At 36.6% G+C, this 72,089-nt stretch overlaps 1 protein-coding gene, 1 long non-coding RNA gene and 1 pseudogene across 2 annotated transcripts; 1 reads left to right on the top strand and 2 right to left on the bottom strand.

Annotated features, from left to right (window-relative positions):
* Positions 1 to 8,519: 8,519 nt before the first annotated feature.
* Positions 8,520 to 13,998, top strand: LOC149253953 (heat shock 70 kDa protein, mitochondrial-like; annotated as a pseudogene).
* Positions 13,999 to 19,616: 5,618 nt separating this feature from the next.
* Positions 19,617 to 21,041, bottom strand: LOC149253954 (benzyl alcohol O-benzoyltransferase-like). The gene is made up of 2 exons (XM_089454640.1): positions 20,610 to 21,041; positions 19,617 to 20,531 (listed from the first exon to the last, which is right to left on the bottom strand). The coding sequence occupies exons 1-2, from the start codon at positions 21,039 to 21,041 to the stop codon at positions 19,617 to 19,619; spliced, it is 1,347 nt and encodes a 448-aa protein (XP_089310766.1).
* Positions 21,042 to 22,456: 1,415 nt separating this feature from the next.
* Positions 22,457 to 23,856, bottom strand: LOC149253955 (uncharacterized). The gene is made up of 3 exons (XR_016266247.1): positions 23,552 to 23,856; positions 23,432 to 23,465; positions 22,457 to 23,341 (listed from the first exon to the last, which is right to left on the bottom strand). It is a non-coding gene; the product is annotated as an uncharacterized LOC149253955 (long non-coding RNA).
* Positions 23,857 to 72,089: the final 48,233 nt, after the last annotated feature.

A 72,089-nucleotide genomic window follows, 5' to 3' on the forward strand; every position in this document is an offset into this window, starting at 1 on the left:
CTAGACTGAAATTGTACTTACCTCTTTGGTCTTCTAGAGGGTTCTCAACCTTCTTCTTGATTCGTGAGGTGATGATGGGAAAGCTCCCTTGTATTTTGTAATAGTTCTTATGCTACCTGCCCACAACCTCGTATATCTGTTGAATTTTTTTCAAAAAGAAAAAACAGTACCATCACTATTCCTTTAGGAAATAAAATGGTACATATAGGAAAACAAGACAGAAATTGCTTTAAAAAAACTTCACAAAGAAACATTAATGGAAACTGCCAAGACCATATGGAACCAACAGTAGTATTTCATTCGTAATTCAGGATTACTTCAGCACTGTTCATCTTCAGTGCCCAAACAGTGAGGATGAATGTGTTTCAATTGGCACAAGTCTCTCCAATAGAGAGTAGGGTAATTTTTTATGAATCGGAGAAAAATTTGAACGAATAACTTATTCTGGAGTAAAAATGGCTTGAAGCTTACAAGAACATAGTAGATCCTATTTGGAAGGGCTCAAGCACCTGTCCTTTATTCAAAAATTTTGTAGTTAGTATAGCATTAGTCCCCAGCTGGGTGTTTTGTACATTTCATTTGGAAAAACGTGCAGTGACTATAGGATTTCTGTATTTATTAAATTCTCAGCCTATCTGATGTTTTCTCTAAGTTGGTGACGGTCATTAATTTCTTTTTGAAGTTGAATCTCAGTTATCGTATTTTAGGTTTTCGGTGTTCAATTACATCGGCTGTAATATACACTATATTATTTATGAACAGTGGATGAAAGATGGCCAAGTGGTTGACAGAAAACCATGCCTCTTCTAATCAAGAAATTAAGAGACAAATTATAGAAGCTCTCAATTTAGTGTCTACTCATTCATGGAAGCTCTCAATTTAGTGTCTACTCATTCATGGCTATATCATCAATACCTGGTATGCATGGAGGTCTTTAGTCAGTTTTTCAGTTCTTCTCATGGAAAATTTTAAGAACCCCCCCTAAATTTATAAATATAATAAATGGGCGAATCTCCATGGTATATAGGAAAAATGGAAGGTGATTTTATCAATAATATAATATGTATATATAATTTTTTGGCGAATCTCTCACCAGGCATGGCGAATATTTTACTCAATTATAAAATATTGTATGATATTGGCGAGTCTTTCACTAAATAATAAAACTTTGTAAATTCCTAGTGAATCTTAGCATAGGCTACATGCTGGTTTAATTCCCCCATTTAAATAGGCTACATTCCAGGTGAATACCATGGGTCAATACCATGTGCCATTTTGGTGAATACCATGGGTCAATACCATGTGCCATTTTTGTTTTTATTAATTCTAATATTAGGGTTAATAATGGTTTTTTGCATGGTATTAATAACAATCTAGTCCATGGTATTTGTCCCATAGTATTTTGGCCATAGGTTTCACCTAAATATAACCCATTTTTTGAGTGTTCGTAAATATAAGGTGACTTATGAAGTAAATATAAAAAAATGTTTTATTTGTTTACCATACCTCTCGTTTATTTATATTTTTATTAATTTACCATACCTTTTTTACAAATATGGTATTTGGCCCATAGGATTCACTTAAATAAAACCTCTTTCTTGAGCCTTCATAAATAGAACGAGGGTTATGAACTAAATATAAAAAGAGGTTTTATTTATTTACGATACGTCTAGTTTATTTATATTTTTTTTATTTACCATACCTTTTGAGTAAGTATAAAAGACGTTTTATTTATTTACCATACCTCCACTTTACTTATATTTTTATTTGTTTACACCCTTACATGTATATAATGTGACTAAATGGAGTAAATATAAAAAAACGTTTTATTTATTTACCATACATCCACTTTACTTATATTTTTATTTGTTTACACCCTTACATGTATATAAGGTGACTTATGGAGTAAATGTAAAAAATGTTTTATTTATTTATCATACCTCTCATTTATTTATATTTTTATTAATTTACCATACCTCTTTTATAAATATGGTATTTGGCCCATAGGATTCACTTAAATAAAACCTATTCTTGAAAATGGGCAAATGGATTCACTTAAACAAAACCTATTCTTGAAAATGGGCGAATGGAAGGTTGTAAGTCCTAATTTCAAGGGCTAAATTTACCTTTTTTACCCTCTCCCTTAAAATAAGGTGGGCTATTTGAGGTGATTTGTAAAATTGTACTATGATACAAAATATTCGCCCACTAAAAATTTAAAACCCCTTAATTTGGCCAAAGGGCGGACATTCGCCCCTAAAATTATCCTTGGTTCTTCTGTCGCTTGGAGGTCTTGAGCTTTTCCAGAAATCCACCAGCTTTATTGGTTGTTCTTATTCTCATAACAATTGGTATATGGCCGGAAGATTTTTTCACTATATTCTTTGCATCATAGACGAGCTGTATTCAAGATATTATAGGGTTGTATTACTCAATGATTATCAATGGCATACCTTAGTGTTAGTACTATGATGGGAATTATCACCTTCTGTGATCCAGAAAACAGGTATGCTTATATAATTACTACTATTTCAGCTAGTGTTTTGGATTTCAGCTCCATTGATATTCTCCTAACACACCTTGAAAGGAGCCATTTGTGGTTATGGATAGCTGATAACTCCCCACCTGCTATTAGTTGGCTTTTAGGAGGTGGTTTGAATACAATCAACTGGGAAGGTGTTAAAGATGAGGTTCTTTCCTCTCATTGATGGCACGCAAAAAATTCCTCGAATGCCCTTTTCTAATCTCTTCATATTGTAGACATAAAGTGGAATCAAAAGCACATGATCCATGCCAGGCACTACACTTGGTCCAACAAGTAAAACAAAGTTAAATTTCTCAAATGAATGAAATTAAAATTCTACAAGGGTTTCTGAGACAGTCCAACAAGTAAATCAAAATGGCCTTTTGACAGGAGATAACACTATCTGAAAAGCACAAACAGATTACGATTCAGCCATCAGTGAAGGTTTGCCTCCAGCTTTCCTCAGTCAAATTTTGAAAACAAATTTTTACACTTGTTCTTTCTCTCCAGTGTAGCAGCAAAAGAGTGATGAAAATTGGCCTTTGCAGGGTGATGACTGAGCTAATTCCGGTGAAGTGTTAGCTGTTGGTTTCTTCAATTTAAATTTTAGTTGGTCTTGTGCATTGATATTTGCTTCCACTTGGTATTAGGTTTGTTTATCTCCTTATTTTTCCTAAAAGTTGTAATAAGATGCAGTGTTTTGATGGAGTAGTGCATATAACAGAGCATGTGGGAAGAGAAGTTAAAAATTATTGGCATACTGTACATCTATACTATGAAAGTATTAAGTAATATTACAATATTCATAAGGACTATTAAAAGGACCACTTAATATAATTGTTTTTTTGCAAGAAATGCTAAGGTAACAGAGGCTAAGGAATATAAAAAATACCATTTAAAGGTATTTTTTTTTTGCAAGATATGCTAGTGTGATAGAGGACAATCAGTTGAGAGACGGAAGAGATGTTGTAACCTGGATTGGTTCCATTCTGAATTCTTTCCAAGAGTTATGGGTTCTTCTGCTAGACTGAAATTGTACTTACCTCTTTGGTCTTCTAGAGGGTTCTCAAACTTCTTCTTGATTCGTGAGGTGATGATGGGAAAGCTCCCTTGTATTTTGTAATAGTTCTTATGCTACCTGCCCACAAACTCGTATATCTGTTGTTTTTTTTTTCAAAAAGAAAAAACAGTACCATCACTATTCCTTTAGGAAATAAAATGGTGCATATAGGAAAACAAGACAGAAATTGCTTTAAAAAAACTTCACAAAGAAATCTTAATGGAAACTGCCAAGACCATATGGAACCAACAGTAGTATTTCATTCGTAATTCAGGATTACTTCAGCACTGTTCATCTTCAGTGCCCAAACAGTGAGGATGAATGTGTTTCAATTGGCACAAGTCTCTCCAATAGAGAGTAGGGTAATTTTTTATGAATCGGAGCAAAAATGGAACGAATAACTTACTCTGGAGTCAAAATGGCTTGAAGCTTACAAGAACATAGTAGATCCTATTTGGAAGGGCTCAAGCACCTGTCCTTTATTCAAAAATTTTGTAGTTAGTATAGCATTAGTCCCCAGCTGGGTGTTTTGTACATTTCATTTGGAAAAACGTGCAGTGACTATAGGATTTCTGTATTTATTAAATTCTCTGCCTATCTGATGTTTTCTCTAAGTTGGTGACGGTCATTAATTTCTTTTTGAAGTTGAATCTCAGTTATCGTATTTTAGGTTTTCGATATTCAATTACATCGGTTGTAATATACATTATATTATTTATGAACAGTGGATGAAAGATGGCCAAGTGGTTGACAGAAAACCATGCCTCTTCTAATCAAGAAATTAAGAGACAAATTATAGAAGCTCTCAATTTAGTGTCTACTCATTCATGGAAGCTCTCAATTTAGTGTCTACTCATTCATGGCTATATCATCAATACCTGGTATGCATGGAGGTCTTTAGTCAGTTTTTCAGTTCTTCTGTCGCAGTCAATATTTTTGTAAGGTTGAGAGTTGTAGCCACAAGCCATTGGAGTGCAGGAAAAATTACTTAGAAAATGTGTAACTTACTTCCCTGTTCTATTGGCTGTGTTGAGTGGATTTTGTGTTGGGAATGTGCACATCATCCAAGGAATGATGGTCTCCCTGTAAAATTCTATAAGGCTTTCTGAGACACCATTGGGAAACCTTTTAAATGTGTGCTTGGAAGCTCTTCATCTAGAACCACTTGCAGAACAAACTAATGCAGGCATCATCAATATAAACCACAACTCGGCCAACAGGAACTCAATTAATGATCCCAGGCTAATCATTCTACTTTACGTGGCTTACAAGACTCTTGCAGAAGCATTAACCACAAAAAAATTAAGCTTGAAAACTATCTAGTGGGCTGGAGAAATTCATCAAGAAGATCTACTCCTCAAGATTGATTTTGATAAAGTCATACACAGATTAAAATGGTATATTACTTCAGATATGATGACATGGATTGGTATCCTAAGGTCAAAAACGCAATGAGGTACAACGTTGAGAAGCTAACCAATCAAGTTATTCTGCAATGGTTCATCAGAAAGGGTTTTCTTTGTCCAATAAAACATTTCATCGCAGCTAATGCTCTAGGTTAGCTAGAGTCAAGTGCAAATCGAAGGAATTATCATTATCAGGTGCCTACAAGATGTTTTAAAATCCACTTTGTAGATGACTCTGTGCTCTCTCTAGAATTAGCCCAATCTTTGAATATGATGATGTGTTGGATTTCGCCCAAGTTCAAGAAAGCAGTGAGAATTATGTTCACCAAAGCATCTGTTAAGTTTCAAGCTGGGCATCTAGTATTAAGAAACAAGTTACAACTAAATCATAATTAACAATTACATCTGAATCAGGTGATTTTTTATTCAAACATGGATGGCATAACAATGTTGACAATGTGAACATGGAAGAACTTCTACAAGCTGGTGTTGAGACAACGGCCAGTCAGCCCAATGGAAAACTGATTAGGTTCTGATGGATGTGCAACAATCACAAGCGGATAGACATTGCCATTGCACATATAAATCAACACAAATCCATGGTATACTTTGCTTATGTATATTAGAGTTTTTCACAACTTCCATTCAGCAAGATTGGGCTACCAACATCCTAGGCATTTAACACACATTGCATCTATTTAGTATTTACATTGAGAAAAACAAAGGCTTTTCATGAAAGGACAAAAACGTGAAACCAAAATATTAAACAAAAGGGATGGGATGGAAAAGGCACTAGAAACTAACAACCTCATAATGCAAAACTAGGAGATATAAGTAAAACTAAAAGCCAAGTTGCATAGCACCATCTAAGCAATACAACAAACAACCGTGACCGCATTGCAAGATGATCCTTGGCCAAGTTTGATTGATAAAACAGATTCCCCCCCGCCTCTGTGAGCTGCTAACTTCCTTAGTTGATTGATATAATACCTTAATATGGTTGCTCCCAGATCAAACTTACATTTGTATAGAAGCATTTGGAGGAATACAAATTGCAACTACTGACAAAAAGTTATGCCCTATCAAGTTGCAAAAAATTGATTATTAAATTTCAAGATGCTCTTGAAAGATGGACAGCAGAGTGGAGGAGGTTCCATCCTCTTTCTTTCTGATGCTCACGATTTTCAAGTTAAAATGGGCTTTGGCCAAGGGACCAACAATCAGGAAGAGCTTTTGTCCTGTAAAAACTTGATGCTTTTCACTCTTGAAAAGGGATGCACTCAGATTCATGTTTTCGGGGACTCTATGTTCACAATCAATTGTCTCAACAAAACACAAGTATGCAGGAACATATTATTCATGCCTATTCTAGAGGAAACCATGCGTCTCATTGACTCTTTTATTTCTTTTACATGTTGTCGTATTTACAGGGAAAGGAACAGGGCAGCGGATCGCCTCCCAAAAGAGGGCCTTGATATGGACCAAGGACTGTGGGTATAATGGAGCAAAATAATGGACAGGCCTATGAATTCTTTCACAGGCCTTACAGGGACATTCCTTTTGGGGTAGCAAGAGCATAAATTCCCACAATTTTCATATCATTGTTCTCTTTCTGTTTTTTTTCTCTTATCAGCCATACAGAAAGTAATTTTCTTGCTGGGTGAAGCAGCTTACTCACCTCACCTCGTATGTAATTAACAGTACTTATGTTTTTTGTTTTCAAGTTTCTTGTAAATGGTTGGATACTCCAATCAAAAGAGATCCTTTTATGAACTCAAACAACAGTCTTTTTTTACTCAAATGAATACACACAGGGTTTGTATATGCAGAATGTAATTTTGAATCATTTCTCAAATGAATGAAATTAAAATTCTACAAGGGTTTCTGAGACAGTCCAACAAGTAAAACAAAATGGCCTTTTGACAGAAGAGAGAACACTATCTGAAAAGCACAAACAGATTACGATTCAGCCATCAGTGAAGGTTTTCCTCCAGGTGTCCTCAGCCAAATTTTGAAAACAAATATTTACACTTGTTCTTTCTCTCCAGTGTAGCAGCAAAAGAGTGATGAAAATTGGCCTTTGCAGGTTGATGACTGAGCTAATTCCGGTGAAGTGTTAGATGTTGGTTTCTTCAATTTAAATTGTATTTGGGCATGTGCATTGAGATATGCTTCCACTTGGTATTAGGTTTGTTTATCTCCTTATTTTTCCTAAAAGTTGTAATAAGATGCAGTGTTTTGATGGGGTAGTGCATATAGCATGCATGCAAATCTATATTTTTAAATCCCTAATTCTCATCATTTGCAAATTGTTCGTCTGCATCTATGCCAGAAGACAACTTAGCTTCAGAACGTTCGTAAGACAGAAAATGCAAATTTTAGCAAATATGGAGCTAATAATAAACGCCTTGTGGTGTCAGAACGTTGCTTTCTTGGTTTCCTTTGAGCAATATCATTAGAGAGCCATATATTCTTCAAATTGGTGAGGGACCTTCAGCCCAACGCATCAGTGGCTTCATGGGATTAAATGTTCCTCTTCCAATGGTGGCAGATTTATTCAACATATTTGATCATTGAAATTTAACAGATTTGCCTTGCCACCACATTCATCTCCTCCAAATTCAACTGAATTTCTTAATGCTGTCTCATTTTCTTCTTGTAATCCTTCGGGAAAGCTTCCTATTTCCACCACAATCTAAGTGAAGATGGAATGGTAGCATTAAGAATTTCTGAAGTCAGTTTGCCCTTGTTTTCTTATTGCTTTGGGAAATAAATTGGGGTTTATTAACATATCCCTAATTATTCACTGCATATCTTTGTACACAAAGCAAGTTCGTTTGGAGGGGCATCAGTCTGAATATAAAGAGTAGTTTGCCCGTATTTATTAACTGTTCGGTTAGGTTGGATAAAGAACCATCTCGAAGATGGAAGCAGAATATTAAAGAAACCAGTTTTGTTTGTAGATTTTGGGAAATCCTCTAAAGACCCAGGATTCGGCATCGACTAGAGAGACAATTTATTTGATATGGTTTATAAACAAAAAGGAATGAGCTCATATAGAGATATAGCAATTGCTTTTTAATTGAGTCACTCAAATTCATGTTTCTTTAGGTTGAAGGTAAAGCCACTAAAGTGGAAAAAATTGTGATGCCAATAATTAGAGGGATTGTGATAAGAAATTTAATATTCCAAGAAGAGGAGGTAGTAGTAGATTCTAAATAAATTAGCAATGCAACAACATAAATGTTTGCAACAAATTTAGAGAGATCCACCTTGTTGAATAATGCATACACTAAATGGATAATGGATTTGCACACTTTATGCCTTACAACGTTTCCTTTGCAACATCTGGTGCAAATGCTAGTAGCTAATCACTTTATATTTACAAATAAGATTATGGAGTGAGACAAACATTGTATGCTTTTATAGATATATAGATTAAAGCTGTGTAGGATTGATAAAAAAAAAAATATTTTTATTTTATTTTTTCATGAAATAAAAAAATATTTTTATTTTATTTTTTCATGAAATGAAGAGACAAGCGACTCGATCTCCTTCGGCCTCATCTCCTTCACGTTTGCCATCTGCCCGTCTTTGTATTCGATTTGATCATGTATTCGATTTGATCATATTCGTAGTGGGGGAATTTAACTGTGGGATTCGTCCGGGGTCAGAGGATTTCTCTTTCCCAGACTGGATGAACCGAAGGCCTCGCAGCTTCCCTCGCCATTTCGCCGAGAGCTTTCAAGAACTAAAAGAGGCCAAGCGCGTGGCTCATGGTGTGATTCAAACGAAGGGCGAAAATAAATTACATAATTTCAACCGCGTTACATAATTTCGATTGGAATATGAATTGAGTTCATCAAAGCATGAGTGAATTAACCTGAATGAGGAGGGGAGAATTGGTAATAGTTTTTGAGCCCGGCACATCATGCAGCAGATCAGCCAAGTAGGGGAGGGCGGGTGCAGGTCTCTGAATTCCTCCATGGAAACATCGGCATCAGCTTCTACAAACAACACGCCTTCGCTGGTGCAGTTCACTGGGAGCTTATCGAAGGGCGCTTCTCTCAATCTTCCGGCAAAAGGATAGTAAAATACCAAAACCTTCACCAGCGCTTCTCTGATAACTTTGGCGGTATCCTCACTTTTTTTCGACGGATTGAAGCGATAGCACCCCTTGAACGACGGGAATATGAAATCTGAAAGACAGTTCATCATCTAGATTGGAAAGGTATAGCAACCCTTTCGGAGTGACCTTCATATTCAGAGCAGCCAGAGGACAGCTGGCTTTCTGGTGACCTTCATATTCAGAGCAGCCATGAAAACAAAGGTATCGAGAATCAATGAAAAGCTATGACGCAAGCACGCAATCGAAGATCAGCAGAGCAGGATGTAGTGCGTTGCAGACTTGTTTCGAGATGGGGAAGACGACGAAGCGAGCGTTTGGTGAGATATATATAAATTGAAGCCTTTTGTCAGGTGATGTGACCAGTACAACGTGGTTTCATATGTTTATTATTTTGAAACAGGGTTTTTAAAAGTGTAATTTAATTATTAATAATTTTATTGATACGATTGTTTTTAATTTTATAATAGAGTTTTTAAAATTTCAATTTAAATATTAATATTTATTAAATAGGGATTTAATTTTTATTAAAGGTTTTAGAATATTTGTAATAATATAGGGTGGATTAGACAATATCTTGGTATCGGATTTAAAAGCAAATTTCAGAAAAAGAAGTTGGTATGGTGTAATGTACAAATATATCAAGAATGGATCATTTTAAGCCAATAAGGGTACTAGTCTAAAGGTGCATTGAAGGTCTCACGATTGTATCTTTGTTCAAGATGGATTGTCAGAGACTGCATTCATATAAAACTCTACTAGTTGTTGCTTATATTTCGATTCTTTTGATTTCAACAAGTAATAAATCGATCTAAGAACTTCATTATCCATTAAATATATATACAGACTCTGTGTTTTGAAGCATTAGTGGATACATGTTGTGTTAATGTGGGTTTTTGAAATTTGAAGGGTTCCTCCATCCATTAAGGCCAAAAATTGGGTTATTGTGGGTTATGGTTGTATGTTTTTTGGTATTTCACATTGCAGGGGAAAATGAGTCGAAGGAATCATCACAACCAAACACTGGAATTGGTGTAAACTATGGAACAAAAAGGAATAAATTTCCATCACCGAAGCAGGTAGCCAAGATGCTTGGAAACATCATTGTCAATAGAGTGAAGATCTACAACTCATATTCCTCTATACTGTAAGCATTTTCCAACACAGGCATTGCAGTTGTTGTGGGTCTTGAGAATGAGAATGTCCATAGGATAAGTGAAAGTCCAACTGCAAGCTAAGCTTGGGTGGCTTAGAGGATTTCTCCTTATTACCCTTCAACCTTAATATTTATGATAACCGTAGGGAATGAGGTCCTTACAAATAGTTATGGGTCATTAGACTCTGAACTAGTGCTTGCAATACAGAACATTCATTCTAGTTTGGTTTCTTTACGCTTGGATGAAAATATTAAGGTATCTACTCCACACCATATCGCTATCCTTTCAAGTTCCTTTCCTCCTTCGGCCTCCACATTTGCTACTCGTTTTCTACCAATTATGAATCCTCCCCTCCAATTCACTAAAATTTCAATATAAACTATTAAAATGAGGGCCTGATTGGTTAAATCATGTGTTGTTTTGGTTCAGGCTATGGATCTTGTCACTATCCTCAAGAATGAGCATCCAATAAAATTGGCAAGTTGCTTTCAGTAACTCAATCTCATCCATTCCTCTTGGATATCAAAGATTGTAAAAGCCAATCCTTTTTCCAGAACATTGGAATGATTGTAATACTCATTATCTGAATCAGTTGCTCGTTGTGATGGTGTACTTACAAATGATTTTGGAACCCTGAGGAATTTTAGCAGGTTATCCAAAATGTGATTTAAACTTAATCGTCACATGTACTAATAAAACCATTGGGAGCTTATTCGACATATTTATTTATAGTACCACTTCCTAGATATGAAATTCAGACAACTTATTCTGCTTCTCTAGTGAAGCTTTGTGTTTATGTTTTTCATGCGCTATAAGCTAAGCACAGGCTATCGCAACCAGTGGATTGGATAATTTTGTATTGTTTTGAACGTATGGAGTAGAATGCTTATATTCAGTGAGGAATGAGAAGGAAATTTTGATGTGGTGTCAACTTTGTACATTTTAGAGGATACATGAATTGATATATATGTGATGTCTATAGTTGCAAGATATATTTATTGTACTGGCTAATGTTTGACACATTCTCCAAATGGGTAGTACTGCCTATATAGAATTGTAACCTTAATACAGATTAGGACTTCCATTTTTCTGGGAAACTAACTATTTAGTTTCACTTGTTAAAATGACTTATAATTGAACTTCTTGTGTATTATCCATGTTTTTTATCAAACGAGTGGATCTACCCTGAAAGAGTGCTTGAATTATTCATTGTATTTGTTTGTGGAGATTTTGTTTTATGTAAATTCCAAATGGTTAGTTAAATTTCTTATCAATTTAAACCATCCAATAAAAATTAGTTCGTACTAACATGACTTGACTAATATGAAGATATTGAATCAAAACTAGGTTTTTGTGATATGACTTAATTGATATGAATCCAATTCAATGATGGGTGACTTGTTGTGTTGATGAAATCTAGTAGGGATGTCAAATTTAATGGGCCATTGTTGAATCACTGAACAAAACATTATTTCATCAACTTTCTAACTAATGCACAATGATGTAATAATCTGCTTCTTCAATGGGTGGTTGCTTGAAAAATCTTGCTTTGAGTTTTCAATTTGGTTCCTTTGTTGGGGTTTTTCTCTTCAATTTAAGAAGACTATAGTGGAAATTTTTAGGGAACCTATGGATTTTATGCCATTCCCTTACATCCACAAGAACATATGTTTTAGTTATGCTTTATGTGTTCTACATGCGATTTTCGTTCTGAGGTATGCTACCCATGATATTGTAATGAAATTGGTTCATATCATTGATTGACAAAGATCATTGTAACATTCAACAACGTTTTAAGGATAGATGACTAGAATTGGACACGACAATTCTTTATATGTATCTAAATTGGGTCATAGTAAAGCATTAATTATATGTTATTATGGAGTTGCTAACTTCCACTTTTTGGTTCATCTTTATTCCTCATGGATGCAATAGGTACATCCCAAAAATGTTCTAACTACCTGTAAGCTACTGGTAGGGCAACAATGGATTTGTTTTTTTAACTTTACAAAGTGTTCAAACTATATTTGATCGTAAATAATGATTGATACTAAGATGGAGTATGGAATGCGATATTTGCATGTATCATGTGAATGTTAAGCTACTATCTATTTTGGTACTGGTATAAGACATTATGATTTTGTTTTGTATCGGATGGACATTTGTACATATCATGTGAATGATTGTAACATATTATCAATATTAAGACAGGGTAATAATCACGATTGAATTATTTTTTCCCTGTTGGGCAAAGGCATTTGTACTATTTAGCAAGATACATGCTAATCTTGATAGCTTATTCTATAGCATCACATATATACAAATGTTGGGATTTATTTACCGAATAATCTTTTGAATAGGAATTTTGATCTACATAGCAGCCATGAACATTGAAAAGTCTAAGTATGGTTGTGGGTGGCCTGTGATCAGAAAGTGAGGTAGCGAAACATTCATATGGAAAAGCATAAGTACAATAGTATGGATCAACACAGACATCATATAGTGCAGCATATAGTTTCAATGCAACGGCAATCAGTGCACAATAGTCAAATAACTAGATAACTATTTTATGAAAAGGATTGTTCATCACATAGAAGACACGTGTGCTCTATTTTTTCCATTTGTTTTCACCGTATCTCTTTAATTTTGCATTGTGCATTAGTTTACATTTATCTCTACACCTAGTTTTTCTTGACTTGGGAAAAAGAATGTTGAGGGTTACCTTAGAAATATTGTCTAGAATGCAGTCATTACTATGCCTCTGTATTTTAGTGATGCTTAGTGCTAAGCAATGAAATATGTTGGTAAAATTACAAGATTGGATGTAAAAAGAATTAGCAATAAGCCTACTCTAACAACCCTTTCTTATGGCATGAATGAGAAGGAGGGCCTAGTCGCTGTGTTTAATCTTAGTGGGGGTACTTTTGATGTAACAATGCTTGAAATATCCAATGGTGTATTCGAGGCATGTTCCTTCCCTTGAGATGTTAGCTTATTTTACATTGATTATTTATTTCTTCTCCTTATCTGCTTTTTCACACAAATTATTGTAACCTTGTTAGCTTTTTTTTGCAAGTCAAGGCCACAAATGGTGATAATTTTTTGGCGAGTGAGGATTTTGATAATGCGCTCCTTGAGTATTTAGTTGTTGAGTTCAAAAAGACAAAAAATTACTTATTCTAGGATAAGATAGCCTTACGAAGGCTTCAAGAGGCTTCAGAGAAACCGAAGGTGGAGTTGTCATATTCTTCTTAGGTAGATTAATCTACCATTGATCATGGAAGATGCATCTAGTATAGAGCATTTGAATGTTACATTAACTCATTTGAAGTTTGAAATCTTAGCAAATCACTTAATCGAGAGAACAAGAATCCCTTCCAAGAGTTGTAAAAAAAAAGCAGGGATTACGACATTGGAATTGGATGAAGTTATTCTTATGGGAGGAATGTACTGGGTGCCAAGGGTTCAAGAGATTGTTGTTCAGATTTTTGGAAATACGCCAAGTAAATGTGTTAATCCAGATGAGGGTATAACAATGGGTGCTGCCATCCAAAGTGGAATTTTGCAGGCTAATGTAAGGGAACTTCTTATACTGGATGTGACTCCACTTTCTCTTAGATTAGAAACACGACGGGGTTTTCACAAGGTTAGTAAGCAGAAATATAACAATCCCAATGAATAAGAGTAATATATTATCAACTGATGCAGATGGTCAAACTCAGTAGATAGACCATGATGTTACAAGAATTAAACCCATTCAAGGAGGAGAGTCTTCATCCTTGGGAGGAGGCCCCAAACCTTTAGTTGTTGGCTTAGTATCAGCTATCCATAATTTTCATGTGTGGGTTCATCATGATGGATAGAGCAATAGTAGGAAATTTTTCGAAGTGAGAGACCACTTTAGGGTTCTTGTTGCGGGTCAATGCCTTTGCTTCTCTTGACACTCTCTTACAACTTGACTTCCTTATGTTAATGTTGTTGCTTGAAGGTTGAGAGTGTGTAGTGTGCTAGAGAATATCCTTGAGGTGACACTTTGTTTATTGTGCATTATCTAGTAGTCCATTAACTCATGTAAGTGGATTATTTCCATCCTCGCCTCCACATTTTTTCTTGGATATGCAAACTCAAATGTGCACAAATGAGAGACCCTTCTTGTTAAGTACATCAACAATATGCTAAAAATCACTTGATACACATATGTTTTTTGTGTTCCAAAGATATAAGATACCAATTCTAATCTAGTGTTGTGTTGTGTGAAAATATATGGCCTAGGGGAGAGAATCTCCCAATACAGAAATATTTGAGGGAATATTAGATGAGAGCATGGAGGGGCTAACCTTAAAATGAGCATATTTTCAAAACAAAAACAAGTGCTTCAAGGTTTCATTCTAGCAACATAGTGGGCATTTAAGGTGTAGAATTAGTAGGTGTTCAAGCTCATGTTATTCTTCTCGAATTTATTCCTTACGGTGTTTCATTTATAATATCTGGTGTAATTGTTAGTAATGATATATTTGATTTTAATGTCATGTCCAGAGACCAAATTGGTGTATGAGAGTCCCTTGTTTGTGGGACAAGGGATGAACCTCCCTTAACTGCTAAAGTCTTCGAAGGCATACATCCTCTACCCCCCTCTGGTTGTGACCTCTTACTAGGAAACACATGCTCTTAACCATTAGGTCACTCAAGTTGTATAATAATAAAGCTATAATTTAATTAGTTTTATGATTTTTTAATTTTAGCAATGTGAGATGTGTCATGTAATAAGTTTTTTGTTACCTATTATAGATTAATGTCTATGGGAATTTACCAACCGCTTAATTTATATGGTTGTGTTAGGTGGAAGGACTTAACCTCCAAGGAATATTCTAGAATATTAATAACAATATACACAAATCAAATCTTGAGATTTATCTCCAAAATAATTATGTGTTATTTTTTTCCCTTTTAATTAAATTGATTAATTAAAAAATGACATATAAACAAGTGAGTTATGGGTTTTTTTGGGGCATTAATATTAATAAGCCATGGTATTAGCCCATGACATTGTAACAAATCCTATTTAAAATTTAAGAATCTCTATTGCAAACATCAACAACGGAGGAGGTAACTCTAGATATTGTTCTCGAGCAAAAATCATCTTCCACTAGTCTCTATTCTTTTTGTTAGTTGTATTTTTTTCTATCTTGTTATTTTCTATTGATGAAATGTGTTTGGATTATAGACTATAAATTGTTATAGTATTATTTTCTACCTTGAGTTTTATATCTCCTAAATAATTTATTAATAATAATCTAATTTTAGTTTTAAATTAAAAGAAAAAGATTTTATTTTTCATATGGTAAGCCCCTTGTTACTATGTATATTTTATATACAGTTTAAAATACAAAATACAAAATTAATAATAATGTAGTAGTATTAATTGATTTTTTTTAAATTAAAATACTATAAATTTATTTTGTTTCCCTAATTTAAATTATCTTAATTATTTTATTCAATATTTTAATATTTAATTTCCATTTTTTGTATTTAAATTTCTCACCTACCACTCAGGTTAAGGAAAAATAATTTTTAATATTTTAATTTTCTATTTTTCATTCCCTTAAAACCAAAAAAAAATATTTAGTTTTTCTAGTAATATGTATATGTATATGTATATGTATATGTATATGTATATGTATATATATATATATATATATATATATATATATATATATATATATATTATTTTTATATTTTATATAAGGAATTTAGGACTTTTAGGAGAATATTGAGTATGAAAACAAAGACAAAAGCTAAAAAGAGAATAATAAAATTTATCCCAACTACCCAAAATATATCCAATTCTAATGTTGAATGGAGTATGACAAGAAAGATAAAATCTAGGAAGAAAATAATAACATTTATTCCAACTACCCAAAATACATCTAATTCCAATGTTGAATGGAAAAACGATCTACCCATAGCATCATAACATCCCACTAGTAGGGAGATTGTTTTTTCCATCCAACATTGGGGCTTGCCCTTGCCTAGGCTTAGACTAAAATAAAAAGATAATATTTAGTCTTTATAGTAATATTAAACACACACACATATATATTCTTTGTGAAGACATATTTTTATAATTTATATGAGGAATTTAGGACTTCAAAGAAACTATTGAATATGACAAGAAAGTTAAAAGTTGGGGAGAGAATAACAACATATCATAGCATCCCACAAGTAGAGAGATCGCTCTTCCATCCAACATTGGGGCTAACACCAAGTTCGAATATGTGTGTGTGTGTGTGTGTGTGTGTGAGAGAGAGAGAGAGAGAGAGATGACGTGTTTATTTCATTCACATATTTAATGCTGCATAACTTATCATACGTATAAAGAACACTAACATAAGATGCACTTTGAAAAAAATCAAAAAAATCCAAGTTGGGGGAGAGGCATATGATCTACTCTTTTCACATGTGTATAAGTGAAAATATATCAAAAAAATCCAAGTTGGGGGAGAGGCATATGATCTACTCTTTTCACATGTGTATAAGTGAAAATATAAAGAAAACGCTGCCACTATGGAGTTTCCATGGATAATGTATGTTTTAAATGGTTGTTACATTAAGATGGTCTTCTACTTCCTTCTTATGCTTCAAAGTTGTTTCCTATAAACCTAGTATTTAATCCAATTTAACTCAATTTTTAACATGATATGATAATAATTTAGGGTTAATCTAAGAGTTTTTACATGTCTCAATACCTAATCAATGTGAAGGTTTTAGTCTCTTTAATACCTTTTTAAACTTCTACATGTGAGTAACTCCACATTCTCAGTGATGCTAGTTTGCATGGCATCTACTTAGTATCAGGGTGGTCAAGGTGTGACTAGCTCCACATTGTAAGTAATGAAAATTGACCTAACATCTATTTAATATCACTTTGGTCAACAATATAAATTAACTTTCTCAAAAAACTCCTATTAAGGTGATTTTTTAGTTGGAAAGCTCTTAGTGTATTATGAACTTTGTTGACAAATTTTTGACTAAAAAATAATCATTTAAAGCTTTAAATGAGTTGCAAAAAGTTTTGGACCCCAAAACATCAAAATTAAATTTAATAACAATAAAAATAATATCTCTATTTGTTTTCCCAAAAAACAAAAAAAAAAACCAATTAAATCATAAATGACTCAAAATCTATATTTAAATATTTTGGTTTTATAAAAAATAATTTATTTTTCTAAAAACCATGAATTATAATTAAAATCTATGTATTCATTTAAATATATTTGTTAATTTTTTAAAAAATAAAAGAGGATTTTGTTTTGTATTGGATGGGCATTTGTACATATCATGTGAAGGATTATAACAGATTATGAATATTAAGACATAGTAATAATCATGATTGAATTATTTTTTCCCTGTTGGGCAAAGGCATTTGTACTATTTAACGAGATATATGCTAATCTTGATAGCTTATTCTAACTTATTCTATAGCATCACATATATACACATGTTGGCATTTGTACTATTTATCGAGATACATGCTAATTTTGATATATACAAATGTTGGGATTTATTACATGCTAATTTTGATAGCTTATTCTATAGCATCACATATATACAAATGTTGGGATTTATTTACCGAATAATCTTTGGATAGGAATTTTGATGTACGTAAAAAGTCCAAAGTATGGTAGTGGGTGGCCTGTGATCGGAAAGTGAGGTAGCGAAACGTTCATATGGAAAAGCATAAGTACAATAGTATGGATCAACACGAACATCATATAGCGCAACATACAGTTTCAACGCAAAAGCAATAAGTGCACAATAATCAAAACTAGATAAGTATCTTAGGAAAAGGATGGTTCATCACATAGAAGACACGTATGGAAAAGCATAAGTACAATAGTATGGATCAACACAAACATCATAGTTTCAATGCAAAGGCAATAAGTACATAATAGTCAAATAATCAGATAACTATTTTATGAAAAAGATTGTTCATCACATGAAAGACACGTATAGATCAACACAAACATCATATAATGTACCATATAGTTTCAATGCAAAGGAAATAAGTGCACAATAGTCAAATAACTAAATAACTATTTTCAATAACTAAATAACTATTTTATGAAAAGGATTGTTCATCACATAGAAGACACGTGTGCTTTATTTTTTCCATTTGTTTTCACCGTAGCTCTTCAATTTTGCATTGTGCATTAGTCTACATTAATCCCTACACCTAGTTTACATTCATCTCTACACCTAGTTTTTCTTGGGAAAAAAATTGTCTAGAAATATTGTGTAGAATGTAGTCATTATTATGCCTTTCTATTTTAGTGATGCTTAATGCTAAACAACGAAATATCTTGGTAAAATTACAAGTTTGGATGTAAAAAGAATTAGCAATAAGCTTACTCTAACAACCCTTTCTTATGGCATGAATGAGAAAGAGGGCCTAGTTGTTGTGTTGAATCTTAGTGGGAGTACTTTCGATGTAACAATGCTTGAAATATCCAATGGTATTCGAGGCATGTTCCTTCTCTTGAGATGTTAGGTTATTTTACATTCATTATTTATTTCTTCTCATTCTCCACTTTATCTGGCAAATTATTGTAACCTTGTTAGCTTTTTATCATAGGTAAAGGCCACAAATGGTGATAATTTTTTCGGGGTGAGGATTTTGATAATGCTCTGCTCCAGTATTTATTTGTTGGGCTCAAAAAGACAAAAAAAAAATGACTTATCCTAGGATAAGCTAGCCTTACAAAGGCGAAGCTGGAGTTGTGGAGTCGATAGATTAATCTACCATTTATCACGAGTATAAAGCATTTGAAGTTTGAAATCTTAGCAGATCACTTAATCGAGAGAACAAGAATCCCTTCCAACAGTTGTAAAAAACAAGCATGGATTACCACATTGGAATTGGATGAAGTTATTCTTATGGGAGAAATGTACCCGGTGCCAAGGGTTCAAGAGATTGTTATTGAGATTTTTGGAAAGACGCCAAGTAAATGTGTTAATCCAGACGAGGCTATAACAATGGGTGCTGCCATCCAAAGTGGAATTTTGCGGGCTAATGTCACGGAACTTCTTTTACTCGATGTAACTCCACTTTCTCTTAGATTAGAATCACGGCGGGGTTTTCGCAAGGTTAATAAGAAGAAAGATAACAATCTCAATGAATAAGAATCATATATTCTCAACTGATGAAACGAATCCCAACGACCTTTGTACCGTACACAACTCAAGAAGTTGCAGTGTGCCAATTTACTTCACAGAAATACAACTTAATATTAGATTTTATTCAATTAACAGCAATTTAATATAATTAAGCTTAGAGATTGCTATTTTATAGGGAGGATCGTAGATATGGGGCTGCGGTCTCGATAGCTTGATTGATTTCTGCTTCAAATATATGCATAGCAGCGGGCGGCAAGCATACTGGAACCACTATTCCTTCCACCCCACTTCTGTTACGACAAGGGACGAGGAAGCTTGTCAAGCCCGCCGCTGCCGCTGGTCCCACTCCACCTTGTGCTAGCCCGCCGTAGGCTGCTCTTCCCCACCCCAAATCCACATCTCCAAACCCGATCTTAGTACAGTCCGAGACTGTATAGGTGCCCGCCACTGTGAAGAGAGGGTGCCCTCTCAACTCCATCAAATCTATCACCGATCGCATGTACTCGCCATTCACGCTCATTTTCGCTTGGCGGATCAACTTCACAGCGAAGGACAACGGTTTGGTTGCCAGCTCTCCTGCGGTCGTCTTCGCGCACGACAAAATGATCGCATTGCCGTAGAAGTTTTCGGGAATCGGCGGGTCGAATCTCGCTCGGCCATCCAAAGGGAATATGAACCGAGCTTCCTGCTCAGCGGGCAGTTGGAGAGCCCTCGTTCTGGAACGCCACAAACAGGCCGATAGAACTTCAAAGGTCGGGCACTTGCCTTGCCCTACTGCTTGTCTCTTCAGCGACTCGATCTCCTTCGGCCCGAAAAAAAATGAACTCTGCCTCATCTCCTTCACGTTCGCCATCTGCCCGTCTTTGTCTTCGATTTGATCATATTCATAGTGGGGGAATTTAACTGTGGGATTCGTCCGCGGTCGGAGGATTTCTCTTTCCCAGACTGGACGAACCGAAGGCCTTGTAGCCCCTCTCGCCATTTCGCCCAGAGCTTTCAAGAATTGAACGAGGCCAAGCGCGTCGCTCATGGTGTGATTCAAACTAAGGGCGAAAATGAACCCTCCGCATCTCAACCGCGTTACCTGAAATATCGTGATAAGCAACACGTTAAAAAAACATAATTTCGATTGCGTTCATCAAAAAATGAGTTATCAATTAACCTGAATGAGGAGGAGGGGAGAATTGGTAATAGTTTCCGAGCCCGGCACGTCATGCAGCAGATCATCCAAGCAGGGGAAAGGTGGGTGCAATTCTCCGAATTCCTCCATGGAAACGTCGGCATCAGCTTCCACAAACAGCACGCCTTCGCTGGTGCAGTCCACGAGGAGCTTACCGAAAGTCGCTTCTCTCAATCTTCCGGCTAAAGGATAGTAAAACACCAAAACCTTCGCCAGCGCCTCTCTGATAACTTTGGCGGGATCCTCACCTTTTTTCGACGGATCGAACCGATAGAATTGGAGGACGGGAATATGAAATCTGAGAGACGGTTGATCATCTAGATTGGAAAGGTATAGCAACCCTTTGGGAGTAGGCAGGAGAGGAGCAACAAGGATAGCCGGCTTTCTGGTGATTTTCATTTGCAGAGGTTCCATGAAAACAAAGCTGTGGAGAGTGGAGAATCAATGAAAGGCTATGAAGCGAGCACGCAATCGAAGATGAGAGCAGAGCAGGATGCAGTAAGTTGCAAGAGGCAAAGATCTTTCTAGATGGAGGAGACGCCGAAGCCTGCGTTTGGTGAGATATATTGTCAAGTGATGTGACTAGTATAACGAATACCATCAGCAATGAAAGATCTACAACAAAGGCGACTTCATCTTGGATTTTTAAATTTTAAATTTAATTATTAATAAGTATGTTGAATAAGTTGGTTTACTTTTACAATAGCTTTTTAAAATTTAAAGTGAGTGGTATGGATTTAATCCCTATTATATATGTCAAATTTCTTACCAAATTTTCTAAAATATTAGTATATATGTGAAATTTTCTCTAGAACATTAGTATATATGTCAATTTTCATTGAGGAAATGTAGTCCTGATGGATAACCCCGACAAGTCAAATAATGACACTCGTTGAAGGACTTTAATCGAAAGAAATAATACAATTGAAAGAAATAACACGTTTATCTAGCTGTCATCACCAGGGGTTAAATTTGAAACGTGATCTTATCTGTCAAGGAATTTTTTTATGACGTTTTTATTTTTAAACTGCCCATCATATGACTTTTAAAATTTATTTGTACAAGTTTCATCTAATTTCAAATTGTACAGAATGTTGTGCAGGTGAGAATAATATTGTTGTTTTTGAGGAGTTCATGAGATAGACTTGACCAATAGAACCCTTGAAGAATCCTTGAAGTTGGGTCTCTAAACTGGACCAGGGGTTGGCCAATAGAACCCTTGAAAAATCCTTGCAAGTTGGGTCTCTAAACTGGACCAGGGGTCTTGAGGTTTGGAGACTAAACAATTTTGATTGAAACCTATACTGTATGGCCGAGTGGAAACTCAAGGGGAGATTGGACATCATTTCCAGCCTCACAGTTGGGAGGAGAGACTTCTTAATTGATAAGGAACAAATAAGTATATTTATAATTCGGTAATTATTAAATTGTCTTTATTTGTTTTTACAAAATAGTGGTTTTCCCGAGGAGTAAATAGAAGTGAGTGCATGTTTCCTATACATTTTAATAGACTACATGCCTTAAAAAGGAAAGTAATTGTACAGTATGATTACGATATCTAAGAATAAATTTCGAATAGTAAAGATAAGTAAGAATACATAGAAAGAATTAATAAACAATCTGTAAATTGATATAATATTGTAACTACAGAAAAATGCCACACAGTTTGCAGGAATGATTAATTATTCTTGACATAATTTTCATCAAATTCCTTTACAGAATAAATAGATGATTTAAATATAAGAAAGGAAAAGAAAATATTTAACTTAGCCTACTCTCCTGTAACAATATTTATCTCCTGCATTTTTCTTAAAAAAAAGACAGACGTATAGGAAAAGATGATTGGCTAGTCCAGGCCAAAGCTCTGGAGACCTTTGTGGACAGTCCAATAGTGAAATCCCTTTACCTCATCCCTGGGCTACAGAGGAGACCGACAACAATGCCAGTGACCCTGCAACCAGGATGGTGTTCATATATAACGGAAAATAAATAACCCAAAAGAAATCATCGAAGAAAGGAACCTGATGGAAGCACATAAATATTGGTAGTTGTAAAATAACGACAATATATAGTCATGTAAATTAGAAAACAATAGTAAAACTAGCCTTGAAATCTAATGAGAGTATCGATTAAATTAACCTGTGGATTCATAACAAACCCTTTAGACTGCGCCTGGGTAAGGGAATTTAACAACTTATGCATTAAGAATACAAATAATCAAGACCATGAAACTCGAGAAAAATTGCAAGCATTATCATAACATATATTTGAAAAGAAAAGTTCACAACCTTCATTAACTGTGATATCAAAGGAAACCTTGAAAATATATCAATCAATAGGTAACTTTCGGTGACGATGGAGTTGTGGGCAAGCCAGCAACCACATAGTAACCCATTTCCACAAAAATCAATACGTAAGTTTTGTTGCCACATTTAAAAAAACAGAGATTGTGTCTCTAAAAGGATAAGAACCCTCTCATAAATTATAGTTATGAGCAGTGCGCCAAGGAGGTAAACTGCATAGATTTTATTTCTACATAATATTCGAGTAGAGTTCCAACCCTTAGGGTATGGAAATGAAACAAAATAATTAAACACCATACCACCCCTTTTATACCGAGAACACGGGTGAAGGAGGAACCTGTTAAGGAACAAAACCATGGCGATGTAAGAATGGTTTTGAGTAACCTTAAGAAGATAGGGGAGTCCGAGTACCTGCAATCAGGGAATTAACCGTAATTAGAACCTTGAATGATAAGGGGATTTATATACAATTATAATTTATGCCTAAGTAGAGGGTAATACCTGAAAGTCGGAGCAGAAAACCTTGACAATCATCCTGTAATGTTAGAGCGTTTGCAATTAGTTCTCCAACCTTGAAATGTAATAATAACTAAATATTTGCAATGATGGATGCAAGCATACCTGAAATCTGGAAAGAATCCACAACCTCATTGTCCTATGGAACCCTGACACCGATTTTGAGTTGGGAAGAAATCGATGCTAAGTAGGAAGAATGAAGCAAGTATTAAACCCTTTTAAAACCATCTGGTGGAAGGTGAAAACACTAAACTGGTGAGAAATAGAGAAAGCAGGCTACCTAGCGGTGCCATGAATGAGTTGCAGAGTAGAAGCCTCGGGTTGAAAAGTGAGAATGGCAGAAAGAATTGCAAACCTCGAGGTAGGGTAGTTGTTATACCAGCTCCATCTCCATCTGACCATCAGATCAAGGAGCAAACAGACGGTGGAGATGTGGGACCGGGGTTTTCACATCAAATAGTATATGAAATTAATTTAATCCCTTAAGGTCCAGGTGGCTATGTATAATCCCACATATTGAACATTGATTTAATTGAAAAATTATAACCTCCTTAGGTGGGGTCCGTATGACATAAGGTTAAATATATATAAAAGAAATTTATAAAAAAAAAAAATTAAACTTTTAATTTTTAAACCTGCCCGTCAATATGACGTTTTTGGAAATTAATGGCAAGTTGCCCCGTGGAAATTTAAAACTCAAACGTATTTTTATATGTTGCCCCGTGGAAATTTAAAACTCAAACGTATTTTACATATAAAAAAGAGAAATACAGACATACGGACGTCAAATTTAACCTGGATCACGAAATATTAATATTTCTTTAAATGTTTTGAAATTCGCGACTTGATTTGAGTGCCAGTGTTGTGAATGAAAGCGTACAACCCACCATCATAATCTGACAGCTTTCATCATAAATCTGACCGCTTTCAATTTTCATCATAAATCCTACGGCTTTCATTTTTAAAAGAATTAACAAATATATTATATTTAAATGAATACATCGATTTCAATTATAATTCATTGTTTTGGGAAAAATAAATAATTTTTTATAAAATCAAAATATTTAAATATGGATTTTGAGTAAATTGTGATATAATTTGTTATTTATTTTAAAACATTTTGACGTTAAATATGGTTCTTAAATTTAATTTTAATGTTTTGGTGTCCAAAATTTTTTGAAACTTACTTAAAGTTTCACATAATTATGGTTTAGTAAAAATTTAGTTAACAAAGTTAATAATAAATTAAAAGAGTTTTTTAACTAAAAATTATTTTAATAGAAGTTTGTATGAAAAAGTTAACTTATATTATTGATCAAAGTGATACTAAATAAATATTAGGTCAATTCTCATTATTCTCATTATTCACAATGTGGAGCTAATCACACTTTGACTACTATGATACTAAGTAGATGCCATGCTAACTAACATCACAGAGAATGTGGAATTACTCACATGTAAAATTTCATGTAGAATGTCCACTGTAATGCATGTGGTCAAAGGTCAGATATTTTTCCACCCATGATCACATACATTCGAGACTCTCAAGAACCGATCTAGTCTTTTACCAATGTGATTAACACTGGCTATGCAAGGTAAGAGTTAGAGTAAGATGTCTAATATCCAATAAATGATTGGACTCAGAGCATTGACAAAGATGGTCAATGAAGGGATCCGCCCTACACCTCGACATTCATCCCAGACTCTCAAGAAGATTTTCATGTACTAAGAACCGATCTAGTCTTTTACCAATGTGATTAACACCAGCTGTGCAAGGTAAGAGTTAGAGTAAGATGTCTAATATCTGATAAATGATTGGACTCAGAGCATTGACAAAGATGGTCAATGAAGGGATCCGCAATGGAGATTGTGATTAACACCTGTTGTGCAAGGTAAGAGTTAGAGTAAGATGTCTAATATCCGATAAATGATTGGACTCAGAGCATTGACAAAGATGGTCAATGAAGGGATCTGCAATGGAGATTCTTAATCTGTATATAGGATTTGTTACAATATTATGGGCTAATACCATGGCTTATTAATATCACATGCCCCAAAAAACCATAACTCGCTTGTTTATATGTCATTTTTTAATTAATCAATTTAATTAAAAGGGAAAAAAATAACACAAAACTATTTTGGAGATAAATCTCAAGCTTTGATTTGGGTATATTGTTATAAATATTCTACAATATTCCTTGGAGATTAAACCCTTCCAGCTAACACAACCATATAAATTAAGTGGTTTGTAAATTCCCATAGACATTAATCCATAATAGGTAACAAAAAACTTATTACATGACACATCTCACATTGCTAAAATAAAAATAAAAAATCATAAAACTAATTAAATTATAACTTTATTATTATACAGTTTGAGTGGCCTAATGGTTAAGAGCATGTGTTTCTTAGTAAGGGGTCATAGTCAGACGGGGGTAGATTATGTATGCCTTCATAGACTTTAGCAGTTGAGGGAGGTGGGTCCCTTGTCCCACAAACAAGGGGATCTCATACACCAATTTGGTCCTGGCCATGACCTTAAAATCAAATATTATTTCTAGCAATTGCACCAAATGTTGGAAAGGAAACACTGCAAGGCATAAATTCGAGAAGAATAACATGAGCTTGAACACCTATTGATTCTATACCTTAAATTCCCACCATGTGGAAAAAATGAAACCTTGAAACATTTGTTCTAGTTTTGAAAATATGCTCATTTTAAAGTTAGACCCTCCTTGCTCTCATCTAATATTCCCTTAAAAATTTCTGTATTAAGAGATTCTCCCCCGGACCATAGATTTTCACACAACTTAGTACTATATTAAAATTGGTATCTTATATATTAGAATTGGTATCTTATATCTCTCGGGGTAATACAATTGAAAGAAATAACACACTTATCTATCGGTCATCACGAAATATTAGTATTTCTTTAAATGTTTTGAAATTCGCGACTTGATTTGAGTGGCAGTGTATGTAGAGAGTTTGTGTTGTGAATGAAAACGTACAGCCCATCATCATAAATCTGACAGCTTTGATTTTACGTTTATCAAAACGTACAAGCGAACATATAAAAAGTTTATTTTTGCGAAAAAAGAAAAATGGAATTTATGGAACTTTGTATTTATGATGTTTTATATTTTTTTTTTTTTTTGAGTTTTTCAGTTTATTCTATCATGATTTTGTGTTTCAAAATTTTCTACACCCACATACGATCTAAACCATCAACAATTTCTTAAAACAAAATATTAAATTAAATCTAAATAAAAAGTTGAAAAAAAAAACAAAAAAATAATTATATCCACTTACAATTCAAACAATCAACAATTTTTAAAAACAAAATATTAAACTAAATCTAAATAAAAAAGTTGAAAAAAAAAATAAAAATTAATATAAAATAAAAATTTAATTAAATTAAAGTAATGAACTAAAAATAATTTTAATTTAAAATAACTCAAAGTATAACAATTAATTTAAAATAGCTCAAATTATAAGGCAAATAGATAAAATTCAAATTTATATGTTAATATTATCATTCAAACAAAAGTTAAAGCTATATTAAATAATAAAATCAGAAATCAACTTTACTAAATCAAAACTAATTACTTAAGCTTAAACTAAATTTAAGCTAAAATAAATTAGTTTTTAACTATAATTAAAGAAAACGAGTTCACAAGTCGCTTGCCCCACAGCTTGTATGATTGGATTATATCTATAATTTTCATTCATTTGATCCCCAACATGAGAATGGAAAAGTATTGATTTAGATGGGTCTAATATTGTATACAGGTACATATTATTAGAATGCCACAACCGCTTGCATAATTAAGAAAATATCATAAACAAGTTGTAGCGACAATTGGACGTCCTGCAATCGACAGGCTGGTTGCGAGAAGTCCAATGATTATCACTCGTGGAGGAAACAATTAGGTGAGATTTTGTGAGTACTTTTTGCCCGCTTACACTCAATTTATCATTTTAGAATATAAGAAGCAATTGGTGGTAATTGTTAATTATATGTGTGTTTTAATCGGTGTTGTGTTTATATAGTAGATAAATTTTGGATTGGTAGTAGTTTTATTTTTTAGACAGTTATGAACATTTAAAAAGAAAACAACGCTTTTGAAAAATTCGAAGGTATTTTATGAGTGTTATCTAATTGGGAAGTTTAGACGCAGACACTGCACTAGTTGGGAGTGTGGAGGATTATGGTGATGGGTGTGGGGCCTATGGGATGTTCTCCTACAGAGCAGGTCACGGGAAGTTGAAATGGCGAGTGTGATCCCACTCTACAATGCGATGCCTCAATCTTGTTTAACTCATAGTTAAGGACTATAGTGAATCAACTCAATACCCAATTCAATGGCCACATTTATACATTTGCTGATAGCTTCTCAGTCAGCATGGAATTGGAATCTGACCCTAAAGCACATAGTAATATATAAATTTATTAGCCCAATGCTTCTTTTCCTTCTCATGTATCTCATGATCGTGTATTGATTGTTATATTACTTTCCAGGATTCGAGAACGCGAGAGACGCTTGATTATATCTATGTGATCGACGATGATGATGCCCTAGCCTTGTCAACTGCAGCCATGTCAATTATACCATCACCTTTTGTCCACCATTAGGGGCCTCTAGCCTTGTCAATTGCACCCATGCCGATTATACCATCACCTTCTGTCCATCATCAGCTTCTTGTTAGACTATATCATTTCTTCTGGTTTTCTTCATCAAAATCTTCTAAGAGGTATAATTGGCCTTATTAGTTAGTAAGTATAAAAATATTCCAATTATCCACATACGATACCTGAGTTTTCCATGCTTGGCTACTCCCACTATATTGTTTATCGCTTGTATTACCCTGATCTCTAAATAAAAGTTTGGAGTGGAACCGTTTAAAAAGCCTTCATTAATGAAAGATATCTTAATTAAGATTAATCTTGCCAAGTTAGAAGGGAAAGCCTTTCAGGTTATAAATTTGACGAGCACGCCAACATCAACAGAATAACTCTGTGTTCATGCGATTAACTCAAAATCCAACTTAACTCATCCAAGCATCGACGTGATTCCACATATTTTTAATATTATCATATATTTAAAAATTGAAATACTCTCTGTAAATTATATATATATATATCTAGTTTTTTCCAAAAGGAAAATTGTTATTTGAAAAAATATCGTATACTTATAATTTTATAATATTTCTAATTAAAATTGGTAAATAAATTAGTTTTAATATTTCACTAAATTATTAATCCGCTAGTATAATATTTCACTAAATTATTAGTGTGCTAGTATAATAAGAAGATTGACGTCATAAACGACTACACCACAACACCATATGAATTGGTGGATGAGAATCTTACAAGTGCCTGCTCGGAGATTACTCAATTTTGCGTGTGCATGTGAAAGCAAGTTGCGTCAATGGTAGAGTGATAAATTCTTTGGCACTAAATTTCAAACGACATAGAAAAATAATCTAAAAAGTAAGGGTTTGTTTCCCTTACGTTATTAGCTATGAATGTAAATGAGTGAATCATAGGGAAGTTCGACTATGATCATTTTATATATTGATTTTTTTTTAATTATGGAACTTGATTCATTGCTTGGTGAAGGATAGGGATGATACTTTTGTTTAAATAATTTTATTATTTTCCCTTAGTGAAAGTTAAGAGGAAATTATTACATATAAAATATAAAATGTAATAATTTTCTCAACGCGCAACATCATTTATGTTTAGTAGTGAAGATCTCGCTGGTGAATATGAACTTTATAAAGATATACGAAAATTTCTTAAGCACATATGGTCTTCGGTAACCCATTAACAATAGAGTGCCTCTGTGAGTTAATGAGTTATGTAGAAAGACAAAAATATAAGATATTTTCATTAAAAATAAAGTCTCGTAGCAAGACAAAAAGATAAGCTATTTTTGTGAAAAATAAATAATGTATCAAGATACGACATACAACATTAACAGAGCTATAAGGAGAAGATCTAAGACAAAAACCATACTAAACACAATGAAAAAATCTCGATTATCAATCTTGTATAAATTGGTAAGGACAAAATACCTTCTGATTTAATAAACAAAATATTGTACAAAAATAACCAGAAATGAGAACTTTCTATCTCAGTATAGCCAGACATTTGCAATACATCCATCCAGAGATAAGTTACAAAAAGACCCTCTACTAATTTTGATTCATTGATGCGATAATGCACAACTAACCTATCCCTCTATAGTACCAGAATCATAGAGTTTCATCCTCATAATTATAAAATCGCCTGAAACGCTAAATACCAACACAAAATTTCTCTACCTAGGTGAGGCCGATAAAGCCCAGGTGGTAGTAAACTTCTCAACGAAGAAAAAATAATATAAGGTAGGAAGCAACACGTGCAAGTTCAATAAGATTGAGCCGTAAGTAACCAATGATGGCATCTTCCCCATTGGGCCAACGATCTTTGGTAGATTGTTGAATGGGGTATTGTTTCCACTGCACATTTCGTACTGGACATTTTTTTTCCCTTAAAGCAAAAACCAGTTACATCCAAAGTAACTAATTCATTCAATCACAGAGCACTAAGATAACCCATATGTAATCTTGTTGCCTTGTTGCCATCATTCCAATGAGGAATGCATCATTTAAGCAGTAACTACATTTTGAAACGTAAAATGAGGCCCAAGAACAATGAAAGAAATATTTCTCATTGGATAGGATGAGCCGTGTGAACCAGGGGATATAAAAAACCCTCTTTTTTTTCATCTTCACATCATAGAGGAGATGTTGCTTGCTTGACGATTCTAATAGATCTTCTCAACGGGGTGACCACACTGTGCTCCTCATCTCAACTACCCTCCTTTCAGATGATGTCCACATAAGTTGTAAAGCCTTCATAAGAAGGTGAGTCTATGGAAAAGTCTAGTGTAACTGCACATTCTTGATCAGTTGCAGAGGAAATGTTGTTTCCTATTCTTGACCTCCTTTCATATGTCCGAGAAATAGTGTCATATGCACTTGCTCTACTGACTATACTTATATCTGAGCTGCTCATATTTGTTGGAAAATACTCAACAAGTAATTCCACATGCGGCGGAGAAAGTTTGGAATTTACTCGCTTCTCTATCCTCTTTCACCGGGATGATATAAAGTGCACCCTAGAATATGGGGAGTGGTAAATGTATCCTGGTTCTTTCATTGCTTTAACTAATTTCCCTCCAACTTCACTAGAGATCTTAGAATTTCTCCTAGAGGTAGAAACAAAATAAATAACAGCTAATGTAGTAGCTACTAGAATTGACAAACCTATAGTTGCACGAAGCAGAAGCTCTCTTACTGCGTTCTTTGGAAGGGTGGAAGCATTGACTCTAGAACTAATGAAGTCTTTTGTAGGAGATGAAGGAGATTCTTTAAGTTCTCTCTCTTCAACTTGAGAAATCATAGAGTCAGTCCTCTTTATGAATTGAAATTCCTTCACAAGGTACTCAGCATCTACGTTTGAAGGAGAAGCACAGTAACTTTCATCTTCAACAATCACATTATCAAGTTTTTGGTTGTCCATGTCTAATGCGTCAGATTCTCACTTTACTTCTGAGTTTCTCTGTGAAACCAAAGGATTGAAAGGTTCACTGACTTCTGAATCTTCACCGACAACTCATACAAACTTCTGGTCATTGTTAGGAAGGACAGTAGTTTCAGGAATCTCATCAATGTTTTCTACTTCAGAGGCATGTTCATTGATATTATCTGCTTCTTCAGAACGAACCATAGGCAAAGATTCCTCAGAAGCAACAAATATATCTATTCTATATGAAGAACATGAGAACATAGATTCCTCAAAACCCTTTTCTCTACCATATATATCATTTTCATCATCTATGTCAGAGTAGGAGGATAAAGGTATGTCTAAACGAGGAAGGATTTCTGGAGAAGATAACAGCATGAAGTCTCCATGTTTATGTGCTCTAAATTTATTATCTTTTTCTTGCATTCTAGAGGATGATGGGTTCTCAGATGCACTGTGAAGATCAAATTCAAGCTTAGTATTCTCCTCTAGAGCATGCTCTCCCTCCCTTGCACTAACTGTTTGGGTGGACTGTTCATTATGAACTGAAGAGGCAACAAACTAATCAAATCACTTCAGAGTGGCCTCTGTGCTACTCCCCTTCTCCAGTAAGGTCTAATCGAAGGAAAGGTTATGGTCCTTGATGTCCCTTTCTACAATAGTTTCCAAGCCATGATGATTACCCATTCCTTCAATACCACTTCTATGTGTATTCTCAAAGGCATTCTCCATGATTCTTTCCATCATAGAATTTGTTATTGCTTTTAGCTTGGTTAAGGTTGAATCAACCTAGAACTTAACATTCTCTATAATAACATCAAATTTTGTCCTTGAATACTATAAAAGAGAATGCTTCATATCTTTGATAGAATCATGTCTCCAAAATACTTCTACGTCTTTAACAACATTCACTACCGAGGCATCAAACTCACCAGTAGCCAATGTATTGTTCTGCAGAGATGGTGGCAGAAGATCGAGGCTTCCGGATCCCAACAAAGAAATTGAAGCATACATCAAAACAAACACAAACGACAATGACATTTTCAACCATCCAGAAGGCTTCTCCTCCTCATCTTCATCTACATCATCATACATTGCCTACTCTTTTTCAAAAATGTTCAACCTGGGTTGAAAGGCGACACCAGTAGTGTTGCAGGGATTTTCTTTAGATTTATCAACTGATGCTATTTCTTTTTCTTCAACCTCATGGATTTATCTACAATCAGTGGATAAACCTACAAAATCCATTTGGTCTCCCACGTACTATATTTCTTAATCTCTATGAAATCGGTAAGTCCACTTTCTGATCCAAATTCAAAAAACCCATGGTCCCCACAACCTAGTCCCAAAACGTCCAACTCTGGGTCTCTTTCTGGACGATAACAGAGAAATTGAGGACACAGAGATAGATAATTAATCATAGGATTATAGGGTGGAAGGATTGTGGGCTCGTCGCCAGGATCAGGAAACTGAGCCAAAAAAGCTAATGACTCACCTTCCGCACTTAATTCAAGGTTAGGTTCCTTTTCCTTGTTGGGATTGGAAACAACCCCAGCTTCAAAAAGAACCTTGCAGGATTTGCTTTTAGGTTGTGGCGTGGATTGAACCTCGTCCACCTCCATACAATCCACTGAAACTTCTTCACGCTCAAACATGGGGGCTATCTTCCACCATAAGCTCATATAGGGCCGAATTTTGGGGCTTCAACACTGAGGGCGATTCCACCAGGACTTTGCTCGGTGATTGCGTTGAAGAAGCTGTATGCCCAATAGTCTCATTTTCCTCCATAAAAATCCTCTTTCTGGGTTCAACAACCTTGGAAGCAGCTGAAAACATTGGGGCCATGAAGAATTTCATGCCTTTGGGTGTGGGCGACCTTAGGCTTGCAGATTTATGAGGCCGGATGTTGTCAATCCCATTGTTCTCTTTGATCTCCTCTGATTGCCTAGAATATGAATCCTTGAACAAATACGGTGCTCTCTGAGGATACTTTGTAGGGCTATTAGTCCAAGTGGAGGCGCGAAGATTCTTCGCAGGAGCCTTGGGATGCACATTAACATTGAATCTCTTTCAGAGGCCATTGCCATTTCCTGGGCTTGTGAAGGCAGTCTTGGGCCTGTCCAGAGCAGGAGAAAGAGATCTGAATGGAGATGCCATAATTAGATTCTGAAATCGTTCTTTTCCTTCAATAGAAGCAACTTTCTCGCTTTCGTACTGGACTTTACTATGCCGATAACTCGAATTATTTCCAAAGTAGGCGAGGCAGTCATACTACAATAGGAGAAATCTGGCATGTTAAATTTTGATGGAATAAAATGACGAAAATAGAGTGAGGGGATTGGCTAGGCTAAACAGTGTTTTCCCAGCCAACGTCATAAAGAAAACGCATTTCGGAGTAAAAATATGATTCAACGAAAAATTGTTTTCAAGTCTAAAATAATTAGACAACATATCAGGAAATAGTTCATATTAAATAAGAAGACGAGATTAAAAAAATGGCTTCGAAGTGCATCAATTGACTTCTCACTTGTAATCTGCTCCCTTGTTGCGCTAAGAGGTGCATTCTACAACCCAGTGTGACCCCGATGTGTAAGCATGTCACGTTCTCAAAAAATAATAAAAATATTTTTAGCTAATGTCGGCACATTTTAAATTATATATAGCTTTTTAATCTTATCAATGGACTAAGATTATTTATTAAAATATAGCTATGTATTTGAATGGACGGTAAATTATGTCATGCTTTTAATAATTCCTTTATCATATAAGTGAATTTGTTTGGATCATAAATTTACCTTCAACAAAAAAAATTACCACAATAAAATTCCAAATTAAGTAAAATTTTAAACGATTTTACTCTTTATTAAAATAAATGTCATTTCTTAAATCAAAGGGAAAAGATTAATTCAATACAAAGAATCGAAAATATTGCTCCAAAATCTTTTAATATTTAACATGTAGACCTAAACATTTAACATGTAATGTTTAACATTTAACATTTAACATTTTTAATCTAATATTGGCCTGATTTAAAAATCAATCTAATTATTATTATGTATAAACACAATAAAAATTTAAAATATAAATAAACTTGAGGTATGGTAAATAAATAAAACCTCTTTTTATACTTACTCCAGAGGTAATCCATAAACCTCTTTATATTTATGAAAACTCAAAAAAAGTTTTATTTAGGTGAAGCTTATGTGCTAAATACCATTTTAATGCCATGGGCTAAATATCGTGGCCCAAATACCATTTTTATAAAAAAGGTATGGTAAATAAATAAATATAAAAGAGGTATAAAGAGGTATGGTAAATAAATAGAAATATATCAAATGGATTAGAAATCTACATCTAATTATATACCAAGCCTATGGGCCAAATACCATGGTAAATAAAAGAGGTATGGTCAATAAATAAAAATATAAATAAACCTCTTTTTATATTTACTCTATGATCCACTTTATGTTTATTTACACTCAAAAAAGAGGTTTTATTTAGGTGAATCCTATGGTCCAAATACAAAAAAACATTATTAACGGTTAATATTAATATTAAAAGTTTATTATTATTATCATTATTATTAAATCTAATATTTGTATTAATATATTATAATGTTAATATTATTAAATTTAATAACTTTAGATTAATACAACATTAAATTTGTTTATATATATATATATATATATATATAAACTTTGGATATATATGGGAGGGAAGAACAATGACATAGCATGATAGAGGTGGAGAGATAGGGGGAGTCACAAGAGAGAGATGAAGATAAACCAAAGGAGAGGGGAGAGGAGGAATCAAGAGAGAGAAAAGGATAAGATTGAGAGAGGTAGAGAAGGGTAAGATAGAGAGGGAGACATAAAGATGGAGAGGGGAGAGAGAGAGAAGGAGAGAGGGAGGGAGATAATGAGAGGATTGATGGGTAGAGAAAGAGAGAGAGAAAGAGAGAGAGAGAGAGATGGGGGAAGAGAGAGGGAGGTAGGAGAGAAAGGGAGATAGAGTAAGGACAAGAGAGAGGAGGAGAGAGGGAGGGATAGAGAGATGTAGTTGGAGGGGGAGAGAGGGAGGGAAGAATAAAGACATAGAGAGCAAGAAGTGGAGAGAGAAAAGGAGCGACAAGGGAGAGATGGAGAGAGAGTTTGTATGTTTAGGGGTGAGATAAAGAGACAAAGAAGGAGAGAAGGAGAGAAGAGGGGGAGAAGGAGAGAGGGAGGGATAAAGTAACCTAGTTGGAGAGAGTGAGAGAGAGAGAATGATGGGGGAAGAGAGATGGAGGTAGGAGAGAAAGAGAGAGAGAGGAGGGATGAGAGATAGGAGGAGAGCGATGGGGGAAGAGAGAGGATTGGAGGGAAAAGAGAGAGAGAGAGAGAGATGGGGGAATAGAAAGAGATTTAGGAGAGAAAGGGAGAGAGAAGAAGGATGAGAGAGAGGAGGAGAGAGGGAGCGAGAGAGGACCAGAGAGGGAGAGATAGAGAGATGGAGTTGGACGAGGGGGTGGAGAGAGGGAAGAAGAAAGACATACATAGTGAGAAGTGGAGAGAGAGAGGGAATGACAAGGGAGAGATGGAGAGAGAGTGTGTGTATGTTTGGTGGTGAGAAAAAGAGACAATGAAGTAGAGATGGAGAGAAGGGAGGGGGGGAAGTAGGGAGGATGAAAGAGGGAGGGATACAGTAACAGAGGTCGAGGGTAAAGAGAGAGAGAGGTCGGAGAGAAAGGGAGAGAGAGGAAGGAAGAGAGAGGATGTGTGAGAGTGGAGAGAGGGAGGGAAAGAGAGATGAAGTTGGAGGGGGGCAAAGAGGGAGGTAAGGAGAAATACATAGAGAGAGAAAGGTGGAGAGAGAGAGGGAGTGATAAGGAAGATGGAGAGAGAAGGAGAGAGGACATCAAGAGGAAAGAGAGAGAAGTGGGGGAGAGGGAGAGAAGGGAGACGAAGAGGAAGAGGGTGGGATAGATATATAGATTGGAGAAAGAGAGTATGTTTTTGGGGTGATATAGAGAAACAAAGGGAGATAGAGATATTGATATAAGGTGAAGAGAGGGAGGGATAGAGAGATTGATAAATATGGAGTGAGAGTGTGTGTGTGTGTGTTTGGGGGGGTGAGATAGAGAGACAAGGCAGGGATGGAGGGGAGATATAAATATATATGGAGGGGGGAGAGAGGGAAGAAGATTTCTTACACTTGATGCATTGATTTTAGTGTAGATGGCGATTTCTAATCCTGTTAGATTGCTTGCACTAGATGCATTGATTTAAATGTAGATTATTTCTAATTCGATTTAATTTCTTGCACTAAATTCATATATTTCAATGTAGATGGTGATTTCTAGTCCTATTTGATTTCTTGCACTGGATGCATTGATTTCAATGTAGATGTTAATTTCTAATTATATTTGATTGCTCGCACTAGATGCATTGATTTCAATGTAAATGATTTCTAATCCTATTTGATTGCTTTCACTAAATGCATTAGTTTAAACATAGATGGTGATTTCTAATCCTATTCGATTGCTTGCACTAAATGCATTGATTTCAGTGTGGATGTTGGTTTCTAATCCTATTTGATTGTTTGCACTAGATGCATTAATTTGAGAGTAGATATTGATTTCTAATCTTATTTTATTGTTTGCATTAGATGCATTGATTTAAGTTTAGAAGTTGTTTTCTAATCTTATTTGATTGCTTGCATTAGACGCATTGATTTCGGTGTAAGAACAAAAAATTATTGGCAATGTACATTGGTTTAAGTGTAGAAGTTGTTTTCTAATCTTATTTGATTGCTTGCATTAGATGCATTGATTTCGGTGTAAGCACAAAAAATTATTGGCAATGTACACTGATTTTTGTGTTATACTAACTCAACTTATTAATATTGGAGAGCAAGAGAGACAAGGTATGATGTTTACTACAACAACATGAGCTAAAGATTTAAATAGTTTATGATTTCAATTGTCCTTTTCATATAATCAATATGAAAATATGACAAAACTAATAAGGGTGACAATAAGAATAGTAGAAGAAAATAGTTTGAGATTGATCACAATAAAGTCTATTTGTAATTAACTACATTCTTATTATTCACATTTTCTATCATTCAACACTATTACATTGTCACTTTGCATTCATATTTTTTTATTTCATCATTTTTCATCATTAAAGTTATTAACAATATTTATCATCTCAACAAACTGAGGTAACTAAGAAAATTTAAAATTAAAATAATCTCAGACATTTTTAGCGTATTTAAAATGATTATATTAATATTACATGTATTTACATATTATTGATAAAATTAATCATATGTTTGATAAGTTTTCCTTGGTCGCACACTAGATCCATCTTAACTTCGGATCTATCAAATGTCTCGAGGTGCAAACATTTCCTCACGTTTTTCACTCAAAAAAGAGGTTTGCATCTAGAGAGATTTGATCCCTCTCGGCGCTTGATAAATCCGGCATGAAAACAAAGCTGTGGAGAATCAATGAAAGGCTATGAAGCGAGCACGAAATCGAAGATGGAAGAGACGCCGAAGCTTGCGTTTGGTGAGATATATATAAATCGAAGCTCGCCTTTTTCTACTAATGTGACCAGTATAACGAATACCATCCGCCATGAAAGACTAAACATGAAAGATGTACAAAAAAGGTGACGCCATATGTTTTTATGGAATTGGATTCTTAAATTTTTATTTTTATAATAGTTTTTTTTTTAATTCAAGGAAATGGTATGGATCTGATTTTTTCTAAATTTTCTAGAATATTAGTATAATATTTAGAGTGATATATATGTCAAAAGTTAAAATTTATGAACATTTTTTTTAATTAAATTTATTAATTAAAAAAATTTCATGTAAAATACTATTATATAAATTCAATTATGGTTGTTTTTTTAAGTATGTGGTATTATAAGTCATAGTATTAGCACATAGTATTGTAAGTCATAGTATTAGCACATAGTATTGTATATATGTCAAATTTTATATAGAATATTTGCAGTTATATACATAAGTCAAAAATTGAAATTTATTTTCAAAGTAATTATTTTTTTATTAATTAAAAATTCTCATGTGAAAGAGTATTATATAAAGTCAATTATGTGTTTTTCACATATGTGGTATTGATAAGTCATAGTATTAGCCCATCATATTATAACAATGACTATTTAGAAATTTGAAATTTATGAACAAAGTAATTATTTCTTTTTTGTTTTTTTAATTAAATTTGTTAACTAAAAAAATTTCATGTGAAATAGTATTATATAAAGTCAATTAAGGTTTTTCCAAGTATGTAATATTGATAAGCCATAGTATTAACCAATAGTAGTGTATCCATGCCAAATTTTCTAGAATATTTATAAGTATATACATAAGTCAAAAGTTAAAATTTACCTTTAAAGTAATTTTTTTTTGTTTTTGTTTTATAAATTTATTAATTAAAAAATTCTCATGTGAAATAGTATCATATAAAGTCAATTATAGTAATTATTTATTTATTTTTAATTATACTTATTAATTAAAAAAATTCATGTTATATAGTGTCATATAAAGTCAATTATGGTTTTTTTTCAGGGATGTGGTATTGATAAGCCATAGTATTAGCCCATGGTATTGTAACAAAGACTATTTAGAAATTAAGAATCTTCATGATAAAGTGAGAGTAAGCCTTTTATCTGTTGTGCAAGTGATTAAGTGGATGGTAGGAATTTAATTTACATAATATTTTAAAATAGTTTTAGTAATAGATATTTAATTTAAAAAATATTTTAGAATATTTTTCAATGTAGTAATAGATGAAAACTTGAGATTTATTTAAAAAATAGTTATACTCCTTCAACATTTTTAATTAAATTGATTAATTTAAAAAATGTCATATTCATGTCATATAAATATGAGTTGTGTTTTTTTTGGCACGTGGTATTACTAAGTCATGAGATTGACCTTTGATATTGCGACAAAGTCTATTTATCATAAGGAATTTTATGATATAGTTTTAATAATAGATATTTAATTTACAAAATATTTTAGAATATTTTTCGATGTAGTAATAGATGAAAACTGGATATTTATTTCAAAAAATGTTAGACTCCTTCAACATTTTTAATTAAATTGATTAATTAAAAAAATGTCATATTCGTGTCATATAAATATGAGTTGTGTTTTTTTTGGCATGTGGTATTACTAAGTATTGCCACAAAATCTATTTATCATAAGGAATTTTATGATTTTATATATATATATATATATATATATATATATATATATATATTCTTTTTCTAATTAATAACACAAATCATTTAAAATAAAATTATAATTTAGTTAAGTTTTAAATGACTTTTTAGAATTTTGGCAATGTGAAATGTATCATGAGCTAAATGTTTTCATATTTATGGACATTTATCAACAATTTGATTTATATGGTTGCCTTAGTTTATCAAGAATATAAAATCATATATCCGAGAGGCTCATTCTACAACCCAAAGAGATGTGTAAGTACGCCCATGTTCAACTTGGAATTGACATGTGTCCCTTTATATATATATATATATTAAAAAAAATGACAGATATAATAAAAAATAAAAATGAATATAAGTATCTAGTTTGTTTAATTAAAAGTATTATAAAACATCAATAATCTCACTCTATGTCTATGCTAAGAAGAAGTTATAAAAATATATCACTCAATCTAGACAATAAATAAAATATATAGTAAAAAAACAAAAGTGGATATACGTTGGGTTTGTTTAATTAAATGTATAATAAAACATCAATAATCTCACTTTATGACCATACTAAGAAGTGATAAAAATATTTCACTCTCACTCAACCATAAATAAAATATTTTGATGTCTATATTAAACAGAATAATCTTATATGATCAACTTTATATAGAAATAAAGTACTTAAAAGTTAAAAAAAACTATATATACATTATATAAGCCAATTTAATTTCCTTTTTAGTTTATTTTCTTATATATATAGGATCAAAGTGTAGACAATTTATTCAAATTTTACACTCTAAATATGGCCGCAACCATGAACATTGAAAATTCTAAATATGGCCGTAGGTGGCCTGTGACAAGAAAGTGAGGTAGAGGAACGTTCAGATGGAAAACCATAAGTACAATAGTATGGATCAACATAGACATCATATAGTGCAACATACAGTTTCGACACAAAGGAAATAAGTGCACAATAGTCAAATAGCTAAATAACTATTTTATGAAAAGGATTGTTCATCACATAGAAGACATGTGTGCTCTATTTTTTCCATTCGTGTGACTGTAGTTCTTCACTTTTGCATTGTACATTGGTCTACATGCATCTCTACGCCTAGGTTTTCTTGACCTAGGAAAGAAACTATCGAGGGTTACCTTGGAAAGATTGTATCGAATGCAATCATTACTATCCCTTCCTATTTTAATGATGCTTAGAACCAAGCAACGCAAGATGTTAGTGAAATTATAGGATTGGATGTCAAAACAATCATAAGTAAGCCTATTGCAACATCCCTTTCTTATGGCATGAATGAGAAGGAGGGCCTAGTTGTTGTGTGTAATCTTTGTGGGGGAACTTTCGATGTACCTGTGGTTGAAATATCCAATGGTGTATTCGAGGCATGTTCCTTCCCTTGAGATGTTAGGTTATTATACATTCATTATTAATTTCTTCTTATTCTCTGCTTTATCACGCAAATTATTGTAACCTTGTTAGCTTTTTATTATAGGTAAAGACCAGAAATGGTGAGAATTTTTTTGGGGGTGAGGATTTTGATAATGCTCTGCTCTAGTATTTAGTTGTTGAGTTCAAAAAGACAAAAAAAGACTTATCCTAGGATAAGCTAGCCTTACAAAGGATTCAAGAGGCTGTAGAGAAACCGAAGGTGGAGTTGTCATCTTCTCCTAAGACAAATTAACCTACCATTGATTACTGAAGATGCATCTGGTACAAAGCATTTGAATGTGACATTAACTCGTTTGAAGTTTGAAATGTTAGCAAATCACTTAATTGAGAGAACAAGAATCCCTTGCAAGAATTATCCCAAAAAAGCAGGGATTACGACATTGGAAGTGGATGAATTTATTCTTATGGGAAGAATGTATTGGGTGCCAAGGGTTTAAGAGATTTTTGTTAAGATTTTTGGAAATATGTCGAGTAAATGTGTTAATCGAGACGAGGCTATAACAATGGGTGTTTCCATCCAAAGTGGAATTTTGCGGGTTAATGTAAAGGAACTTCTTTTATTGGATGTGACTCCTCTTTCTCTTGGATTAGAAACACTTTGCAAGGTTTTCATTAGGTTAACAAGCAGAAATACAACAATCCCAATGAATAAGAGTCATATATTCTCAACTGATGCAGATGGTCAAACTCGGTGGATATACCATGATGTTGGAAGAATTAAACTCATTCAATGAGGAGAGTCTTCATCCTTGGGAGGAGGCCCCAAACCTTCAGTTGTGGGCTTAGTATCAAATATCCATAATTTTCGTGCGTGGGTTCATCTTGATGGCCCGAGGAGTAGTATGAAATTTATCGAAGTGAGAGACCACTTTGGGGTTCTTATTGCGGGTCAATGCCTTTTATTCTCTTGACACTCTCTTAAGACTTGACTTGCTTTATGTTAATGTCGTTTCTTGAAGGTTGAGAATGCGTAGTGTCTAAGAGAATATCCTTGAGGTGGTAATTTGTTCATTGTGCATTATCTAGTAGCCCAATAACTCATGTAGGTGGATTATTTCCATCTCTCCCTCCACATTTGCACTTATATATGTAGACTCAAATATACACAAATGAGAGACCCTTATTGTTAAATACATCGACAGTATGCTAAAAACCACTTGATACACATATCTTTGTTGTGTTCCGAAGATATAAGATACTAATTCTAATCTAGTACTGTGTTGTGCGAGAATCCATGGCCCAGGGAAGAGAATCTCCCAATACATAAATGTTTGAGTGAATATTAGATGAGAGCAAGGAGGGGCTAACCTTAAAATGAGCATATTCTCAAAACTAGAAAAAGTGCTTCAATGTTTCATTCTTGCCACATAGTGGGCATTTAAGGTATAGAATTAGTAGGTGTTCAAGCTCATGTTATTCTTCTCGAATTTATGCCTTACGGTGTTTCCTTTCCAACATCTAGTGCAATTGCTAGAAATAATATATTTGATTTTAAGGTCACAGCCATAGACCAAATTGGTGTATGAGAGCCCCTTGTTTGTGGGACAGGGGACCCACCTCCCTTAACTGCTAAAGTCTACGAAAGCATACATAATATACCCCCCTCTGATTGTGACCTCTTACTAGGAAACACATGCTCTTAACCATTAGGCCACTCAAGTTGTATAATAATAAAGTTATAATTTAATTAGTTTTATGACTTTTTAATTTTAGCAACATGAGATGTGTCATGTAATAAGTTTTTTTTTACCTATTATGGTTAATGTCTATGAGAATTTACCAACCACTTAATTTATATGGCTGTGTTAGGTGGAAGGATTTAACCTCGAAGGAATATTCTAGAATATTTATAACAATATACACAAATCAAATCTTAAGATTTATCTCCAAAATAGTTTTGTGTTATTTTTTTCCCTTTCAATTAAATTGATTAATTAAAAAATGACATATAAACAAGTGAGTTATGGTTTGTTTGGGCATGTGGTACTAATAAGCCATGGTATTATCCCATAATATTGTAACAAATCTTATTTACAGATTAAGAACCTCCATTATAAACATCAACAACAAAGGAGGTAACTCTAGATATTGTTATTGACCAAAAATCCTCTTCCACTAGTCTTTATTCTTTCTGTTAGTTGTAATTTTTTTTATCTTATTATGTTCTGTTGAGGGAATGTGTTTGGATTATAAATTATAAATTGTTATAATATTATTTTCTAGTGATAAGTTTTACCTCTCCTAAATAATTTATTAATAATAATCTAATTTTAATTTGGAATTAAAAAAAATGATTTCTCATACGTTAAGCCCCTTGTTACTATGTATAATGAAGTAGTATTAATTGATTTTTTTAAGATAAAAATATTATAAATTTATTTTGTTTCCCTAATTTAAATTATCTTAATTATTTTCTTCAATGTTTTTATATTTCGTTTCCATTAGTTATATTTAAATTTCTCACCTACCCTTAATGCTAAGGAAAAAGAATTCTTAATATTTTATTTTAATTTTCTATTTTTTTGTTCCTTTAAAATTAAAAAAATAATATTTAGATTTTCTAGTAATTAAGATATATATATATATATATATATATATATATATATATATAAATAAATATTATATGAGTAATTTAGGACTCCCAAGAGAGTATGATAAAAAAGACAAAACCTAAGAAGAGAATAATAATATTTATCCCAACTATCCAAAATACATCCAATTTTTATAATGTTGAATGGAGTATGATAACAAAGATAAAAACTAGGAAGGGTATAATAACATTTATCGCAACTGAATCTGAGCGTGACCTAGCCCTGCAACAGCATGAGCGCTCCTGTGAGGAGTTTGGGCAGCGTTGAAGGTCGCGGTCGCCTGCCGCATATCGGCTTGGCTGGGCCTTACTCAAGGTCGCCCGCCTCCATGGAGGTGCTGGGCTCTCCTCAGGGGCCTCCCATCTCTCCTCCTCTGGCTTCTGCCTCTGAAGCTTTCAACTCTCTGCTCGCATCCTTGCCAAAGAAGAAGAAAGGCGAAGCTGCAAAGTTTGTGAAGAAACTGGAGGACATCCCCGAGATTTCTCTCCCGCCAGATGGGTTGATCCAAGTCACTCTGTCTCTAGCAGATCATGCCCTCATTGGCCAGTTCACAGGGCTTTGGCCATCCCCTAAATCCACGGAGATCTGGGTCGCCAAGAAATGGGCACCCTTGATCAAAAACAGAGTAACCTCATACATTCTCGGGAGAGGCTACTTTCTGTTCGAGTTCACTGCAAAAGAGGACAAGGACCTGATTTTCCAAAATGGACCTTACTTCATGGACCCTCAAGGATTGTATCTAAATAAATGGATGCCAGACTTCGATTCGGCAGTGGATGTTCCCACAGCAGTCCCGGTGTGGGTGAGACTCCCTAATCTCCTAGTGCATTGTTGGAATTGGGATTCGCTGAAGCACATAGGCAACACCCTAGGTAAATTCATAGATCAGGCTAATAACAAAGACCAGTACGATTGCACTAGAATCTACATGGAGGTAGATCTATAGGTGGGGCAACCGGAAGCCATCAAAATCATCGTAGATCCCTGGACTCATGTGCAAAAAATTGACTATGAGCAGCTGCCCTTCAAATGACGGAAATTCCACGTCTATGGCCATTTTGCCAGAGGTTGTCCGTCCAATGGGGCGGAAGAGAAAGGGAAAGAAGAAGGTTGGAACCAGGTCAAGCGCACCAAGACCTCTCATAAGAAGACTGCAACTGCAAATGATAAAGGCCCTCAGATGGCCCCTGTTCAGCAATCAACCATGGAAGGCCAAGAGAACAAATTCGAGCTCCTAAGATCTGAAACCGTGGCCTCCCAAGAGGTTGAGATCCCAAAGGAAATTTCTCCCGCCAAAGCTTCCCCCTCCATCTCGACCAAAGGTGGAAGTGCCGCAGAGAGATCCAAAGGAAAGCTCTCAGAAGAGGAGGAGGAAGTCCAAGAATCTGAGGAGTCAGAAGAAGAAGGAGAAATAGGAGACTCTCAATCCTCTCCCAAAAGATCCACAAGAGGGCACAAGTCTGCCAGGGAGAAAAGAGAGCAGGAAACCTATAAAGACAAGCTTCAGGGTAGCCAACCAACCCTTGAGAAGCTATTGGCAAAAACTCCAAAGACGACGAGGAATCAAACTCAGGGTTCCAAGGGAGCCCACCATAACAAAAGTAAATGATGAAGATCATCTCCTGGAATTGTAGGGGTATGGGCACTAGAGCCAAGGAAGAAGCAATGAAAAGCTTAACAAGATTGGAAGCCCCGATATCCTCCTCATCTAGGAGACCAAAATGGAGGATACAACTTTCCTCCAAGCAAGTAAAAAATTTTGGAATAAAAGCGGAGCGCAAGCTATCTCTGCTCGTGGAGCCTCGAGAGGGCTTGGATCCCTCTGGAATGCCAACAAGTTCTCAATAATCTCTGAGACTTTGAACACCCACTGGATCTTCTTAAAGATGCAACATCTTGATACCAAAGAGATCATATGTGTTTTCACTGTGTATGTCCCTAACAATGCCGGGGAGAAGAAGATTTGCTGGGACTCCATAAAAAATATGGCAGATCTAGAGAACCTAGAAAACATCATCATCACTAAAGATCTCAATCTCACCCTTCTTTCGTTAGAAAAAAGAGGAAGTTGCATAGTAAGGGATTCAGCAAGGGAATGGGTGGAGGATCTCATGCAGGACTGGGACCTGCTAGACATCAAGCCTTCTTCCGGTAAGTACACTTGGTCAAATAAAAGAGTCGGTCTTGGTCATATAGCTGCAAGACTAGATAGATTTCTTGTTCAAAGTTCCTTTCTTCTTCTTGGTCTAGAGGCTAGAATGCACATCCTCCACAGCATTGTTTCAGATAAGAAGCCCATTAGAGTTGAGCTGCTGGCTCTCAAGTATATGGGCCCTATTCCTTTCAGATTCAATCCTCTATGGATCAAAGAGGCAGATTTCATGCAAAAGGTTAGGGATTGTTGGAAGGATCCAGTCAAGGGTTCCCCCTTTTTTGTTTGGGAAGAAAAAAAGACTTTGCCCAACCCTGCAATTCAAAGAAAAAAAATTCAAAGTTCCTTAGAACTGCATAATCTTCAACTGGAAGAAACTGAAATCACGAAAGAAGACCTGGGCAAGGAGACGCAACTTCAGCAGAAATTTCACAAGGCTTGCTTGGTCGAGGAAGAATACTGGAGGCTTAAATCGAGGATCCTTTGGCTCAAAGCAGGGGATAGAAAGTCCTCTTTCTTTCATAAGCAAGCCCAAGCCAGGAAATGCTCTAACTCCATATCTGAAATTAAAGAAGAGAACTACATCCTAAAGGATATAGCCAGCATCGAAAAGGCAGCTTCCGACCATTTTAGGAATCTATACAGTGAGGGAATGGAGGTTGGACATAGTTCTAATCTCCTGGATGTATTTCCCCACCTGATCACTGCTAGGATGAACCATCTATTAGAAGCTAAAGTCAACAAAAATGAAGTAAAGGATGCCCTCTTTGATATGGACCCCGGCAAAGCCTCGGGACTGGACAGATTCACAACCAGATTCCTTCAATCCTGTTGGCAGATTGTGGAGAAGGAATTCCTCAAAATGATCCTAAAATCCCAAGATTGCCAGAAAATTGGAGGCTGCACAAATTTAGCATTCCTTGCCCTTATCCCCAAGGAAAAAGGAACAAACTACTTCAACGGATTCCGCCCGATCTCCCTATGCAATATTGGATACAAAGTGATAACCAAAGTAATAGTGAACAGATTGAGGGACATCCTCCCAAAATCATCCCAGAGAACCAAGGAGGATTCATTCATGGCAGACAGATCGTGGATAATTTCATTTTGGTTCAAGAGGCGATCCACTCTAGTATGCATCGAAAAGAAAAAGATATGGTGGTCAAGCTCGACCTAGCAAATGCTTTTGATCGAGTTAGACATAATTTTTTGTTGGATGTTCTGCACAATATGGGATTTGGATTAAGCTTTATAAACTGGATTCGGGCTTGTATATCAGAGCCCTGGATTTCTCCCATGGTAAATGGTAGGGATGCAGATTTCTTCAAAGCCTCTAGAGGGCTGAGGCAGGGGTGCCCCCTTTCAACCCTCCTCTTTGTGTTGCAGGCTTCTGTCCTTAGCTTTTATCTAGACAAGAAGCAACAAGACCAAGAGATAGCTGGGCTAAGCATAGCAAGAGGGGTAAAAAACATCAATCATGCCCTTTTTGCCGATGACACCTTGTTGCTGGGGGTTGAAACTCCGCTCTCAGCTACCAGATTTAAAGAAGTGCTGGATGAATTATGTGAAGTCTCGGGCAACAAATTAAACAATGGGAAATGTCATATTTATTGCTGGAATATTTCTCCATCTTCCCTAAATTCCATTGCTAGATGCCTAGGCTTTGCAGCCTCTTCAAATTAGACCTCTTTCAAATATCTTGGCCTTCCTATCTTCCTTAAGAGGGCCTTGAGCAAATATTGGAACCCTCAGCTAGAGAGATTCAAAACTAAAATGCAGGCATGGGGCTCCTCCTGGCTCAATATTGCAGGCAAAGTAGTGCTCATCAAAGCAGTTCTCAGCAGTTTTCCATTATTCCAATTTTCTATTCTCTTAGCACCTGTGGGTATTCTCAAGAAGATGAAGGAACTTATTAGGAAGTTTTTCTGGAAGGGAGGCAAGCAAAATGAAAAGAAAATCCCACTTGTCAACTGGGAAATTGTTTCCAAGCCTCTACAGGAGGGAGGACTGAATTTTAAAAACCTCTGCGCTCAAAACTTAGCCATGGGAGCGAAACTGATTTGGAGAATTATAGCTCCCAATCTAGGCTGGGCGCATTTAGCATCATGGAAAAAATACTTCAGAGGAAGGCATCTTCGCTACTTGGATAAGCCCAAATCCCAATTCAGATCTCCCTTCAGCATTCTAAGTATCAAAGCAACTCCTTTGGTGAATGTGCGGGCTTATTGGATCCCTGGGAATGATCAATCCATTAATCTATGGGAAGACCGAATTATGAGCAGGCCGCTGCTAGCTGAAGCTCGCTCCTTGCATTCGCTGCGGACGTGGATGATGGACGCACACATTAATTCGTTGTGGGATATGTCATGTTGGATCGGACATCGCTGGGCAGGCTGGAAGCAACTCTCTATCCCTCCTGCTCTCCAAAGCGACTGCGTAGAGCTCACAATCTTCTGCACGGGTTGGCTCCCATTCATGTTCGGAGAAAAGATGTCCGTGGATGGGGTCTGCAACGCAAAGGCTACTCGGTGGCATAGGGGTATGTTAAATGCTTGGAAATGCCATACATACAGCCAAATCCTGCTCCCTGGAATGGGATATGGAAGTTCCCCTCCATCCCAAAAATTGATCATTTCTGTTGGTTGCTCTGCCATAAAAAAATTTTAACGGATGATAGGTTACAGAAGAGGGGATTTTTTGGCCCTTCTAGATGCATGCTATGTAAAGATAATCCAGAATCCGTCCTTCACCTCATGTTGGAGTGTAGACATGCTGTCCAAATCTGGCAAGAGCTCTTAGGAGCATGGAAATCTAGCTTCACTCTCCCCTGCATTATCCCAGATATGTTTGCTGGTTGGCTGTCCAGATACCTAGGTCCAACCCCAAAAAACAAATTAATCAGTTGGCAGATTTGGTTAGAGAGGAATAGAAGGATATTCAGAAATAAAGAGCAGGATTTCAGTCTCGTTGCAATCACAGCCAAATGTCAGATAAATGAATGCCTGAGAGATAGAATGGATGATTCAAGCCTATGCCAACAAGACATCGAGATGGGTGTTGCACTCAGTCTCCAATTCGAAAAATCGATTATCATCCCCATTCCTCCCAAAGAATGGCAAATCAGAAAAAATGAAGAAGACTTTCAGTCCTGGATTTCCAAGCAAACAATCCCCTCTCTCTTCTTTGACGGGGCAACCAAGGGAAATCCAGGAATCGCTGGTGTGGGAGGGCTCATAATAAATATAGAAGGAACTCCTATCCACAGATTTTCTTGGGGACTGGGTCACTCCTCTAGCATGCAAGCTAAAGCGTTGGCTCTTTTCCAAGGGATCAAGCTGCTCAAAGAATTGGGATTCAGGGAGGTTAATGTCTTTGGTGATTCGTAGTTCATCATCAAAACAATGGTGACAAACTCTATTCCAACAGATTTGCGTCTTGCAAGGATGATCACAAGAGTCAAAGCAATGGCAAAGTCCTTGAAATTGGAATTTTTCCATGTGCTGAGAATAAACAACAAAGAGGCGGATATTGAAGCAAACAAGGCAACCCAGTTACCTGCTGGGGCTATTCTCAGAGACAAAGAAACATCGTGGGATCCAATTCCAATGTTGAATGGAAGAACAATCTACCCATAGCATCATAGCATCCCACTAGTAGAGAGATTGTTCTTCCATCCAACATTGGGGATAACTTTGGCCTAGGCTCAACCTAGTTTGAATATATATATATATATATATATCTATATATATATATATATATATATATATATATATATATATATATATATATATATATATATATATATATATGAGATAATGTGTTTATTGCATTCACATATTTAATGTTTCATAACTTATCATACATATAAACAATACGAACATCTTTGGAAAAAATCCAATATAAAAAATCAAGTTCGAGGAGAGGCATATGCTTTACCCTTTTCACATATGTATAAGTGCAAATATAAAGAAAATCCATTCACTGTGGAGTTTCCATGGACAAAAATGCACTCACTATGGACTTTGCATGGACAATGTGTGTTTTAAATGGTTGTTACTGTTAGCCTCCTGCTGCAGCAGGTGTTCATCTTTCATGATCGATCTTTTTACATGCCAAATATGTCATACTTTGCATGCTGCAATGTTCCATATTTGATGCAGAGGCCAATGAAGTGTCCATGAGTGTGCTAGTCTAAGTGCCACTGCTGTGTTCCATTTTTTGTTGAGTTGATCCATTTTTGATGAGTTTTTCAGTTGAGGGAGGTCCAAACAACTTAATCTTGGTCTCCCTAGGTTTCAATTTCCTGTTGTAGAATATAGAGAATCATTATCTGTCCAAACAGCTTACTCTTGGCAGATTTGTAGATAGGTAGAGAAACAAGGGTGCTCAACAGCTTAATCTAAGCCCCTGGATGCAATAAGTGTAGATGTAGATAGGAGGATAGCTGAAAGAAAAGAATGAAAAGCTAGGTATGCTAGTTCAAGTGCACCCAAACCAAAAAGAAGAGAAAATGCTAGGTAAGTAGGCAGGGTAGGTAGTTTTGAGGTTGCAGAATGTTGATTTGTGATCAATTTTGTGTTTCAAAGGGATGTTTTACTTCAGATCACATGTATCAAACAATTTTCCCTTGGAGCAGCTCAATCGAGGCATGACTAACTCCCCATTCTTCCTTGTCCCCAAATCATTCACTAACTTCCCCAAAGAGGTCAAGATCTGCTCAATACCTCTTAGTTTCATCATGTTTCATAAAAATTTTCCTAAGTAGAGATCTGCTTTACTTAGGAGTGCTGATATCTCTTCTACAAGTTCTATTTCCCCTTTGTAGCCTAAGATTTCCATACTTAGCGCTTTCTTCGCAATTCATATTAACTACTAACTCTATTATGTAAATCCCTATCTGTTTCCCCTCCCCCCTACTAAAACTATGTTAATAGCTCCCCTATATACTTATCCCCTCCCCCTGGTTGAAAAATAACCATAAGTACACTTGGGAATTGCTAAGTTTATCTGAAACTCAGTAAGAACCCTTACTGCCACCCTCAAACCATCTTCTCATGCTTTTTGGACTCCTTCCCAAAGCATAGATTCCCTTCATCTGTATAAAAACCATCCCATTTGACTTGTTTTCACCTTCTCAAGGCATAAACCCCTTGTTTGGCCTTAAAACCCTTCTCAAACTGCATAAAATTCCTCTTAAGTGTCTTTGGATTCCTTCCAAGGCATGAAATCCATCCTTCCAGTCTTTTGGACCCCTTCTCACGCCTTAAAAACCTTTTAAAACACCCAAAAACCATTCTAAGGCCATAAAGACCCTTTGCCGAATCATAAAAGCCCTCCTTTCCATGAAGAAAAACCCCTCCGACTTCACAAAACTTACCATTTTTGTGCAAAAACCTTGCTCCGATTTTAAAGTTTCCTTTGGGATCCCCTCCGATGTGATATCGCAGTCGGGAGGGGGCAGCGATCAATATTGGCTCTGTTTATATGTGCCCTGATCATATTCCGCCAATGCGATATCACTATCACACCCGAAAGCGATATCGCTATCGCAATGCATTGTTACCGCAATCCCCACTTATTCATAAAAACTCCGCTTTTTATCGTTATGTGGCTTTATTGCAAAAATCAATGTTTTTTTGTTAAAGCCACACTTTATCGCAAAAACCCGCTTTTTCATCCATCGTAAGCCTTATCGCAAATATTTCCAATGGTAAAGCGCCGATGTAATCATGGTCGTCCATCGTTCCGCCCAGATCAATGGTCCAGATCGTTTTGGCGATCGCCCATTTCGGTGATCGCACATATGTGTATGCCCATGTCCCTGCCGATTGCTGAAATCCCGATGAAATCATAGTCGCCCATTCAGGCCCGCTCATCAACGGTTCTTGTATTATCACATCATTTCATATATATGGCTCTGACCAGCGGAGCCGAAAAGCTACAAAGCACGGCATATAGTTTTTCAGGTCACAAAAGGCCTTTTTGTACGACAAAGGGGACAGTTTCGATATGGCGGAGCCAAGATAACAATATAACAGAGCATAAAAGGTTTCGGGTCTGAAAAGCTGGTGGTACTATACACCCCTTTTGAAACCCGAAAAGCCATAAAACACAGTTTTTAAATGGATTTCGGGTCCGCCCTCTATGTCGCTCATCGCAAGTTTTATGTGTTGGGCCGCCGATCCGCCAAACCGCCGAAATAGCGCCAGCCGTTGGATCGGCCCTCGTCGGATCCAACGGCCCAGATTTAATCCAATGAACAGTGACCGCTCCCGCCAGGATTTTTACGATTTTTGCGTGTAATTGGGTTTTTGTCTGTTTTAAGGAAAATGGCCATTTTTACAGGGTTTCTTCCAGCACCCACTCCCGATGAGGGAATTCATGCATTTCAAGCCATTTTGTCATCACCAAAAGAGCGTAGAAGGCGCAAATCGCAGCAAAGGATGCCTGGAATAAGAAATTGAGGCAGTTTTCGATGCGCGATTAGCGCTAATCGCGCATCGCTGAGAAAAATTGATCAAAATGGAAGGCCTCCTATTGCTTGGCTACCAGCAAGCCCAAAAAACGCAGATTAAAGGCCAGCCTCAGTCCAACACTCCTATTAGGTTCCATTCCTCCAGCAGTATTTAAACAGGATTTCTGCATGAAGGTTCATATTCGATTAGCCAGCACCGATAGAACCCCAAAAGGCCACAGAAGCATTTGCAACAGTTATTTTGCCTCGACTAGGTAGAAAAGGGGCGATGGGATAGTTTGAAGAGTATCGACGGTGAGAAAAGGCGCACATTCAATGCCAAAGCATATCAAGAAAGCGGCAAAGAGTATCAGAGGAAAGAGAAAGCACAAATGCATGTCAAAGAGTATCAGTTAAGTGTTTTAGTGGAAATATTTGTTTCCCTAAGTAGGTGAACATTGAATAACCTCCAACAAAGTCAAAGTAAGTGGTGAAAGCCCATCAAAGCTCTCTGATCACAATTAAAGCATTTAAAGCCACCGAACAACAATGTATCAGAGACCAATGCGCAGTTATGGCTAAATGAACAGCCCAGAGCCACCAGGACAGATTTCAGCTCATTTTTGAGGCGGTTCCCCCAACGCACTTAGATAGATCATTATGCATTAATCTCAGGATAAGATTAGATTAAAAGCACTCATTTCCCTCAGATCTGTTAAAGATCTGCTGTTGTAGATATTTTGTAGATTTTTCCTCTATATAAACCACCCTGTTCACTGTTTAAAGGGTTGGTTAGTGAATGCGCTCCAAGAGAGACTCGCTCTATAGATCTGATATGTTTTCCTTAATCAAAGACTATTGAAAGCTTGGAGAATGGACTGTGTGCTGTGTATTAATGTTTGAAGAGTGAATTATGGAATTCTTGTGCTGCAACATGACTCAATAAGTGCCTCTTACCTTTGTTTTCATTGATATATGTTCATATTATACATGTATCACCATCTAAATAGCAGAAAGAAAGATTAGCTTAGAACTTGCTTAATTGCACTCTATGCTCAGTTTCTGCTGTTTCTTTATGTTTTCATCTGAATTGGTAATGAATATGAATTCCCTGTGGCTCATATTTCCTCTAATTCACCCATGTTTGACAGTTATCTAGGGATTCTTGAGTGCTCCTACATAGAGCTCTTTCACCTTCTTTCTGTTAAGCTAAATGAGAGATTCTCTGTTGCCTCTCATTCCTTAGCCCTCATTCCATCCTTTTAGCTTGAATCATTGTTTCATGTGCAGCTAGCTTGCTCCATATTCCTCTTGTGACCAAGAAAACGCACCAGCAGTCCTACTCGTTGACTCCATGCCCAATGGTTTGAAACTTTCACACTATGCATGCTTCTCTACTTGAAAGCATCATCTTTCCCACCAAAACTTAAACAAAACCCCTTGAACTCAATAACTAGCCTAAAATCATCATCAACAAAGCTAAATCAGAAAGAGAGAGCCCTCTTTGATTGCAGGTGGGCTAGAACCTACAATCCAAACATTGGTTTGTGGTTACCTCGGTCGTATCCCTTAAGGAGCCAAGGGACAACCTGAGTGCTAACATAATGGCGACTCCACTGGGGACATCCTCAGTGCTAACATAATGGCGACTCCACTGGGGACATCCTCAGATAATTTCACAAATCAAGTTGGAACGCTCCACTGGGAAAGAACCAGACCTTCAAAAGTTTCTTTCTAACCCATATATTCTTAGAAAATTCCCCAAAAAACAAGCTAGAAGCTGGCTCCAAAAAAGAATTCACATTATACAAGGTCAAATCCAGACCCAAATCCCCCAGCTGCTTTTGAAAATCCGAATTTAATCCCAAGAAACCTCAGGAAACTAGAGCGAATAGAGGATTTTGCTGATTCTAGTCCTGAAACAGTTCAGCCAAGCTGTGTTCCAACCCCTGTCAAAGTTTTATTTCGTTCAACCCCTACTTCCCCTAGTTCATCATCCACCTCTCAAAGCACTCCTTCCACACCTCCATTCACTGCACATACTCCTCCTATCACCACTGTTATTATTGTTGTTCCAGTCGTTCCATTTATCCCTGTCGTTCCACTTATACCTGTTAATATGGCTAATAGATATGCACCTCTGCAATTACCAGCAAATCTAGGGACTATGCCTCAGGATTATCAAACCAAGATAACTTATTTTGATGGCACAAGTGCCTGCACAACCCTTCAACATACAAAGAAAATGCAAGATTACTTTGAAAGCTATGAGATTGACAATGATGCTGTGAGAATGAAGATTTTTGTCCAAAGTTTGACAGGTGATGTCAGGACTTGGTTTAGAGCACTTGCTGCAAATTCCATAGCAGACCCAGAAGCCTTATACTAGTCATTTATCAACAGATGGGAGAAAAAGAAAGACCCCTTGCACATACTAGCTGAATACGACACAATTAAAAGAGGCCCTCAAGAGACTGTTTTGGACTATTGTGCGAGATTCAATAATGTCTATAATGCAATACCACAGAACTTAAGGCCTCCACCTGACCTTGCCTTGTATAAATTCCCTGATGGATTCGACCCAAATATGGCCTACCAGTTAAAAGAAAGAGCTCCTCAAACCCTTGTAGACATGCAAAATGTTGCTGTCACTGTGGAGGCAAATTTAATTGCCAAAAGAAATAGAGCTAGAACTGAGAGAAGAACCACTTTCAAGGAAGAACCCTCAGCCTTAGACCTAAAGCTGGATGCTATTATCAGTGGCATGCACAGGCTGGGAGACAGAGTAGAGAGTGTTGAGAGGAAATCATCATGGGAAGGACAACAACACAATACCATAAGGAACCCAAATTTCAGGAAAAATACAAACACAAATGCTGGAAGGGCAAGCCCAGACCATGATATAAGGCCTCCTTTCCAAGAAAACTATACAGAAGCATCTACATCTAGTGAGCCCATAGAAGACACTCACATGAACTTGATGGATTTGAAGGGTGAGCAACCAATTTTTATAACCCAAGAAGACCAAGATGAGCATGACTTTCAGACTCATTCTGGTGAGTCTTTTGACTTTAAGAAAGGTTATGATTCAGCTGTTTATGAGGTCCACAAACAGTATAAGCTGAGGACAAGAACCATAGATGTGCCCGAAAAGGTTAAACCAAATGATACCAAGCAGCCAAAGAAGATTAAGGACAAGGCTGCCCTCATAGAAACTGTTAATAAAACAGTCCCAAATCCAAAAGGAGTGACCATAGAGGATGTCACAGATGTTCAGCCCTCTAAAAATCAGCCTTTTGTATTCTTTCACTTAAAATAAAATGTAAACAGCAGTCCCGAAAGCCTTCCCAAAACAGAAAAATCTCAAGAAATCACTGGTAATCAAGAGAAGATCACTGAAAATACAATTGAAAAGGGAAAATCTGCCAGTCACAATACTAAAACACAGTCAGAAAAACCATTTGATTTAGAAGCAGAAATAGGTAAACTGAAGATATCCATCCCTTTATCTGAACTTGCGAAGCATGATATCTATAGGCAGCAAATCCAAAGATCACTTCAAATGCCAAAGACCAAGGATGATGTCAATGTTTTAGATGATACACCTGAGCTGCTTTTCGGTCCAGAAGTGGATGGCAAGTCAGCACATGGAGTTTTTCTACCCTTTTATGTAAGTTTGCACATTCATGAAAAAGTTTTGCACAATGCTATGTTTGATTCAGGTGCTTCACACAACCTAATGCCTAAAGTTGTAATGGAGAAGCTAAAACTTGAGGTTACTAGACCATACAAAGACTTATTCTCATTTGATTCTAGTTAGGTCAAGTGTTTAGGCTTAATCAAAGACTTATGTGTGTCTTTCGTCCAATATACCAACAAAACAATCCTAATGGACGTGGTGGTTGCTCACATCCCACCAAAGTATGGAATGCTCCTGTCAAGATCATGGGGAGAAAAACTCCAAGGATCTCTCCAATTAGACCTATCTTATGCCACCATTTCAGTCTTTGGGCAACCAAAGAGACTGTATAGAGAAACATTGATGAAGTATGTGGTGAGTAGTGAGGAAAAACCCCAAAATTTCCCTATCTACTCAATCCATTCTGATATGGATTCTTTTATTTTGTTTAATGATGAAACAAGTCCTCCAACTGATGATAAGCCTTTGGCTTCAGAACAAGAAACATGCATAAATGAGGAATCGATTGCCCATACCCAAGAAACTGTCAAAGCAGTCAATGCAACCAGCATACAAGAGGAACTCAATGAAACAGAAAACTCACATCTTCCCACTCCTAAAATGACTGAAACTCTTAATGCTAACCACAAGCAAGAAATCACATGGTATTTAGAGTTTGATGGTTCTGTTAATAAGCTAGGAGCAGGGGCAGGAATATGGATTCACAACACACATAACAGCCATGCAGAGGGTCATGCTTACAGACTAAACTTCAAATGCACCAACAACATGGCAGAGTATGAGGCTCTTCTTTTAGACCTTAAACTGCTCAAAGCTCTAGGAGCTGCAAAGGTGTCTATTCTAGGTGACTCTGATTTAATCATACAACAAATGAAAGGAAAATTTGTTACCAATGACAATAGGCTGAGAGCCTATAGGACTACTACCACTAATATACTCAATGCATTCACTGAATCCAAGCTTGCCAAGATTTCATGAAATCATAACATTCATGCACACAGCCTAGCCACTTTTTCTAGTACATGCAAGCTTCCCTTTGAGCCAAATCACCATTTCACTGCTGAGATAAAACATAGGCCTGCTGTCCCTAACAATATCAAAGATTGGAAAGTGTTTGAGGATGATGACCAAATCAAAAATTTTCTCACCTCACAGCACGAATTTTCAGGCCTAAACATTGATGAAGATGCCATGGATGACCCACAACAGCAAATGAGCCAAAATGAGCAAACCATAACAGCTGAAGCAGCAAACCAAATCCTACACCCAACAATTTTTGACAACACAAACATAGAAGAGCTGAAACAGATGCATTTGGAGGAAATAGCCAAAACAGAGGCCGAAATCATTGATTTAAAGAACAACCTTTTGCCTGCTAGCCTGACTCCATTAGAAGATATGTTTGATGCTAATGATGTCCCCAAAAAGCCTAAGATGCAGCCCTTAGACGCTGCCATAGAATAATACAACATTGGGACAACAGAGAAGCCCAAAATGATTAAATTGTCCAAAAATTTGCCTGTTGATCAAAAGCCAAAATATGTTGACTTGTTCAAAGAGTTTCAAGATGTGTTTTCTTGGAGTTATGAGGACTTGAAGTCCTATGAAACCTCTGTTATTCAACATACCATTCCCTTAAAGCCAAATCAAAATCCCTTCAAACAGAAACTAAGGAGAATCAATCCGGTGCTTCTCCCTTTGATTGAGAAAGAAGTGAAAAGTATGTTTGAGGCTGGTATCATAGCACCCATTAGAATTTCAGAATGTGTATCCAATCTTGTTCCCACAAGAAAGAAAACAGGTGAGATTAGACTTTGTGTAGATTTGAGAAACTTAAACCAAGTCTCCCTTAAAGACCACTACCCACTGCCAAAGATGGACCACATCCTACAAAGAGTAGTGGGGTCATCTAGAATCTCTTTGCTAGATGGCTTTTCAGGTTTTAATCAGATACTCGTTCACTCGGATGACCAAGACAAGATAGCCTTTACAACACCGTGGGGAACATTTAAGTATGTGAAGATGCCTTTCAACCTAAAGAACGCTGGTGCCACCTTTCAAAGGGAAATGGACATTACATTTGCTAAGGAAATCCATGATTTCCTAGTTGTTTACCTTGATGACCTTACCCCTTTCTCCAAATCTGATCGAGAGCACCTCAAACACCTAAGACAAGTGTTCCTAACATGTAGGAAATATGGAATTTCCTTGAACCCCAAGAAGTCTTTATTTGGCCTTGAAGAAGGCAAATTACTAGGCCATATCATTTCAAAAGATGGGATTAGAATTGATCTTGAAAGAATTCAAGCCATCCTTCAAATCCCATATCCAAGAAACATAAAAGAGTTGCAAACATTCCTTGGAAAGATCAATTTCCTAAGGAGATTTATCCCAAACTTAGCTGAGTTAACCAGAATGCTAAACAACATGTTAAAGAAGGATGCCAAGGTAAAATGGTCTCTTGAATCCAAGCAAGCCTTTGAGGGTATCAAAGCTACCTTAACCCAAGCCCCAGTCCTCACAAGTCCTCAGTTTGACAAAGATTTTATCATGTTTTCATTTGCATCTGATCACACCATAGCTGTTGTCCTTTTGCAAAAGGATGATCAAGGAAATGAAAAGCCAATTGCATTCTTCATCCGAGCCCTTAGGGATGCCCCTTTGAAGTACCAAATAATGGAAAAGTAGGCCTATGCTCTTGTTAAGGCCATCAAAGATTTCAGAGTTTACATTTTATATTCACATGTGATTGCCTATGTCCCAAATGCTGTTGTAAAAGACATATTAAATCAAGAGGGATTAGAAGGCAAAAGAGGCAAGTGGATTGCTAACATACTTGAGTATGACATTGAGATAAAACCCACCAAGCTGATAAAGGGACAAGGTTTAGCCAAACTGATGTCCGAAACAAATTTTCAAGCCTTAGACATTAACCAACTGGACAATGAACAGGAGCTGGCGACTCCACATATCAGTGAAACCTTCTTGCACTCCCCATGGTATGTTGATATATGCTTTGTATTGTTAAACCTGTTTGCTATAGGATTGTCCAGAACCAAGAAAAGATTTTTGAAAATGAAAGCTTTAAAATTTTGTGTCGTAGATGGTGTATTATTTTCGAAAAATCATGAAGGCATATTGCTTAATTGTTTAACTATGAATGAAACTAACAATGTCATGAAAGAATCCCATGCAGGGGACTGTGGAGGACATTTGTATTGGAAGTCCATTGCTGATAAAATTTTAAGGGCTGGTTTCTATTGGCCCTCTTTGTTTGCAGATGTAAAGAAGTTTGCTATTTCATGTCACAAATGCCAAATCTTTGAAGGCAAAAGAAAGCTGTTGCCCTTGCCACTTAAACCCATCTCAACCGAAAAGCCTTTTCAACAATGGGGTCTTGACTTCATTGGAGAAATCCATCCCTCTTCCTCAGGCCAGCATAAGTGGATTCTAACAGCCACAGACTATTTCACCAAGTGGATTGAAGCCATCCCATGTACAAAGGCCAATGACTCCACCATTATCCAATTCCTTGAAACCAATAACCTCTCCAGATTTGCTGCCCTGAGAAGATCATCACTGACAACGCTGTTGCCTTCAAATCCAAAAATATGATCAATTTTTGCCATAAATTTCACATTACCTTAGGCCACTCCACAGCCTATTACCCTCAAGGTAATGGCTTGGCCGAGTCATCTAACAAGAGCCTGATTAGTATTATCAAGAAGACCTTAGAAGAAAACAAGAAAAACTGGCATAGAAAGCTCACAAATGCCCTATGGGCAGACAGACTTTCAACAAAGAGATCCACTGGGATGAGCCCTTATGAGCTAGTATATGGTATGGAGGCCAGGTTTCCATCTTCTTTGGGCATTCCCATTATGAAGTTGTTACAAGAGATTCAGGCAGAACCAAATGATGTTCAAAGAAGAATTAATCAGACTATTCATCTTCAGCAAACCAGAGAGCAAGTGTATGATAGAGCTCAAATTGTGCAAGAGAGGTTGAAGAAAGCATTTGACAAAAGGACCAAGGCTGAGGATTTCTACATTGGTGACAAAGTGTTAAGGTGGGACTCACGAAGAGAAGACAAGGGGAAGCATGCAAAGTTCGATTTTCTATGGAAAGGCCCATTTGTTATCAGCGCTGTGCAGGGCAATAACACGTATTTTCTCAAATCTATAGATGACAGCGCAGTGGAAGACGGCCCTGTAAATGGCCGAATGTTGAAACATTATCGAGATCCCTTTTAAGGGATACAATGCTCCTGTGTATATATTTGTATATTGATGTTTGTATATATGTCAGTGCTTTCCTTTTTATGTTTGTATAAGCAATCCGATTGCTTGGAACCGAGCAGCGAAGTTATGGAGACAGAGCAAGGCAGTCCTCTATTGTAACGATCAGTCACAGCATCATTCTCAGGAGAATAGCGCAGCAAAGTTTATAAGGCACAGCCCATGCAAATCATCCATTTCAAAGGCTCTGTCTTTGCATTGGTTTTAGCATAAGTGCGCAGCACAGTTTTGAGTGAAAGGAGCAATAGAACGCAACACCCAGCTCTCTGTTCTTGTGAAATTGATTTCAAAGAGAGTGACCGATTTTGATCCCTGTTTTCAAATAAAGTGTAGAAGGATGCTCAGGACCAAATAAGATGTACTTAAAGCACTCAGTGTTAAAAAGAGGCAGCGCTATATTGTACAGCGATTCATGTTCAAAGGAGGCCGCGTTCAGAGTTCAAGCTTAAATCATGTGGAAGCCAATAAGAGAAAATGCTCCTTTTTATCCATGTTTTAAAGACTACTTTTAAAGGGAAAGGAACAAGCAGTTTTCAACTATACAAAGACAGAGCAGTGTTGTTATATCAAATCAAATGTAGTTAGAAGTGCTGCAATCAGGCTGCCCACTTCAGTCAATAGTATCAAAACAAAGGAACATTTTTGGTTTTACATCAGCGACCTTTTCAAAGACAGAGTTAAAGAAAAATACATCAATTTTGATCCATGTTTTGTGTTTATTTCAAAAGGTAGTGCTCAGGCAACATTGTACATAATATTAAGCACGCAGAAGAAAGCAGGCGATGCTATATAGTTCACAGTAATTCAGTTGAGGAGAGGGCTGCTCATATTTCAAAGTTTCACACTTTTAGCAGCCAGCACAAAGAAATTTTTCAGTCTACAACAACAATAGAATATCAAGGCAGTCTGACCTACTGTTCTTGGCTTTTCACAAGGAAAAGCCATCCCCAGGTGGAGCCACTGTTAGCCTCCTGCTGTAGCAGGTGTTCATATTTCATGATCGACCTTTTTACATGCCAAATATGTCATACTTTTCATGCTGCAATGTTCCATATTTGCTGCAGAGGCCAATGAAGTGTCCATGAGTGTGCTAGTCTAAGTGCCACTGCTGTGTTCCATTTTTTGTTGAGTTGATCCATTTTTATGAATTTTTCAGTTGAGGGAGGTCCAAACAGCTTAATCTTGGTCTCCCTAGGTTTCAATTTCCTGTTGTAGAATATAGAGAATCATTATTTGTCCAAACAGCTTAATCTTGGCAGATTTGTAGATACGTAGAGAAACAAGGGTGCTCAACAGCTTAATCTGAGCCCCTGGATGCAATAAGTGTAGATGTAGATAGGAGGACATCTGAAAGAAAAGAATGAAAAGCTGGGTATGCTAGTTCAAGTGCACCCAAACCAAAAAGAAGAGAAAATGCTAGGTAAGTAGGCAGGGTAGGTAGTTTTGAGGTTGTAGAATGTTGATTTGTGATCAATTTTGTGTTTCAAAGGGATATTTTACTTCAGAACACATGTATCAAGCAATTTTCCCTTGGAGCAGCTCAAGCGAGGCATGACTAACTCCCCATTCTTCCTTGTCCCCAAATCATTCACTAACTTCCCCAAAGAGGTCAAGATCTGCTCAATACCTCTTAGTTTCATCATGTTTCATAAACATTTGCCTAAGTAGAGATCTGCTTTACTTAGGAGTGCTGATATCTCTTCTACAAGTTCTATTTCCCCTTTGTAGCCTAAGATTTCCATACTTAGCGCTTTCTTCGCAATTCATATTAACTACTAACTCTATTATGTAAATCCCTATCTGTTTCCCCTCCCCCTACTTAAACTATGTTAATAGCTCCCCTATATACTTATCCCCTCCCCTTGGTTGAAAAATAACCATAAGTACACTTGGGAATTGCTAAGTTTATCTGAAACTCAGCAAGAACCCTCATTGCCACCCTCAAACCATCTTCTCATGCTTTTTGGACTCCTTCCCAAAGCATAGATTCCCTTCATCTGTATAAAAACCATCCCATTTGACTTGTTTTCACCTTCTCAAGGCATAAACCCCTTGTTTGGCCTTAAAACCCTTCTCAAACTGCATAAAATTCCTCTTAAGTGTCTTTGGACTCCTTCCAAGGCATGAAATCCATCCTTCCAGTCTTTCGGACCCCTTCCGATGCCTTAAAAACCTTTTAAAACACCCAAAAATCATTCTAAGGCCATAAAGACCCTTTGCCGAATCATAAAAGCCCTCCTTTCCATGAAGAAAAACCCCTCCGACTTCACAAAACTTACCATTTTTGTGCAAAAACCTTGCTCCGATTCAAAAGTTTCCTTTGGGACCCCCTCCGATGCGATATCGCAGTCGGGAGGGGGCAACGATCAATATTGGCTCTGTTTATATGTGCCCCGATCATATTCCGCCGATGCGATATCGCTATCGCACCCGAAAGCGATATCGCTATCGAATGCATTGTTACCGCAACCCCCACTTATTCATAAAAACTCCGCTTTTTATCGTTATATGGCTTTATCGCAAAAATCAATGTTTTTTGTTAAAGCCGCACTTTATCGCAAAACCCGCTTTTTCATCCATTGCAAGCCTTATCGCAAATATTTTCGATGGTAAAGCGCCGACGTAATCATGGCCATCCATCGTTCCGCCTAGATCAATGGTCCAGACCGTTTTGGCGATCGCACATATGTGTATGCCCATGTCCCAGCCGATTGCTGAAATGACGATGAAATCATAGCCGCCCATTCGGGCCCGCTCATTAACAGTTCATGTCTTATCGCATCATTTCATATATATGGCTCCGACCAGCGGAGCCGAAAAGCTACAAAGCACGGCATATAGTTTTTCGGGTCACAAAAGGCCTTTTTGTACGACAAAGGGGACAGCTCCGATATGGCGGAGCCAAGATAACAATATAACAGAGCATAAAAGGTTTCGGGTTCGAAAAGCTGGTGGTACTGTACGCCCCTTTTGAAACCCGAAAAGCCATAAAACACAGTTTTTAAATGGATTTTGGGCCGCCCTCTATGTCGCTCATCGCAAGTTTTATGTGTTGGACCGCCGATCCGCCAAACCGCCGAAATAGTGCCAACCGTTAAATCGGCCCGCGTCGGATCGAACGGCCCAGATTTAATTCAATGAACAGTGACCGCTCCCGCCAGGATTTTTACGATTTTTGCGTGTAATTGGGTTTTTGTTTGTTTTAAGGAAAATGGCCATTTTTACAAGGTTTCTTCCAGCACCTGCTCCCGATGAGGGAATTCATGCATTTCAAGCCATTTTGTCATCACCAAAAGAGCGCAGAAGGCACAAATCGCAGCAAAGGATGCCCGGAATAAGAAACTGAGGCAGTTTTCGATGCGCGATTAGCGCTAATTGCGCATCACTAAGAAAAATTGATCAAAATGGAAGGCCTCCTATTGCTTGGCTACCAGCAAGCCCAAAAAAACCAGATTAAAGGCCAGCCTTAGACCAGCACAGTTATGAGGTTCCATTCCTCCAGCATTATTTAAACAGGATTTCTGCATGAAGGTTCATATTCGATTAGCCAGCACCGATAGCATCCCAAAAGGCCACGGAAGCATTTGCAGCAGTTATTTTGCCTCGAACAGTCAGAAAAGGGGTGATGGGACAGTTTAAAGAGTATCAGCGGTGAGAAAAGGCACACATTCAATGCCAAAGCATATCAAGAAAGCGGCAAAGAGTATCAGAGGAAAGAGAAAGCCCAAATGCATGTCAAAGAGTATCAGTTAAGTGTTTTAGTGGAAATCTTTATTTCTCGAAGCAGGGGAACATTGAATAACCTCCAACAAAGTCAAAGAAAGTGGTGAAAGCCCATCAAAGCTCTCCGATCACAATTAAAGCATTTAAAGCCACCGAACAACAATGGATCAGAGACCAATGCGCAGTTATGGCTAAATGAACAGCCCATAGCCACCAGGACAGATTTCAGCTCATTTTTGAGGCGGTTGCCCCCAACGCACTTAGATAGATCATTATGCATTAATCTCAGGATAAGATTAGATTAAAAGCACTCATTTCCCTCAAATCTGTTAAAGATCTGCTGTTGTACATATTTTGTAGATTTTTCCTCTATATAAACCACCCTGTTCACTATTTAAAGGGTTGGTTAGTGAATGTGCTCCAAGAGAGACTCACTCTGTAGATCTGATATGTTTTCCTTAATCAAAGACTGTTGGAAGCTTGGAGAATGGACTTTGTGCTGTGTATTAATGTTTGAAGAGTGAATTATGGAATTCTTGTGCTGCAACATGACTCAATAAGTGCCTCTTACCTCTTTTTTCATTGATATATGCTCATATTATACATGTATCACCATCTAAATAGGAGAAAGAAAGATTAGCTTAGAACTTGCTTAATTTCACTCTATGCTCAGTTTCTGCTATTTCTTTATGTTTTCATCTGAATTGGTAATGAATATGAATTCCCTGTGGATCATATTTCCTCTAATTCACCCATGTTTGACAGTTATCTAGGGATTCTTGAGTGCTCCTAGATAGAGCTCTTTCACCTTCTTTATGTTAAGTTGAATGAGAGATTCTCTGTTGCCTCTCATTCCTTAGCCCTCATTCCATCCTTTTAGCTTGAATCATTGTTTCATGTGCAGCTAGCTTGCTCCATATTCCTCTTGTGACCAAGAAAACGCACCAGCAGTCCTACTCGTTGACTCCATGCCCAATAGTTTGAAACTTTCACACTATGCATGCTTCTCTACTTGAAAGCATCATCTTTCCCACCAAAACTTAAACAAAACCCCTTGAACTAAATAACTAACCTAAAATCATGATCAACAAAGCTAAATCAGAAAGAGAGAGCCCTCTCTGATTGCAGGTGGGCTAGAACCTGCAATCCAAACATTGGTTTGTGGTTACCTCGGCCGTATCCCTTAAGGAGCCAAGGGACAACCTGAGTGCTAACAGTTACATTAAGATGATCTTATACTTGTTTCTTATCCTTCAAAGTTATTTCCTATAAACCTAGTGTTTAACCCAATTTAACTCAATTTTTATCATGATATGATAATAATTTAAGGTTAAGCTTAGATTTTTTACATATCTCAATCCCTAATTAATGTAAAGGTTTTGGACTCTTTAATATCTTTTTGAAATTCCACATGTGAGTAACTCCACATTCTCTATGATGTTAGTTAACATGACATCTACTTAGTATCATGATGGTCAAGGTGTGACTAGCTCCACATTATGAGTAATGAGAATTAACCTAACATCTATTTAGTATTACTTTGATCAATAATATAAGTTAACTTTCTCATACAAACTTCTATTAAAATGATTTTTCAATTAGAAAGCTCTTAGTGTATTATAAACTTTGTTGACAAAATTTTGATTAAAACATAATTATTTAAACCTTTAAATAAATTTAAAAAAAAATTGGACCCAAAACATCAAAGTCAAATTTAAGAACCATATAACTTAATAACTAAAAAATTAAAATAAATAACAAATTATATAATGATTTACTCAAAATCCATAGTTAAATATTTTGATTTTATAAAAAATAATTTATTTTTTCCCAAAACAATGAATTATAATTGAAATCGATGTGTTCATTTAAATATAATATATTTATTAACTCTTTTAAAAATGAAAGCGGTCGGATTTATGATGTTTGCATGTACGTTTTCATAAACATAAAATCAAAGTTGTCGGATTTATGATGATGGGTTGTACGTTTTCATTCACAACACAAACTCTCTAGATACACTACCACTCAAATCAAGTCGCGAATTTCAAAACATTTAAAAAAATACTAATATTTCGTGATGACCGCTAGATAAGTGTGTTATTTATTTCAATTGTATGATTTCTTTCGATTAAAGTCCTTCAACGAGTGTCATTCTTCTCACGAGTTATATTCGGGGGTCATCCATCAAGATTACATTTCCTCAATATATATGTCCCACACTTGGCAGAGGTTTCTAAAATGAGCTTTGCATGTAACCTACAACTGTTAAGAATAGATCCCTAGATCTAGGGATGCCTTTTGCATGCTGCCTTTTTCTATTTCAGGAAGAGAATCCCATGTCTGCAAATCAGTTTTGATCCTTCCCAGAGGGAATTGGTCAACCTGAAGGCAAATGCAACAGCCTACTTGACTGAGAGAGGGATTTGCACAATTTCTAAGAGGAACTGGGGTGGTTGTCATAGAGGGATTGCACAATTTTAGGTAGGAGCAGGTCATCGCTGCCCAGAATTTCGCAATTTTTGGGAGGAGCTAGCTAGCTATCCCAGAGGGATTACGCAATTTTTGGGAGGAGCAAGTGATTGTTGCCTAGAATTGCACAATTTTTTGGCTGAGTTGCAGTGCTAGGATAGATTGCGCAATTTTCCAAAGGAAGATTGTCTGACTGTATTGCACAATTTCTGAGCCCAGCAGGCTGGCTAGTAGATTTGCGTAATTTCTAGAGGGAAGGTTGGTTCCCCTCCATAATTGCGCATTTTTCTAAGCGAGTTGCGCAGCCAACAACTAGCCCAAGTCCGAAATGGCAGATTGTGAGGGGAGAGAAGAAAACTAACATGCACAGGCTGGCAAGATATTGAAAAACCAATGAAGCATGTGTACTTAATAGTGCAAGACATGCTGCTAGGATGGTTGGTAGGGAGGCTCCAAAATGAAGCTAAGGAAAGATTCTGGAGGGTGGTTGTAGCCACTACAACACTTGGCGACACACTGGTAGAACTCCAGCCCTCTGAATGGACCTTGTTCGTGAAAGTCAAGTCTAAAACCTCTGGAAGTATTGTTCAGCTCTCTGTTCATCTTCGTTTCCAGACTTGCTTGATTGTAAGATGTAGTATCTGCCATGCTCTTGGTCGGTCGACACACATTCCAAGCCAAGCCAACACAGTTGTTTCGATTGGGGATGAGGGGTATATTGGTGCACAAGCCACATGGTCATTATAGTTTTAGTTTCATCTCTGGTTTTGCTCCGCTGCCAGCGGGCCTGGATAGTCCCCCGGTAGAGTCACGCAGGAACACAAGCATCACTCCGCTGCCAACGAGCCTAGTAAGTACCCCAGCGGAGTTACTTGCATCACCTCTCTACGCAGGAATCCTCTCTTCTTTCGCCTTATTCATTTTTCATTTTTTCGAAATTTTTCACATTTTCATTTTTTTCATTTTTCATTTTGTAACTGTGCATAACACTTATTCATTTCAGAGGCGGAAGAAGGATCCTGACTTATTGAGAGCATAAGAGGTTGTTCCTTTAGAGAAGTAGTTTATATATACCTCTGACGTGCTTGTTAAGGTTTTCCCCCTCACGTTATTGTACTTGACCAAGCTGACGAGGATTAACCCAAAAACAATCGACTAGAGTAGGTGACACTAGTTAGCACGCAAGTGTTGTGTTTTCACCAAGGTTCACTTCGAACAGTATGTATTTTCCATCTACGTATCATGGATTGAAGATAACAAGTTCTTCAGACAGAGGCAGGACGATAGATAACTGCACAAGTTCTCTTGTACCTTACCCAGCTTGTTTCAAGAGTCGCACACAATTTCATGAGAAACTAACCTACAAATGTAAACAAGCAACAAACAATAAGACGAAGAAAAAGTAGAAGTAAGTGTGTAAGCAAAGTGAGTAAGCAAACAAGCGGGAAAATAAACAAAAATGAAAATTAAGAAGCAAGAAAAAAAACCAAAAGCAAACACTACTCCTACTCCTAAGCTAACGGTGCACGGGTCTGCTCACGTGAAGTGATACTTCCAATGCAGCCACCGACGCATTGGTCGCACCATGTTGGTGAAGGCATGGTTCGAACGACACAGTTGTGTGAATCATCAAACAAGAAATATATAACAATGAAGACAAACACACTTTGAGTTTAAGCATCCACAGAACATAAGTGAGTGCAAGTGCATGACATGCAATCCATGTACTTACCATGATGTTGTGTGACACTATGTGCAAATGCTAAGCATACGCATACTCTTGACTGTGACATGCAAGAAAACGAAAGGAACCAAGACAACTTCCATCAAGCATGTGTGCTTGCTATGTAAGATTCCTCCAATGCATGAGCAACGGGATCGTGCAGTTCGAGTGGAGGAATCAAAATCTGTGTGTGAGATTAATCTTCAATGCATGTAGATGAGTGATGAGGAGCCTTGGGTGTTTGAAAATTTTCCTGATTAGAAGTGAAAGCAAACTCAGGACAGAGAGGGCCTGACATAACCATCATCTCGGGCTGAAGTGCCTCGACATCCTAGGGGGTTTCGACTTTGTCGATAGGTAGATCATCGGAGACCAGTGTCTTAGACAGATTAACAATGGTTGAATCAAAATTGTGATCAGATGAAGAAGTAGAGAGATCACGACAACCAAGATTAGAAAATTCAGGATGTTTGTCGGCATCCTCATGATTTGATGAATCACACAGAGGGGTAGATGAGAAGCAAGAATGGCCAAGTGAATTTTCAAAGAATAATTGGTCCTCTCCATTTTCGGATGATGGATTGACATCCAATGTGTTTTGTGAATGATCAATAATGGGTGTATCTGTAGACGAAGATACACATGCGAAATTAGGGATGACAAAATCACCAAAGCTGTCAGGAAAACACAGAGGAGGCTCGGACAGAAGGGAGTCATCCTTCGCCGAGGATTGATGCTCAAGCTTCTAGTCATACTCTTCATGAATGGCAACATAGGTTGGTTGTGCAACACCAACTCCGTCAATGGATTGATCCTCATTCACAACAAGTGTAGAGTCCAGAATGGGAGAACACAAGACAGTGCAATCTGCAGGATAATAAAATATGAAGACAGAGGTTGAGGTACAAAATACATGTGACAACCCATGGGATTCGCAACCCAATCTACATGGAAATTAAGAGAAGTGATGTTGGGAGGATGTGACAGTTGAATAGATGTGTGTGCCTGCTCTCCCACATCACTCTGCGGTGGTGGAGTTGTTTGATGAGGGGACGACGGACAATCACTTATGACAACGACCGTATCTGTCTGTGATTGTGCAGCTCCATCACCGAAGTATGCTGAGCGGGGACTTGGGCTTGAACTTCTTCCTTGGATTGAAAGCTTTCGTAAGGAAATATTCAAATCTATCCATGAGATACTAGAATTTCATGACTTTTTGGAGCTTGAAATTGTAATACACGGAAGTGATCCCAAAATGCCATAGGCGATTCTTGTGAGGTATTTCATTGTTGTAACAGTTTTTGGTCAAGAGGTTCTAGATCAAAATGATGGAAAGTAGATTCAATGAGATCACAGAACTGCTCAAGTGAGTGCACGCTGCTGGGAGGCAAACTCTAACACCATCGAAGTAGGGATTCGCGAAGTGTGTATACAAGCAGCACGCTGGCCTCTTCTACATAGAACCCATCTACAAGAAATGCATAGAAGTCTTCTACATACTCAGGCCAGGCTACTTCACCTTCACCATCATACATGTACTCGGAAAAGAGATCAACAAACTCCCTTGTGATGTCGAGAGGTTCGGCATGCGAAAAGAATCACAGAGGGATGAGTGTGATATTATCCATGATAGATGTGCAAAGGTTCAAAATTGGATGAGAGGACACAAATTGTCATCTAGCACTCTTTCTAGCACTAGAAATGTTGATTGTTGGACCCGCCAACATGTCAGGGGATCTCCCTGGTAAGAAGTCCCAACTAGACCTCAGACCATTTGGTGTAGGAGTCCCAGCAGTGGGTCGTATGGTATCACCTTGACCGCAGTTGCACGGAGAGGCAAGTAATATGTACATGTTGGTAGCAAGGGTGTGACATGCGCAACAATCCAAGGAAGGTGCATGAATGGTTCTAACACACGGAAAATGAGGTGAGTGCGCCCCTTGGAAACCTGTGGAAGCACGCGGCTTGGAAGGGAACACATGAGCAAAGATGCATCACAAACTGGAAAGCAAGTAAGCTAACAATCCAAAGTGATGGTTAAACCAACATCACATCTCAGTAATATTCATACATACTTATACAGAAAGAGTTCATACATGCATGCGTAAGAAAACAGATACATATATCATTAGAGTAACCAAGATAGATTAAATACAATAACAACATATGCATGAAACATATTGGCTTTGTTATATTAAGAAGTGAAAGTTCCAATCATACAGTACAACCACGACCAACCACTAGTCCTGATAGCAATTCGTTACAGTCACTGCTGCCTGCTCCTTCAAAGAGATGTACTAGCTCTGCACTGTGGAGAAGCCAAGGCTCGTTACAATACTCTCCAAGCTTTCTCTAAGATACTCCTATCGGAAGCTTGGCTGATCAAAATCCCTTTAAATGAGTTATGAGGTTTTATAAATAGCAAAGGGTGGGGTGACCCTTGACATTCCCCTTTGTGACTGTTCACCTACCCTCATGACTCTTCAACTACTCTATGACCGTTACATTCAACTATAAACACTTTGATTTCCACTTTACAAGATATTACATACAATCTGCACATGTACCCATGTGAGACAAAATAGGCTTGAGCAAGCCATCCGAGTTATCACTAACACTCGGATAGTTGTGGTAAGACCAACTCTTTGACATCATTGCGATGGTTAACGGTGGCGAACTAATGCCAAGCTTGGTCGTCCGTGATGGTATCCGTGCGCTTAATGGTGACATCCAGCTGAAAGTGAATTCTTGCTTCCGTTGCATCCGGGTACACTAATATGGCTCCTCCGTCCAACTCTTCTCATAATATGTGCATCATCATCTTGAGTGCAACTGGACCAGCAACATACTGATACATAGTGTTTGTGCTGATCTCCAAGTGTGTGTTGGTGATCATGCACATCAACTTGTCAAAATACATGTTCAGCTCCAGTCAGACTTGCTTCTTGTCTTCACCTTGGTGAGTGTGCCAATGGGTGGGATTACATGCATGCACATAATGACATCCATGCTCCTGAACACCCTTGCATGCGATTGATGACACTGCTCACCCTGTCTGCTCCGTGCCAACTGCTGGGCTGGGTCTATAACCTGTATGGGTGCAATTGCATTAGTCTGTGGATGTTGCACCTCCTGATTTACCTGTTCCTGGTGCAACTCCTTCTGTTGAAGGACTTTAATCGAAAGAAATAACACACTTATCTTGCGGTCATCACGAAATATTAGTATTTCTTTAAATGTTTTGAAATTCGCGACTTGATTTGAGTGGCAGCGTATCGAGAGAGTTTGCGTTCTGAATGAAAACGTACAACTCATCATCATAAATCTGACAGCTTTGATTTTATGTTTATCAAAACGTACCAGCGAACATCATAAATTTGACAGCTTTCAATTCTCATCATAAATCCTACCGCTTTCATTTTTAAAAGAATTAACAAATATATTATATTTAAATAAATACATCGATTTCAATTATAATTCATTGTTTTGGGAAAAAATAAATAAATTTATTTTAGCTTAAACTAAATTTAAGTTAAAATAAATTAGTTTTTAATTCTAATTAAAGAAAACAAGTTCACAAGTCGCTTGCCCCACAATTTGTGTGATTAGATTATATCTATGTATGATTAGATTATATCTATAATTTTCATTCATTTGATCCCAAACATGAGAATGGAAAAGTATTGATTTAGATGGGTCTAATATTGTATACAAGTACATATTATTAGAATGCCGCAAGCGATTGCATAATTTTTGCCCGCTTATATTCAATTTATCATTTTAGAATATAAAAAGCAATGGGTGGTAATTGTTAGGCCGATAGGCCTTCCTATGCATCAACAATTGTCAACACTTTTACCCTGCTCCGTTGGATCAAGTGAGACACTTTCAACCGTTGGTTTGAAGTGGCATCTGGCAAACATGCACTGCACTTTGACTACTTTTTCCAAATATCCGTTGAGTTGCCTTCTTTTCTACTTTTTCCAAATATCGATTGAGTTACCTTCTTTTCACAGTTCTTCTGTGCATTGAACCTGACCTTGTTATGCCAAAACTCTGATCCCGTTATGCCAAAACTCTAATTCCCGCAGGACTACATAGAGTTCTTCTGCGTCACTTTCCTAATCGCCTTTGCCGGCAAAACGAGCAGATCGCCCTTGTTTTTACATGGGTTCTGCAGCATTCGTTGTGTTATCTTGCTGCAGGGGAAGGTACTTCATTATTTCTCACTGTTAACGCCACTAGTGTCGTAGATGTAAAATAC

This window comes from Pinus tabuliformis, chromosome 7 (assembly GCF_031772625.1).
Source record: "Pinus tabuliformis cultivar Carrire ecotype Pingquan chromosome 7, CPIR1, whole genome shotgun sequence".
NCBI lineage: Eukaryota > Viridiplantae > Streptophyta > Pinopsida > Pinales > Pinaceae > Pinus > Pinus tabuliformis.

What these genes read in the sequence shown, in the direction of transcription:
- LOC149253954 (XM_089454640.1), bottom strand. Translation starts at nt 21,041, where the DNA reads ATGGAACCTCTGCAAATGAAAATCACCAGAAAGCCGGCTATCCTTGTT. An exon ending in CTCCCCTCCTCCTCATTCAG is followed by an intron (nt 20,532 to 20,609) that starts GTTAATTGATAA and finishes ACGATATTTCAG; the next exon opens with GTAACGCGGTTGAGATGCGG.